At 49.8% G+C, this 71,529-nt stretch overlaps 1 long non-coding RNA gene across 1 annotated transcript; it reads right to left on the bottom strand.

Moving 5' to 3' along the window:
• Positions 1-11,513: 11,513 nt before the first annotated feature.
• LOC125092706 (uncharacterized) lies at positions 11,514-24,776 on the bottom strand. Its single transcript, XR_007125048.1, has 3 exons — positions 24,641-24,776; positions 18,720-18,723; positions 11,514-11,523 (listed from the first exon to the last, which is right to left on the bottom strand). It is a non-coding gene; the product is annotated as an uncharacterized LOC125092706 (long non-coding RNA).
• Positions 24,777-71,529: the final 46,753 nt, after the last annotated feature.

Here is a 71,529-nt window from a genome sequence, read left to right as displayed (position 1 = left end):
GGGGCCACCATATGTGGAGGTGGCCTCCTGAGTACATGGAGTTTTCTTCTGCTCAGGGGGTTTGGGGCAATTCCAAATGGCAAGATTTCATTATGGGGTCCTGGTGGAGTCCTATTGTATGTCTCATGGTCACCCAAATGGAGGGATTTATGAGCAGAGCTCTGGATATGGATGCCTGAAAACCCAAATTAGGGTTAGCATTAGGGACTAGGGGCATAGCAGATCTGATCTGCTGACTCTCAGACCAGCTATATGGGTAGCTGACTGGAGGTCACGGCTCAGGCTGAGGGACAGAATGTGTATTAGTGTCCAGGGACAGGTTCCTTAAATGGGGGTGGCCTCGTTGGCCATTCAGGTTTCTCCTAATCTGGGGATTTTGTGCAGCTCTATAGAGCATGGTTTCCTTCTGGAGGGCAGGCAGAGTCCTATGATATGGTTCTGGAGCTCTCTATCTGGAGGGCTTGTGGGCCAGGCCTCTTGGGACGGAAGTGTGAAAACCCAAGCTAGGATTAAGTTTGGTGCCTAGGGCCTGGCCTTCCCAATCTGCAGAGGTTGAGGCAAGCACCCTGTCATGTGAGTTTATTGCGAGTTTTGGGCGTTCGCTCATGCTGGAGTTTGTGTCCATGAGTTTGCCAAATATGGGGGCAGCCTAACATGGCCTTGGAGGTTGCTAAAGTCCTGGAGATTTTGAGCACCTCCAATTTGTAAGGTTTTATTCTGCAGGACAGGAAGTGACCAGGTTTATGGCTCAGGGGTCACTCACATGGAGAGATTTGAGCCAAAGCTCTTGGTATGGATTCCTGAAAACCCAACCTAAGGTTAGGATTAGGTCCTAGGTGCATGCACGCACAATGAGCTGTCTCTGGAGGGAGCTACCTGGGGGACTCAGTTGTAAATGGAGCACAGGGTGAGCTTCACAATGCAAGTTTGTGTCCAGTGCGATCTCAGAAGGAGGGTGTGGCCTTGGCCATGCTGGTGTCTCCTACTTTCAGGGTTTTACACAACTCCGAACAGCTAGAAATCCTTTTTGGAGGATAGGAGAAGTTCTGTTTCCTGGCTCAGGGTTATTCCACATGGAGGGATTTGAGACCAGACCACTGGGGACATATGTATGAAACACAAACTAGTGTGAGAATGAGGGCTTAGGAGCAGGGCAGGTCTGATCTTCTGGCTCTTGGGCTAGCTACATGTGTGGCAGAGTGGAGGTCGAGTCTCATGATGAATGACAGAATGTGTATTAGTGTCCAAAACTGGCTTCTGTATCTGTATATGGGAGGGGCCTCAGAGGTTGTACATGTTTCTCCTAATCAGGGTGTTTTGTGCAGCTCCATAGGGCACGGTTTCCTTTTGAAGGGCAGGGAAAATCCTATGGTTATAGCTCCCGAGTCCCCATTCTGGAAGACTTGTGGGCCAGGATACTGGAGAAAGAAGTCTGAAAACCCGAGTTAGGCTTAGAGTTAGGGTTAGGGCCCAGGGCATGGCAGGCCCAATCAGAAGAAGCTGTGGTGAGCACCCCAGGATGTGAAGTTAGGGCCTGTGTCATGCATTCTCTCAGACCACAATTTGTGATTGCTAGGGCCACCATATTTTGAGGTGGCCTCCTGAGGACATAGCAAGGTTTCATTCTGGAGGACAGTTGGAGTGCTGCTGTTCGGCTCTAGGGTCCCCCATATGGAGGGATTCGAGAGCAGGCCTCTGGGCATGGATGCCTGAAAACTAAAGCTAGGGTGAGGGTTACGACCTAGGGGCATGGCAGGTCCAACCTGCAGCCTTGGAACCAGCTACATGGGTGTCTGTCTTGAGGTAGGACTCAGGTTGAGGGAAGGATTGTATTAGTGTCCAGCACTGGCTTTCATAAATGGGGGTTGCTTGGGGTCTGTTGAAGCTGTCTCATAATCTGGGGGTTTCATGCAGCTCCATAGGGCACATTTTCCTTCAGGAGGGCAGGCTGAGTCCTGTGTTGTGACTCCAGTGTTCCCTGTCTATAGGGCTTGTGGACCAGGACTCTGAGGACAGAAGTGTGAAATCCCAAGCTAAGGTCAGGGTTAGGGCCTAGGGCAAGGCAGGCCCAATCTACCGATGTTGAGGCAAGCTCCCCAGGATCTGAGGTTAAGGCAAGATGTGAGGCGGTCACTCAACCTGGAGCTTGTGTCCATGAGAACCATCAATTTTGGGGGTGGCTTCACGGGGCCATGAAGTTTTCCAAAGCTCTGGTTTTTTTGTGCAGTTCCAAATAATTTGGTTTATTCTGGGGTACATGTGGTGTCCTGTTTTATGGCTCAGGGATCCCCCATATGGAGAGATACAAGAGCAGGGATCCACATATGGATTCCTTAAAACCCAACCTAGGGTTTGGGTTAGGGACTAGAGTCATGTCAGGTCTGATATGCTGACTCTGGGACCAGATACCTGGGTGGCTGACTGGAGGTCGGGGCTCAGGCTGAGGGACAGAATGTGTATTAGTGTCCTAACCCAGGTTCCGAAATTGGGGGTGACCTCTTTGGTCGTGCAGAATTCTCATAATCTGGGGGTGTTTGCAGCTCCCTAGAGCACCGTTTCTGCTGACGGGCAGGCAGAGTACTGTGCTGTTGTCCAGAGTTCTCTATATGGAGGGCTTATGGGCCAGGACTCTTGGGATGGAACTCTAAAAACCCAAGCTAGTGTTAGTATTAGGGCCTAGGGCATGGCTGGCCAGATCTGCAGATGCTGAGGCAAGCTCCCTGGGATATAAAATTAGACCGAGTGTCAGGCGTTGGCTCAGGCTGAACTTTGTGTCCATGCATTCTGCCAATATGGGGGAAGCCTCATGTGGCCATGGAGGTTATTACAGCCCTGCTGGTTTTTCGCAGCTCCAATTAGCAAGATATATTTTACCAGACAGGAGGAGTCCAGTTTTATGGCTCAGGTGTCCAGCATAAGGAGGGATTCACGAACAGAGTTCTATGTATGGATGCTTGACAACCCGACCTAAGGTTAGGAATAGGGACCTGGGGCATGGCATATCCGATCTGCTGGTTCTAGGGCCAGCTGTCCCAGTGGCTGATTGGAGAACAGGAATCACGTTGTGTCAGATTCCAAATTAGTGTCCACAGTGGGGTGCAAAATTGGGGTTGCTTCAGGGGCCATGCACATTTCCATAATCTTGGGGTTTTGTGCAGCTCCAAAGGGCACAGTTTCTTTCTGGAGGGCAGGCCGAGTCATATTGTGTGGTTCCTGAGTTCTGTATCTAGAGTACTTGTGGGCCAGGACTCTTGGGATGGAAGTCTAAAAACCCAAGCTAGGGTTAGGATTAGGGCCTAAGGCATAGATAGCTCGACCTGCAGATGCTGAGGGAAGCTCCATGGATTGTGAATTTAGGGTGAGTGTCAGGTGTTCACTCAACCTGGACTTTGTGTCCATGATTTCTGCCAAATATGGGGGTGACCTCATGTACCCATGGTGGTTACTACAGCCTGTTAATTTTGCACAGCTCCAATTAGCAAGGTTTTATTCTGCGGGACAGGAGGAGTCCTGTACTATTGCTCAGGGTCACCGATATGGAAGGATTTGAACCAAGGCTCTGGGTATGGGTTCCTGAAAACCCAATGTAGGGTTAGGATTAGGACCTAGGATCATTGCATGCCCTATCAGCTATCTCCGGGGAGTGCTACCTTGGGGACTGAGTTGTAAGTGCAGCTCAGGCTGAGGTTCACAAATCGGCTTCTGTCCAGTGAGTCCTCTGAAACTGGGGGTGGTCTGGGCCATGCAGATGTCTCTTGCTCTGAGAATTTTACACAGCTCCAAACTGCAAGAATTCCTTTAGGAGGGCAGGAAAAGTCCCGTTTTCTGGTTCAGGGATCTCCCATATGGAGGGATTTGAATATAGACGGCTGGGGACAGATAGCTGAAAACACAAGCTAGGGTGATAATTGGGGACTAGGGGCAGGGTAGGTCTGATCTTTTGGCTCTTGGGCTAACTACGTGGGTAGTCGAGTGGAGGTCCTGTCTCAGGGTGTGTGACAGAATGTGTATTAGCGTCCAGTGAGGGCTTCCTAAATGGGGGTGACCTCAGAGGCCATGTATGTTTCTCTTAATCTAGGGGATTTTGTGCAGCACCATAGGGCACAGTTTCCTTCTGGAGGGCAGGGCGAGTCCTGTGGTGTGGCTCCTGAGTCCCTAGTCTGGAAGGCTTGTGGGCCAGGACTCTGGGAAAGAAGTCTGAAAACCCAAGCTAGGGTTTGGGAAAGGTCCTAGGGCATGGCAGGTCGGATCTGCAGATGCTATGTTGAGCTCCTCAGTATCTGAGCTTAGGGCAAATGTCAGGTATCCACTCAGACTACAATTTGTGACTACTACGGCCACCGAAAGTTGAGGTGTCCTCCTGTGGACATGGAGGCTTCTCCTGCATTGGGGGTTCTGTGCAATGCCCAATAACAAGGTTTCATTCTAGGGAACAGGTGGAGTCTTCTTGTACGGCTCTAGGGTACCAATTTGGAGGGATCCATGAGCAGGCCTCTGGGCATGCATGCCTAGAAACACAACATAGGGTTAGAGATAGGGCCTAGGGTCATATCAGCTCCAACCTGCAAACTCTGGCTTGTGGACAAGGACTCTTAGGACAGAAGTCTGAAAACCCAATCTAGGTCTAGGGTTTGGGTCTAGGGCATGGCAGGCCCAATGTACAGACCCCGAGGCAAGCTCCCCAAGAATCAAAATTAAGGCGAGGCTTAGGAGGTCACTCAGGCTGGAGTTTGTGTCCATGCCATCCACTGCATGTGAGGTGGCCTCATGCAGCCTTGGATGTTTCTCCTGCACAGGCTTGTGCGCAGTTTCAAACAGTTTGGTGTATCCGGGAGATAGCTGGTGTCCAGTTTTATCACTTAGTTTTATCACTCAGGGTCCTCCATATGGAGGGATTTGAGACCAGGTTTCCACATATGGATGCCTGAAAACCCAAGCTATTATAAGGGTTATGTCCTAGTGGCACATCAGTCCTTATATCCTGGTTCTGGGGTGAGCTACCCATTGGGATTTGTTGAAAATGGGGCTCAAGCTAAGGGTCACAACGGGTATTTGTGCCCAGGGCGGCCTGCAAAAGTGGGCATGGCCACAGGGCCTTTACAGGTTTCTTCCAAATCTGAGGGTTTTACATAGCTCCGAAAAGTACAGTTTCCTTCTGGGGGACAGGAGAAGTTCTTTTTGTCACTCAGCGGTCCCCTGTATGAAGATATTCGAGAGGAGGGCGCTGATTGTGGATGCCTGAAAACCAAACCTAGGGTTAGGAATAGGGATTAGCGGCATGACAGGTCCGGTCTGCTGGCTCTGGGGCCAGCTGTCCTGGTGGCTGATCAGAGGACGGGACAAAGATTGTGTTAGACTGCATATTAGTGTCCATGGTAGTGTATGAAACTGGGGTGGCATAGTGGGCCGTGCACGTTTTCCCCAATCTAGGGGTTTTGTGCAGCTCCAGAGGGCATAGTTTCCTTCTGGAAAGCATGGAGAGTCCTGTGGTGTGACCTCAGAGTCCCCAATCTGGAGGGCTTGCACTCTAGGACTCAAGGGATGGAATTCTAAAAACCCAAGCTCAGTGTAAGGTTATGGCCTAGGCATGAGTCCACAATATGCAGATGCTGAGGCAAGCTCCCCAGACTATGAAGTTAGAGCGAGTGTCAGGCATTCACTCAGAGCAGACTAGAATTTGGGTCCACTAGGGCTGCCGAATGTGTGGGTGGCCTCCTAGTGCCATGGAGCTTTCTCCTGTTCTGGGGGTTCTGCACAGCTCCAAATAACATGGTTTCCTTCTCGGGGAGAGGTGGAGTCCTGTTGTATGGCTCAGGGATCCCCATATGGAAGGAATTGCGAGCAGGGCTCTGGGTATGGATGCCAGAAAACCCAACCTAGGGTTAGCATTAGGGACAAGGGGCATGGCAGAATGATCTGCGAGTCATCTGATCTGAGAGTCATCTGTGGCAAGCTATATAGGTGGCTGACTGGAGGACAGGGTTCATGCTGTGGGACAGAATGTGCATTAGGGTCCAGGGTCGGGTTCCATATGTCGGGGTGGCTTCATTGACCTTCATGTTTCTCCTAATCTTGGGATTTTGTGCAGTTCCATTGAGCACGGTTTCCTCTGTATGTTAAGCAGATCCCATGGTGTGGCTCTGCAGTTGTCTCTAAGGAGGGCTTGTGGGCCATGACCTTGGGACTGACCTCTAAAAACCAAAGTCAGGCTAGAGTTAGGGCGTAGGAAATGGCAGGCCCAATCTTTAGAGGCTGAGGCAATCTCCTGGGGATCTGAGGTTAAAGTGAGTGTCAGGAGGTCGCTCCAGTTGGATTTTTTTGTCCATGACATCTGCTGAGTGTGTGGGTGGCCTCATGGGGCCATGGAGTCTGCTCCTGCTTTGAGGTTTTTGCACAGTTCCGAATAGTTTGGTGTATTCTGGGCGATAGGGCTATCCTGTTTTATGGCTCAGTGGTTTCCTGTATGGAGGGACTTGAGAATAGTTCTCTGGGAATAGATGCCTGAAAACCCAACCTACGTTTAGGATTAGGAACAAGAGGTATGGCAGGCCTTATATCCTGGATCTGGGATGAGGTACCCATATGGCTTTGTTGAAAACAGGTCTCAGGCTAAGGGTCATAATGGGTGTTTGTGTCCAGAGCGAACTGCAAAAGTGGGCATGACCTAAGGGACAACACAGGTTTCTTCCAATCTTGAGGGTTTACATAGATGCAAAAGCAAGATTTCCTTCCAGTGGCCAGGAAAATTTCTGTTTTGTGGCTGAGGGGTCCCCTGTGTGGAGGAATTCGAGGAGAGAGCTCTTGGTATGGATGCCTTAAACCCAAACCAGGGTTAGGATTTAGGCCTAGGGGCATGGCAGGTCCAATCTCTTGGTTTTGGGGCCAGCTATCCCAGTCGCTGATTGGAGGACGGGACTCAGATTGTATCAGACTGCATATTAGTGTCCAGGGTAGAGAACAAAAGTGGTTGGCATTGTGGGGTTTGCACGTTTTCCCTGATCTATGGGTTTTGTTGGGCTCCATAGGGCATGGTTTCCTTCTGCAGGGCAGGGCGAGCCCTGTGGGGTGGCTCCAGAGTCCCCAATCTGGAGTGATTGCTTTCCAGGATTCAAGAGATAGGATTCTGAAAACCTAAGTTCAGTGTACAGTTAGGGTGTAGGGCATGGATCCCTGATCTGCAGATTCTGAGGTGAGCTCCCCAGAATATAAAGTTAGGGCTAGTGTCTGGCAATCGCTCAGACCAGACTCGAATTTGTGTCCACTAGGGCTACTGAATGTGTGTGTGGCCTCCTGGGGCCATGGAGGTTTCTCCTGCTCTGGGGTATTTGCACATCTCCAAATAGTATGATTTCATTCTGGGGAAGATGTGGAGTCTGGTTGTATGGCACAGTTGTCCCCAAATGTAGGGATTCGAGAGCAGGGCTCTGGGTATGGATCCTGGAAACCCCAACCTAGGTTTAGCATTAGGGACTAGGGGCATGGCAGATCCAATATGCCAACTCTGGGGACAGCTCTGGGTGGGTGGCTATGTGGGTGGTTTTCCAGAGGTCACTGCTCAGACTGAGAGACAGAATGTGCATTAGTGTCCAGAGTCAGGTTCCATTAAAAGGGTGTGGCTTCTTTGGCCGTGCATGTTTCTCCTAATCTTGGGGTTTTGTGCAGCTCCATTGAGCACAGTTTCCTTCTGTAGGTTAGGCAGAGTCCCATGGTGTGGTTCCTCAGTTATCTATCTGGAGAGATTGTGGGCCAGGACCTTTGGAACAGAAGACAGAAAACTCAAGCCCGGGTTAGAGTTTGTGCCTAGGTCTGGCAGGCCTAGATTGGCAGGCCCAATCTACAGATGCTGAAGCAAACAACCAGGAATCTAGGGTAAAGGTCACAGTAAGGAGGTCTCTCAGGCTGAAGTTTGAGTCCTTGCGATCCACCGAATGTTTGGGTGGCCTCATGGGGCCATGTAGTTTTCTAGGGCCATGGCCCTGACCTCCTGTCAGCCACTCAGATAGCTGAAGATAAATCCAGCAGATAGGACACGCCATGGCCCTAGGCCATCATCTCTACCCAAAATGGGTTTGCAGGCATCTGTCCCCAGACCTTATTTCAAATCCCTGAATATGGGGGAACCTGATGCACAAAACAGAACTCCTCCTTCCCTGTGGCAGGAAACATTATTGTTGGGATGGAAGTCAAACCCTCAGAGTAGGAGAAACCTGCATGTCCCATGAGGCCACACCCACTCTTGAGGACCATCTTGGGCACAAAAACGCATTGTGACCCTCAGCCTGAGCCACATTTTCAAATAAAACCCCTTGGTAGTTTTACCAAAACCCCGCATATCGGGCTTGCAATGCCCCTCTGCCAAATCCTGACCCACAGTGGGGACTTCCAGGCACCCAAACAGAGTCCTGCTGTGGTTTCCCTCTTTTTGGAGGACCCCTGAGACAGAAAAAAGGATTCCTCCCTTCCCCCAGAATGACAACTAACTGTTGGAAGCCCAGCAAAATCCCCAGAGAGGGAGAATCTTCCATTGCCCCATGAGGCCACCCCTCCATTCCGTGGCCATCCAAGACACACAATCCAGAGATAAAAGCCTGAACTACCGCATCCCACTCGCCCTAATTTCAGATCACAATTAGTTTCCCTCAGGGTCTGCAGATCGGGCCTGCCATACCCTTGGCCCTAACCCTAACCCGTGTTTGTGTTTGCAGACTTCCTTCCCCAGAGCCCTGACCCACACAACTTGAATGATGCGGCCCCTGGAGCCACACCGCAGGACTGTGCCTGCCTGCCCAAAGGAAACTGTGCCCTTTATAGTTGATCAAATCATCCAGATTAGGAGAAACCTGCAAGGCCCTGAGACCACCCCAATTTCGTAGGCCGCCCTGAAATAAAATGCACAGTCTGACACTTCTGTGCATTGACCTCCAGTCCGACACCCAAGTAGATTGCCCCAGAGACAGAAGATTGAACCTGACATGCCCCTAGGTCCTAATATGAACCCTAGCTTAGGTTTTCAGGCATCTGTGCCCAGAGGCCTGATCTCGAATACCAACACGTGGGGATAGCCAAGGATGAAAACAGAACACCTCCTGTCCCCAGAAGGTAACCTTTCTATTTGGAGCTGTCTAATCCTCAGGGCCTGAGAATCCTGCATGGCCCCTGAGTCACTGCCATATTCCAAGGTCTTCCTGGACACCATCCAACATTGTGACCCATTAGCATGAGACTCCATTTCAACTCAGCCCCCTTGGTAGCTGGCCCCAGAGCCACCAGATCGAACTGCCTTGTTCCTAGGCACCAATGGGAATGCAAGGTGAGTCTCCCGGCATCCATATGTAGAGCATATGCTCTCTGAGCATTCCGAATGGGATACTCTTGAGCCATCAAACAGGACACCCCCTGTTCTGCAGAAGGAAACCTTTTGGTTTGGAGCACCTCACAAATCCAAGGGTGGGTAAGCCTCCATGACCTCATGAGGCCGCCCCACCATTAGGCGGCCATCACAGACATAGACTAGCCTGAACAAATGTCTGGCACTTGCCCTTAATTCAGATTCTGGAGATCTTGATTCAGAGTGGGCCGGCCATGCCCTCGGCCCGAAACCTAACCCTAGCTTGTGTTTTCAGACTTCCGTGCTCACACTGCTGGCCCAGAAGCCCTCCAGATGGGAATTCTGGAGCCACAACCCAGCATTCTGTCTGCCCACCAGAAGGAAAAATTGCCCTATGGGACTATCCAAAGACCCCAAATGATGATCAAACTACACCACCCTGGACTGCACTCCAACTTCCTAGGCAGCCCTTTGCACTAATGCTCTGTCCAACACAGCCTGAGCCCACACCTCCCAACAGACACCCAGACAGCTGGCCGCATATGCAGCAGATCGGACCTGCCATGGTCCTAGGCTGTCATCTCTACCCAACATGGGTTTTCAGGCATCTGTCACAGACCTTATCTCATATCCCTGCATATAGGAGGACCTGATTCACAAAACAGAATTCCTCTTTCCCCGTGGGAGGAAACCTTGCTGTTCAGAAGGATGTCAAACCCTCAGAGTAGGAGATACCTGCATGTCCCATGAGGCCACACCCAATCTGGAGGGCCGCCTTGGGCACACACACGCATTGAGACCCTCACTCTGAGCCCCGTTTTCAAGTAAAGCCCCTTGAGAGTTAAACCAAAAGCCCGCATATCAGGCTTGCCGTGCCCCTAAGCCCAAATCCTGACCCCAGCTGGGGTTTTCCAGGTGCCTTTACCCAGGGCCCTGCTCTGGAATTCCTCTTATCAGGGGACCCCTGAGGCAGAAAACAGGACTCCTCCCTTCCCCCAGAATGAAACCAAACTATTGGGAGCCAGGCAAAATCGCAGAGAGGGAGAATCTTCTATGGCCCCTTGAGGCCACCCCTACATTCCAGGGCCATTCTATTCACAAAATCGAGAGACAAAGGCCTGAGCTACTACCTCACCCTCGCCCAAAATTCAGATCCCAAGGAGCTGCCCTCAGGGTCTACAGTTCCGGCCTGCCCTACCCTCAGACCTAACCCTAACCTGACTTTGTATTTTCAGACATCTGTCTTCAGAGACCTGGCCCACATACTCTCCGGGCTGTGGCCTCTTGAACCACATTGCAGGAGTGTTCCTGCCCCCCTGAAGGAAACAGTGCCCTTTACAATTGCAAAATCCTGCAGATTAGGAGAAACCTGCAAGACCCTGAGCCCACCCCAATTTCGTAGCCTGCCCTGAAATAAAATGCACAGTCTGACACACCCTTTGCATGGACCTCCAGCCAGACACCCAGGTAGATGGCCCCAGAAGAGAAGATTGAAACTGACATGCCCCTAGGCCCTAATATGAACCCCATCTTGGGTTTTCAGTCATCGGTCCCCAGAGGCCTGGTCTCGAATACCAACATATGGGGTTCCCTACGCCACAAAACTGAACACCTCTTGTCCCCAGAAGGGAACGTTTCTATTTGGAGTTGTGTCCAACCTTCAGGTCCTGAGAATCCTGCATGGTCCCTGATCCACTGCCATATTCCAAAGTTTTCCTGGACACAAACCAGCATTGTGATCCATCAGCATGAGACTCCATTTCAACTCAGCCCCCTGGGTAGTTGGTCCCAGAGACAGGAGATCAAACCTGCCATGTTCCTAAGCTGCAATGGTAATGCAAGTTGGTCTTTCCAGGCATCCATCCGTAGAGCCCTTCTATCAAATTTTTCCATAGGAGCATTCCTGGAGTCATCAAACAGGACTCCCCCTGTCCCACAGAATGAAACCTGCGGTTGGAATAGCTCACAACCCCCACAGTGGGAAAACCTCCATGGCCTCATGAGGCCACCCATCCATTAGGTGGCTATCATGGACACAGACTCTATCATGAGCGAACGTCTGACACTCGCCCCTACCTCAGATGATGGAGATTTCTATCTGCCATTGCAGATTGGGATTGCCATGCCCTAGGTCCTCAACCTAACCCTTGTTTGTGTTTTCAAGCTTTCATCCTCACACACCTGGCCCACAAGCCCTCCAGAATGGGGTTTCTGGAGCCACAACACAGCACTCAGCATTCCTGCCAGAAAGAAAAAGTGCCCTATGTGGCTGCCCAAATACCCCAAAGGAGGATCCAACTACATGGCACTCGAGGGCACCCCAATCTCGTAGCCACCCTGTGCACTAATGTTCTGTCTGACACAGCCTGAGCCCCAACCTCCTGTCAGCCACCCAGAGAGCTGGCCGCATATCAGGCAGATTTGACCCGCCATGGCTCTAGGCCGTCATCTCGACCCAACCTGTGTTTTTAAGCATCTATACCCAGATCTTATCTCAAATCCCTGTATATGGGGTAACCTGATGTACAATAGAGTACTCTTCCTTCTCCATGGCAGGAAACCTTTCTGTTGGGATGGGTGTCAAACCCTCAGAGTAGGAAAACCCTACAAGATCCACGAAGCCACGTCCACTCTTGAGGTCCGCCCTGGGCACAAACACGCATTGTGATCCTCAGCCTGACCCCTTTTTCAAAGAAGCGTCCTCCTAAGCTTGACCAGGAGCCTGCATATTGGGCCTGATTTGAGCCTAGGCCCAAATCCTAAACCATGGTGGGGTTTTCCAGGTGCCTGTAACCAGAGCCCATCTCTAGAATCCTTGGTTTTGGGGGACTCCTGAGACAGAAAAATGAACTCTTCCCTTACCCCAAAATGACACTGAACTATTGGTAGCCAGGCAGAATCCCCAGAGAGGGAAAATCTTCCATGGCCCCTGAGTCCAAAGCTACATTCTAGAGCCATGCTAGATACACAATCTGGAGACAAAAGCCTGAGCTACCACCTCACACTTGCCCTAATTTCAGATCCTGAGGACCTTCCCTCATGGTCTGCAGATCTGGCCTGCCATAACCTCGGCCCTAACTCTAATCCGGGTTTGTGTTTTCATAGTCCTCTCCCCAGCAACCTCGGCCCACATGGCCTCCCGGATGGGGCCTCAAGAGCCACACATCAGGACTGTACTGCCCTCCTGAAGGAAACCGTGCCTGTCACAGTTGCCAAATTCTCCTGTATAGGAGAAACCTTCAAGGCTCCCGAGGCCACCTGAAATTTTGTAGACCACTCTGGACAACAATGCACAGTTTGTCACACGCTGAGCTCTGACATCCAGTCAGACACCCAGGAAAATGTCCCTAGAGTGAGATGATTGAGCCTGACATGCCCTAGGACCTAATCTGAACCCAAGCTTAGGTTTTCAGGCCTCTGTCCCCAGAGGCCTATTCTCGAATAGCAACATATGGTCCAACATGTGGTCCTTCAGCCATAAAACAGAACACCTCCTGTCCCCAGAAGGACACCTTGCTCATTGGAGCTGTGTCAAACCCTCAGGGTAGAAGAGAATCCTACATGGCCCCTGAGCCACCGCTACATCCAAGGTCTACCTGGACAAAAACCCGCATTATGACCATCAACATGAGTCTCCATTTCAACTCAGCCCCCCGAGTAGTTGGACCTGGAGCCACAAGATAGAACCTTTCATGTTCCTAGGCTGCAATGGTGATACTAGGTGGGGTTTCCAGGCATCCATAGGTAGAGCACTGCTATTGAATCTTTCCATATGGGGGACCCTTGAGCCATGAAACAGGACACAACCTACAACCCAGATAAACCAAGTTATTTGGAACTGTGAAATCCCTAGAGTGAGAGGAATCTCCATGCCACCATTATGCCACCTATGAATTACAGAACTCATGGACACAAACTCTAGCCTGTGTTACATCCTGACACTTGCCTTAACCTCAGATCCTGGGGAGCTTGCCTCAGCGTCTGTAGACTGACCTTCCATGCCCTAGGCCCTAACCTTAGCCCTAACTTGGGTTCTCAGACTTCCATCCTTAACGTCCTGGTCCACAAGCCCTCCAGATCGGGAACACTGAGCCACACCACAGGACTGTGCCTGCCCTCCAGATGGAAAATGTGCCTTACTGAGTTGCAGGCGACCCCCCTATTATGAGAAACCTGCACGAAAACCTGAAGTCACCTGATTGATGGAAGCAGGCCTTGAACGCTAATACACATTCTGCCCTCAACCAGAGCACTGACCTCCAGTCAGCCACCAAGTATCTGGCGCCAGTGGGAATACATCAGATTTTCCATGCCCCCAGGCCCTACCGCGAACCCTGATTTGAGCTTTCCAGCATACATACCCAGGGCTTTGCTCTCGAATCACTCCATGTGGGGGACCCTAGAGCCATACACAGGACTCCAACTGTCCCCCAGAATGAAACCATATTATTTGGAGCTTCACAAAACCCCCCAGAGCAAGAGAAAACTCCGTGGCCCCAGGAGGCAACCCACACATATGACGGCCATAGTGGACGCAAATTCGAGTCTGAGCAAATGCCTGACACTTGTTCTAATGTCAGAATCTGGGACCTTGCCTCAGCATCTGCAGATTGTTGATCCATGCCCTAGCCACTAACCATAAACCTAGCTTGGGTTCAAACTTCTGTCCTCAGCATCCTGTAACACAATTCCTCCAGACTTGGGACTCTGTAGCCACAGCAGTACTCTCCCTGCCCTCCAGATTGAAACCGTGACCTATGGAGCTGCCCCAAACCCCTAGATTAGGGGAGGATTGCACCGCCCCAATGCCACCCACATATGTATGCCACCCTGGGTACTACTGTGCAGTGTGACTCACGTGAGTCCCATCCTCGAAGCAGCCACCAAGACCACTGGCCCCAGAGCCATGAGATAGGACCTGCCATGCCCCTTGGCCCTTATGCTAAACCTAGGTTGGTTTATCAGTGATCCCTACCCAGAGCCCTTCTCTCGAATCCCTCCACATGGGGGACATCCTATTCACAAAACATAACTCCTTCTGCCCCTCAGAAGGAAACCTTGGTTTTTGGAGCTCTGAAAAACTCTCAGAGATGGCAGAAACTAAGAAACTGATCTCCTTCATGTGGTCTTTCAGGAGCCCAGAGTCCTCTACCATGGGACCTCTCACTCCCCGGGTTGTCATGCTCCTCTGATGACATCAGCACAAGGGAAATGTCCCTGATCTAACAAGTTCAATTGGTGAAACTTGTAGGAATCAGACAGAAATAAACAGAGATTTGTGGCAGAGACATACTTATCACTTGAATTATGAGAATCAAATAATTGGAAATGGCTCAGTTCCATGATGAGGCTTTGAGTGCTGTCACTGAGAATGCCCACGGGGACCGCAGCGACAGTGGGACCTTTTGAGATGGTAGGTAGAACAAGAGACCAGCCTACAACTCTCCCTGCCTCCCACCCAGTATTACACACAGACAAACAGGCACACAGACACACACTCACACACACAGAAACATGCACACACACACACATACACACACAACCCAGAGGGAAAATCATGGAATCGGGACCCCATCCATTATGTGATATTATTTCTTAGAAGAAGGAATGTGTCTTTTTTTCTTCATAGTTGAATTATTATTTTACTACATAACCACAGTGTGGCTAAAACCTAAGGAATGATTTTCTATTACCAGACTCGTTAGAAATAAATGGGATGATTTAAGATATGATTTTAATATTTTTTATAAAAAGCCTGTTAGAATAGTTTAAACATAGCCTATGCAGGATAAAGAAAGAATTTAAAGGTTTCTCATGGACCCATATATTTCCCAGGTTCTGCAACTCAGGCTTTCTTTATGAAAGGGAACACCAAGATAGTGAAAGTAGTTTATTTTGGAGTTTTCCATGATTGCTCTTTCAGGAACATTCGTTGGTAATAAAGTGTTATTTTTATAAAAAACTGAAAAAAAGTGTATTGCTCTTATGTTCTGTAGCCAGACAGAAAAGGCCATATTGTAGAATTCCAGGAACATGAAAACCCAGATGAGGTAAAGTACCAAAGACAGAGAGAAGAGCAGTGGTTGCAGGGACTCTCATGAGGGAATGAGCAGTGAGCAATCAGTAGTCCAGGTTTCTCTGTGATGGAAATGTTCTACTAGTAAATGGTTGTGCAATGCCCTTACGGTACTTAAAGGCACCTCGATATAACATTGAAAAGGGTCAGAGTAAACGTTTAAGTGATCACAATTTCTATTTTATTTATATGACCAAAATCTATGAAGCCATTATACAGGTGTATACAAAACACAAAAATTACAGAAAAGAGAAGGACAGGGAAGAGGAATCCATCCAGCCAGTTCCGGCCAGCATGAGATGCTGCTTGGGGGCTGAGGCTTGTTATTCCACTGAGATACGTGCTGGCTTGAGCCTCTTGGGAACCCCAGGAGCAGGGGCAGGATCCTGCTGGACCTCCAGGTCAGGAAAAGGGGCTGACAGCTCTTCATCTCAGGAGAGTGAATTAGAGCCCTGGGTACCACCTACACTGGCCCCAACAGGGCAGGTGTCCCCACTGCTCTTGCTGAGGGGTGAGATCCAGCAGCAGGGATGGGGTGGGCCAGCTTTGTCTCTGAAGATACAGTGGGTGACCGAGTGGGAGCTGGGCCCATTTCCTGAGGTGGTTCAGGATCTTGCTATGGAACTAGTGCTGTAGCTCCATGAAAAGAAAATATAATCACGATGATTGACTTCCCATGTCCCTTAGAAATAAAGTAAACTTTCCCCACCACTCAATGTTGTCTGTGTCCAGGAACCAATCCCTTGTTGGTCTCCCTGACTAAAGACCTTGGGGACAGGGATCTGAGACTCCTCACTCTGCTCGGCCCAGCTGCACTTTTTGGAGGCCTACTCAGTGTGGCCCACACAGTACCCTCCATGGGCCCACATTGTTCATCCCAGCCCTTCTCATACCCAGAACCTGGCTCAGTGGGCTCAAGATATTGCAGCTGGGAGAGCAAAAGCTGGGCATGGTGATCCAAATTTGAGCCTGGCATATTGAGCCCCAGGTATGCCAGCAGCATATTCAGGCTGGGAAACACTGGGGCCTGGACAAAATCCTCTGGATATTGTCCTTGATGTGTGTTCAAGACAGAGGAGATGGCCCTGGGAAGAGACTGTTAGGCAGAGGAGTCAGAGGATAGCCCACCCTCCCAAACAAATATCCCAGGGAATTCCTGTGGGAACCTGTGTCCCTGGGCTTCCAGCTCCTGTAAAAGCCCAGTCCTAGTCCTTGTCCACCTGCTATCTGCCAGTCCTGCCTGAGACAAACCTGGTCAGAGATGACAGGGTGGCAAAACACGCAATGAATGTGAGTAGTTGATCAATGGTGTTAGAATTTATGTCCTTCTTAGGGGAGCTGGACACACTCCCCAGTCTGTCTCCTTGGGCACATGCTATTTGAATTCAACTTCATGTTCCCAGGGAGGGTTGGTGTCTGTCCTCTTAATTACCGTCACTGCACACACCACTGCTCTGTGAAGAGCCATCCAAAGAGGAGATAAAGGCACGCTCTCTCTGGCTAGTCCTAAACAGGACCCTTCAAATACCTCAAACATCACCACCTGTGCCATGTGCTGCCTCTTTCAGTAGGTGCTATGAGTGGATCTCTTTCTACTGACACTATTCTCCCACAGGGTGTGAAACGTCAGGTCCCTGAGCTCTCACTGGTCTCCTGAGCACCCTCTGAGCACCCAGTGTCCGGGTTCCAACAGATTGCTGAGTGTTATGGTTCCCACTGCCTCTGCTCTGGGTCTCAAGATTAGGGTAGCGTCGGCTGGGAGGGGGTGGGAAGGGGAATGATTCTCTTAGGGGCTAAAGCTGCTCCCCAGACCCCTCTGCTCTGCCACATTGCCCACACCCACATATCCCCTGGGCCCCTTCCTTTCTCCAGAGGAAACCCTCAGACCTTTACCCTTAAGAAGGAATCACAGATGTGTGGGATGAGTGTCCAAGGTTCCCTCCAACTCACAGTCCCCTGGCTGCCCTTGGGGAGAAAAAAGGCCCTCCTTCATCAGCCAAATGTCACTCACATATTCCACTGCTTCTGAAATGCACCCATATCTAGAGGAGGCCAGGGGGAAACTAATGAAATGCCCTGTGGATGTTACCTCTCTTAGTGTCCAGTGTCACTGTCTGACCCCTGACTAGTCTGGAGTCTTGGGGTGCTATCTGATCTGTGCAGGGTTCACACTCAGCTCCTATAGGAACACATGTGCAGAGTGGGGTTTTCTGAATGCTTGCTGAATGAAAGGGCACCAACCAACCCATCACAGATATCTGAATGAACCTGGGTCCCCTGCTCATACCTGAAGACCACTGCTCTGGTTTAACCCAGCACAGACCACAAATAGAGTCCCATATCTCTTTTTTTTTAAGATTTTTATTTATTTGACAGAGAGAGAGAGATCACAAGTAGGCAGAGAGGCAGGCAGAGAGAGAGGGGAGGAAGCAGGCTTCATGCAGAGAATAGAGCCCGATGCGGGGCTCGATCCCAGGACCCTGAGATCATGACCTGAGCTGAAGGCAGAGGCTTTAACCCACTGAGCCACCCAGGCCCCCCTCATATCTCTTTTTTTTTAATTTTTTTTTATTTTTTCAGCATAAAAATATTCATTATTTTTGCACCACACCCAGTGCTCCATGCAATCCGTGCCCTCTACAATACCCACCACCTGGTGCCCCCAACCTCCCACCCCCCACCCCTTCAAAATTCTCAGATCGTTTTTCAGAGTCCATAGTCTCTCATGGTTCACCTCCCCTTCCAATTTCCCTCAACTCCCTTCTCCTCTCCATCTCCCCTTGTCCTCCATGCTATTTGTTAAGCTCCACAAATAAGTGAAACCATATGATAATTGACTCTCTCCGCTTGACTTATTTCACTCAGCATAATCTCTTCCAGTCCCGTCCATGTTGCTACAAAACTTGGGTATTCATCCTTTCTTTTTTTCTTTTCTTTTTTTTTTTACAGCTTTATAAACATATATACTTTTTTTTAAATTTTTTTTTTACTTTTTCAGCATAACAGTATTCATTATTTTTGCACCACACCCAGTGCTCCATGCAATCTGTGCCCTCTACAATACACACCACCTGGTGCCCCCAACCTCCCACCCCCACCCCTTCAAAATTCTCAGATCGTTTTTCAGAGTCCATAGTCTCTCATGGTTCACCTCCCCTTCCAATTTCCCTCAACTCCCTTCTCCTCTCCATCTCCCCTTGTCCTCCATGCTATTTGCTGTGCTCCACAAATAAGTGAAACCATATGATAATTGACTCTATCTGCTTGACTTATTTCACTCAGCATAATCTCTTCCAGTCCCGTCCATGTTGCTACAAAACTTGGGTATTCATCCTTTCTTTCTTTCTCTCTCTTTTTTTTTTACAGCTTTATAAACATATATTTTTATCCCCAGGGGTACAGGTCTGCGAATCGCCAGGTTTGCACACTTCACAACACTCACCATAGCACATACCCTCCCCAATATCCATAACCCCACCCCCTCTCCCAACCCCCTCCCCCCATCAACCCTCAGTTTGTTTTGTGAGATTAAGAGTCACTTATGGTTTGTCTCCCTCCCAATCCCATCTTGTTTCATTTACTCTTCTCCTACCCCCTCGACCCCCCATGTTGCATCTCCTCTCCCTCATATCAGGGAGATCATATGATAGTTGTCTTTCTCCGATTGACTTATTTCGCTAAGCATGATACCCTCTAGTTCCATCCACGTCGTCGCAAATGGCAAGATTTCATTTCTTTGGATGGCTGCATAGTATTCCATTGTGTATATATACCACATCTTCTTTATCCATTCGTCTGTAGATGGACATCTGGTTCTTTCCATAGTTTGGCTATTGTAGACATTGCTGCTATAAACATTCGGGTGCACGTGCCCCTTCGGATCACTATGTTTGTATCTTTAGGGTAAATACCCAGCAGTGCAATTGCAGGGTCATAGGGTAGTTCTATTTTCAACATTTTGAGGAACCTCCATGCTGTTTTCCAGAGTGGTTGCACCAGCTTGCATTCCCACCAACAGTGTAGGAGGGTTCCCCTTTCTCCGCATCCTCGCCAGCATCTGTCATTTCCTGACTTGTTAATTTTGGCCATTCTGACTGGTGTGAGGTGATATCTCATGGTGGTTTTGATTTGTATTTCCCTGATGCCGAGTGAAATGGAGCACTTTTTCATGTGTCTGTTGGCCATCTGGATGTCTTCTTTGCAGAAATGTCTGTTCATGTCCTCTGCCCATTTCTTGATTGGATTATTTGTTCTTTGGGTGTTGAGTTTGCTAAGTTCCTTATAGATTTTGGACACTAGCCCTTTATCTGATATGTCATTTGCAAATATCTTCTCCCATTCTGTCAGTTGTCTTTTGTTTTGTTAACTGTTTCCTTTGCTGTGCAAAAGCTTTTGATCTTGATAAAATCCCAAAAGTTCATTTTTGCCCTTGCTTCCCTTGCCTTTGGTGATGTTCCTAGGAAGATGTTGCTGTGGCTGAGGTCGAAGAGGTTGCTGCCTGTGTTCTCCTCGAGGATTTTGATGGATTCCTTTCTCACATTGAGATCCTTCATCCATTTTGAGTCTATTTTCGTGTGTGGTGTAAGGAAATGATCCAGTTTCATTTTTCTGCATGTGGCTGTCCAATTTTCCCAACACCATTTATTGAAGAGGCTGTCTTTTTTCCATTGGACATTCTTTCCTGCATTGTCGAAGATGAGTTGACCATAGAGTTGAGGGTCCATTTCTGGGCTCTCTATTCTGTTCCATTGATCTATGTGTCTGTTTTTGTGCCAGTACCATGCTGTCTTGATGATGACAGCTTTGTAATAGAGCTTGAAGTCCGGAATTGTGATGCCACCAACTTTGGCTTTCTTTTTCAATATTCCTTTGGCTATTCGAGGTCTTTTCTGGTTCCATATAAATTTTAGGATTATTTCTTCCATTTCTTTGAAAAAATGGATGGTACTTTGATAGGAATTGCATTAAATGTGTAGATTGCTTTAGGTAGCATAGACATTTTCACAATATTTATTCTTCCAATCCAGGAGCATGGAACATTTTTCCATTTCTTTGTGTCTTCCTCAATTTCTTTCATGAGTACTTTATAGTTTTCTGAGTATAGATTCTTAGTCTCTTTGGTTAGGTTTATTCCTAGGTATCTTATAGTTTTGGGTGCAATTGTAAATGGGATGGACTCTTTAATTTCTCTTTCTTCTGTCTATTGTTGGTGTAGAGAAATGCAACTGATTTCTGTGCATTGATTTTATATCCTGACACTTTACTGAATTCCTGTACAAGTTCTAGCAGTTTTGGAGTGGAGTCTTTTGGGTTTTCCACATAGAGTATCATATCATCTGCAAAGAGTGATAGTTTGACTTCTTCTTTGCCGATTTGGATGCCTTTAATTTCCTTTTGTTGTCTGATTGCTGAGGCTAGGACTTCTAGTACTATGTTGAATAGCAGTGGTGATAACGGACATCCCTGCCGTGTTCCTGACCTTAGCGGAAAAGCTTTCAGTTTTTCTCCATTGAGAATGATATTTGCGGTGGGTTTTTCATAGATGGCTTTGATAATATTGAGGTATGTGCCCTCTATCCCTACACTTTGAAGAGTTTTGATCAGGAAGGGATGCTGTACTTTGTCAAATGCTTTTTCAGCATCTATGGAGAGTATCATATGGTTCTTGTTCTTTCTTTTATTAATGTGTTGTATCACATTGATTGATTTGCGGATGTTGAACCAGCCTTGCAGCCCTGGAATAAATCCCACTTGGTCGTGGTGAATAATCCTTTTAACGTACTGTTGAATCCTATTGACTAGTATTTTGGCGAGAATTTTTGCATCTGTGTTCATCAAGGATATTGGTCTGTAGTTCTCTTTTTTGTTGGGATCCTTGTCTGGTTTTGGGATCAAGGTGATGCTGGCCTCATAAAATGACTTTGGAAGTTTTCCTTCTATTGCTATTTTTTGGAACAGTTTCAGGAGAATAGGAATTAGTTCTTCTTTAAATGTTTGGTAGAATTCCCCCGGGAAGCCGTCTGGCCCTGGGCTTTTGTTTGTTTGGAGATTTTTGATGATTTTTTGATGACCCTGGAGGGGCCCCAGGGATGTGTTCCCTCACAACCAGAAGGCAGAGCAAGAGTCATAGTACGATGGGCCCCCTGTTCCTTTGGGTAAAGTCTCCCAACTCACCATGATAATTTGCAAGACTTGCAGAACTTGGGGAAGGACTGTCGACAATGGGAACACCTGGAATCACAACCAAGGAAAATGCATAACAGAGGGCAAAAGGATTCTCGATGAATGGGATGAGATGGCGTTTAGAGTCCCTTTTCTGATATTCCTACAACTGTGGACGGTGATGCTGCATTTAGCCAAGACAGGGACAGAGCCATGGAGGTAAGTTTGGGGAGGTGATGGGGATGCAGATTGATGTGGGTTCAGGACCTTAGGGGTTGCCCAGGGCAGTACTAGGCTGGCTCTCGGACTTGGGACACTTTTTTTTTTCTGCTTTGGGACACTGGGGGTTGGTTCTCCCCAGCACCTGCACTCACCCTGAGCCAGCACTGGACTCTGTATGCAGTGTGGGGCACCTTCTTGTCCTTCAAGGCGGTAGAGCAGAGGTTCTTGTCATTCAGCTCCTGCCCCATCTCCGGTGTGGAGCTCTATAAATAGAGTGCCCAGCTGCCGGGCAGGAGGCCTCAGTGCCCTGTCTGGATCCCTTTGCTGGTCCTCAGACACAGGGCACTCCCTTTCAGATGCACCACTCCCCAGTATGCACACATCTCCACCAAGGAAAGAAACGTGACACAGCTTCAGGGCCTTGGATGTGCTCTGGCACACGTAAGACACACCTCACAATCATCTTTCCACCCTGCCCACCATGACATTGGGGTGAACATAAAGGGATCACCAGGGTTTTCACTGTCCTGCAACCTCCTCCAGCCAGTGACAGAAACCCCCACATATCCCTCTTTACCTGAAAGTCAAGAGGAGGGGATGGGGCTGCGCTGAAATGGCTCAGAGGTGTGTTGTGGCCTGGCCTAGGCTCATTTGTATTACCTTATGGAACTTCCTGCCAAATGCCCACAGGCGTTGGGGTGAAGTTTGGGCCAAAGTCTGCAGCAAGAGAAAAAGCTATTCCCCTGGGCTTTCTGGAAGCCAGAGACCTGGGAATTAGGCACGGAGCAAGAGAACATCTTTCCATATCAGATGTCTCCAGCGAAGTATCTGGTACTGGACTACACTAAAATGTGGGTGCCTGTTTGCTGGGTTCCATATTCTGTTGGGGTCTGTGGTCAAGGAAGTGACTTCACTGCTGGAGATCACCTACCAATGTACACCCTGGATATTATCATGTACACAGACAGTGCTCAGGGCTGCCATCTACCCATCCCATTTCTGCATGCAAGACCACATCTGTACACAGGGACACCAAAACACCCCTCTCCACAGACACCCAAGCAAGGGCTGAGTGCAGCCATGGCCCAACCTGGCTTCAGACACATATCTCTACTCTTACCTTGACCCTGGATAAGGCATTATCCCTGTCAGGGGTGGTCTGCATCTTGTCTGTTCAATATCAGTGATTCTAGCATGGGCTACCTCCAGATTTCCACAGGCATATGTAGAATAATATCTATGTTATAGGAGGAGTGGTGTCACAGGTAGGAAATAACTCCAAGCACCTTTTCTTCCTCTTCTAACTTTCTCTGAGCCTGCTACTCATCAGATCCCATCCTACAGTCCCTAATGGGTTGTGTGTGTGTGTGTCTGTACAGTCACTCCTCTGGGCACACATCTGTTCATCAGTGCTCACAATCTGAAGTCCCAGATGATGATAGCCAATCTACAGAAGGGTGGGCCATAATTTCTCAAGACCTTAGGCTTTCTAATTTTCAAAGAAAAACCTAAAAAGGGAATTGGAGCCTTGGGGCTTGATGGTCAAAATCAACCCTTACCACTAAAGCCTGCATATCCGGTGCTGAGACCTATTACCTCCTTTCCAATGGGTGTGATGTGGATAGGCATCCACTCAGTGGGTTGCCATGACCTGGGCTCCCCCTCAGACAAGAAATTCCTGGAATGCCTCCAGTCTATGATATCAATGCTCACTCTCACCCTGAAACCATCTCCATGTCTGTAGCCCCTGCCTTCAACACAGCTTTTCTCCAGAGCCGTCTAGTGAATGGTAGGGGCATCCAGGGCCCAAACGTTGAGGACACTCACAAAAATCTGGGTTTATACCTGGTTCAGCCTTCTTACAAGTCTGTCATTCTGGGCAAGGCACCAACCCTACAGGGGTCTTCACCTTCTCCTCCCAGTGGTTCCCTGAAATCTCATATATTGTTTAAACAATTTTGCATAACCTTGTCCCTTGAAGTGTGGTCTGGACTTAGTGATTCCTTCCATTCCACAGAACATGGCCCCATGACCCAAAAGCCCCATCTGAGATTTAGTTCTAAAAGCTCAATGCCCATCTCTGTGCTGCCTCTGACCTGTGTTCTCTCTCAGATCCTGACCCTGGAATTCAAGCCCCTATGTTGAACCTTGACACACACATGGGCAGGTGACGTAGCAATAAGGACCAACAACAGACAGAAGAACTCAGGCCTTTTGAGATGGACAGAATCCTGTCAACACCCAAGAATTCATACACCAATGACCACATTGAACCAAAACTAGCACAACCAACCACTAACTCAACGACTACAATAAGCTTCTAATCAAAATATTCAATTGCATCATTATAGCATAGGAGATAGAAATTTTACTTGGAGCTATAGAGAAAGTACCATAAGGGAATGATGAAAGAATGTTTAAAGTAATAAACAGCAAAGATCACCCCTTATACCTTTTGCATAATGAGCTAGCTAGAATAAGTTAGCAAAGAGATATTAAGCTAACTCTCCCCAAACCAGATGAGCTACCTATGAGCAAACCACAAAGATAAACTCACCTATGTTGCAAAATAGTCAGAAGATTTATAGGTAGGGTGAAAAGCCTAATGAGCCTGGTGATAGCTGGTTGCCCACAATAGAATCTCAGTTCAACTTTAAATTTACCCAACAAATCCCAAAATTATAATGTAAATTTAAAATATAATCTAAAAAGGTGCAGCTTTTTATAATAAGGATACAACCTTACTTAGAGAGTAAAGTTAAATAAAACCATAGTAGGCCTAAGAGTAACCACCAATTAAGAAAGTGTTCAAGGTCAATAACCCAACCCTTTTAATTCCAAAAATCTTAAACCAACTCCTAAAGTACTACTGGGCTATTCTATTTAATAATAGAAGCAATAGTACTAGTATGAGTAACAAGAAACATTTCTCCTTGCATAAGCTTATAACAGTCAATGAATATCCACTGATAGTTAACAACATGATAAAAATAAACTACTAATTAAACATTTATCAACTCAATTGTTATACCAACACCGGTATGCAACAAGGAAAGATTAAAAGAAGTAAAAGGAACTCATCAAACACAAACCCCGCCTGTTTACCAAAACATCACCTCCAGCATGCCCAGTATTGGAGGCACTGCCTGCCCAGTGACACTAGTTAAACGGCCGTGATATCCTGACCGTGCAAAGGTAGCATAATCATTTGTTCTCAAAATAAGGACTTTTATGAATGGCCACACAAGGGTTTAACTCTCTCTTACATCCAATCAGTGAAATTGACCTTCCTGTGAAGAGCCGGGAATAAACTAATAGGACGAGAAGACCCTATGCATTTTCAATTAACTAGTCCATAATAAGTCTATTTAATCACCAATTAGGCATAACACAATCTTATTAGTGGATTAACAATTTAGGTTAGGGTGACCTTGGAGAATAAAATAACCTCCGACTGATTCAAATATAGATAAACCAGTCGAAATATAGTATCAGTTATTGATCCAAGAAATTTGATCAATGGAACAAGTTACCCTAGGGATAAAAGCACAATCCTATTTGAGAGTCCATATCAACAATAAGGTTTACGACCTTGATGTTGGATCAGGACATCCCAATGGTACAGCAGCTATTAAAGTTTCGTTTGTTCAACAATTAAAGTCCTACGTGATCTGAGTTCCAACCGGAGCAATTCAAGTCATTTTCTATCTATTACAGCAACTTCTCCCAGTAAGAAAGGACAAGAGAAGTAAGGCCTATTTTATCGGAATGCCTTAGGACTAATAGGGGTTATAATCTTAATCTAAATAGTCCACCTTCATTTCATAGCCCTAGAGATAGGGCTTGTTAGGGTGGTCGAGCCCAGTAATTGTGTAAAACTAAACTTTTGTTCTCAGAGGTTCAAATCTTCCTAACATTATGTTTATAATTAATATCTTTTCACTAATTGTACATATCCTACTTGCTGTAGCCTTTCTAACATTAGTGGAACGAAAAATCCTAGGGTATATACAACTCCGTAAAGACCCAAACATCATAGGATCCTATGGCCTCTTGTAACCAATTGCAGATGCCGTAAATCTGATCACTAAAGAAACTTTACGACCCCTAATATCATCTATCGCTGTATTTGTAATAGCCCCAATCCTAGCCCTAACACTAGCCCTAACCATATGAATCCAATTACCAATACCTTACCCTCTCATCAATATAAACTTAGGAATCTTACTCATATTAGCAATATCAAGCCTAGCTGTTTACTCTATTTTATGGTCTGAATGAGCCTCAAACTCAAAATATGTCCTAATTGGGGTCCTTTGAGCTGTAGCCCAAACAATTTCCTACGAAGTCACAATAGCCATTATCCTCCTATCAGTACTATTAATACATGGCTCTTTTGCCCTATCCACACTTATTACTACACAAGAACACCTATGACTAATCCTTCCCACATGACCCCTAGCCAAAATATGTTTTATCTCAACCCTAGCAGAAACCAACCGCACCCCATTTGACTTAACAGACGAAGAATAAGAATTAATCTCCAGATTCAACGTCAAATACGCAGTCGGACCATTCACCCTATTTTTCCTCGCTGAATATGCCAACATTATTATAATGAATATCCTATAACTATCCTGTTTTTTTGGTGCATTCCACACTCCATACTTACCAGAACTATACCCCATCAATTTTACCACAACAACACTTCTACTAACAACTTCCTTCCTATGAAGTTGAGCATCCTATTCATGATTCTGTTATGATCTACTCATACATTTATTATGAAAAATTTTTTCTCCCCTCACACTAGCCCTATGCATATGACATGTAGCCTTACCCATTATAACAGCAAGTATTCCTCCCCAAACATAAGAAATATGTCTGACAAAAGAGTTACTTTGATAGAGTAAATTATAGAGGTTCAAGCCCTCTTATTTCTAGAATTATAGGAATTGAACCTAATCCTAAGAACTCCAAAATCTGGGACGCCTGGGTGGCTCAGTGGGTTATAGCCTCTGCCCTCAGCTCAGGTCATGATCCCAGGGTCCTGAGATCGAACCACACGTCGGGCTTTCTGCTCAGCAGGGAGTCTGCTTCCTCCTCTCTCTCTCTCTGCCTCCCTTTCTGCCTGCTTGTGTTCTCTGTCAAATAAATAAAATCTTAAAAAAAAAAAGAACTAAAAAATCTTTGTGCTACTCAACTCACACCAAACTCTACAGTAAGGTCAGCTAAATAAGCTCTCAGGCCCATACCCTGAAAATGTTGGTTTATCCCCTTCCCGTACTAATTAAATTCCCCATCCTTACTATCATTATATCAACTGTCATTTCAGGAAACATTATATACTAATAAGCTCTCACTGACTGACAATCTGAATTGGATTCAAAATAAATATACTAGCTATTATCCCCATTTTAATAAAAAAAATTCAATCCATGAGTCATAGAAGCATCAACAAAATATTTCCTTACCCAAGCCACTGCATCTATACTCTTAATATTAGGAATTATTATCACATTGGGACCCTCAGCGTGAGTTGCGTTTCCAAATAAGTTCTCTCAGTGGCTGGAGCAAGAGCCCACATATCGGGCTACCCATGCCCCTCAACCCCAATCCTAACCAAAGGCTGGGTTTTCCAGTCGTCTGTACCGTGGGCTCTGCTCTGGAATCCCTCTTTTGGAGGGACACCTGAGATAGAAACAAGACTCCTCCCTTCACACAGAATGACAGCAAACTGGTGGAGGCCGGGACAAATCCCCAGAGAGGGAGAATTGTCAAGGGCCCATGAGGTCACCCCGACATTACTCGGCCATCATTGACACAAAATCCAGAGACAAAAGCCTGAGCTACTGCCTACACTCGTCCTTCTTTCATATCCCGAGGAGGTACCCTCACAGACTGTAGATCGGGCCTGCCATATAATTGGCTCAAAACCTAACACGGGTATGTGTTTTCAGATTTATATCCCCTCAACTCTGGCCCACACAAACTACAGGCTGAGGCCTCTGGAGCCACACCACAGGCCTTTGCCTTCACTCTTGAAGGAAACTGTGCCTATTCCATTGGCCACAAACCTACAGATTAGGAGAAACCTACAAGTTCCCCAGGCCATCCCAATTGTGTAGTCCACGCTGAACAAAAAGGCATTGCTGACACAACCTGAGAAATGACCTCCATTCAGACATGCAGACAGATGTCACAAGAGACAGAAGATTGAAATAGATATGCCCCTATGCCCTAATCTGAACCCTAGCTTAGGTTTGCAGGCATCTCTCCCCAGAGGCCTGTTTTTGAATACCAGCATATGAGGGTTTCTTGAGGCACAAGACAGAACACCTCTGGTCTCCACATGGAACCTTTCTATTGGGAGCTGTGTAAAACCCCCTTGGTAGGAGAATCCTGCAGGGCCGCTAAGCCACCGCCACATTCCAGGGCTTCGATTGAAACAAACCCGCATTATGGTGCATCAGTATAAGAGTCCATTTCAACCCAGTCCCCTGGGTAGCTCTCCCCAGAGCCAGCAGAACAAACATGCCTTGTGCTAGGAGCCAATGGGAATGGGAAGTGGGGTTTCCAAGAATCCATCCTTAGAACCCTGCTCTTGAGTCTTTCCATATGGGGTGTCCTGGAGCGTTTGACTTTGACACCCATTAGCATCCCAACAGCAAGGTTTCTTACCAAGGGGAAGAAGGAGTTCTGTGGTGTGCATCAGGTTCCCCCAGGTGCAGAGATTTGAGAGAAAGTCTAGGGACAGATGCCTGAAAACCCAGGTTGGGAAGAGATGACGGCCAAGGGCCATGACTGGTCCTATGTGCTGGAGATGCGGCCAGGTGTCTGGGTGTCTGACGGGAGATCTGGGCTCAGGCTGTGTCAGCCAGAGCATTAGTGCATAGGGCGGATCAGGAAATTGGGGTGTGGTGGAGGACTGTGCAGGAGGATCCCTATTTGCGGTTTCTGGGCAACCCCAATAGGGCACATTTTTTCTTCTGGTGCCCAGGAAGAATGTTGCGTTGTGGCTCCCAAATTCCCAATCTGGAGGGCTTGTGGGCCAGGAGTGTGAGGACGGAAGTCTGAAAACACAAGCTAGCGTTAGGTTTGAGCCCGAAGGCACGGCAGGCCCACTCTGCAGAGGCTGAATCGAGATCTCCAGCGTCTGAAATCAGGGCGACTATCAGACATTGACTCAGGCTGGAGGTTGTGTCCATGATGACCCCTTCATGAAGGGGTGCCTCATGATGCCATGGAGGTTTTTGCACTCTGGGGGTTGTGAGCTGCTCCCAACCGCAAGGTTTCCTTCTGCGGGACAGGCAAGTCCTGTCGGGTGGCTCATGGAGGCCCCATACAGAAAGACTCGAGAGCAGGGCTCTATGGATGGATGCCTGGAAACCACATCTCGCATTTCCATTGGCTCATAAGGTCAAGGCAGGTGCGATCTCTTGGCCCTGGGAGAGCTAGCCAGGGGGCTGAGTTGAAATGGACTCTCATGAGGATGGGTCATCATGTGGGTTTGTGTCTATGAAGACCTTTGAATATGGAGTTGGCTCAGGGGTGCTGAAGGATTCTCCTACATGGAGGGTTTGACACAGCTACAAATAGCTAGCTTCCCATATGGAGACGAGAGGTACCCTGCATGCTGGTATTTGAAACCAGGCCTCTGAGGAGAGATGCCTGGACACCTATGCTAGGGCTCAGATTAGGGCCTAGGGGCATGCCTGGTTCAATCTTCTCTGTCTGGGGACATCTGTCTGTGTGTCTGAGTGGAAGTAGTTGCTCAGGTTGTGTCAGAATGCGCCTTTGGGGCACATTGGGATGCGCTATTGGGATGGCCTTGGGGGCTTGGAGGTTTCTCCTAATCTGTAAGGTTGTGGCCAATGGATTGGGCCCAGTTTCCTTTGAGAGAGCAGGCAGTGTCCTGTGCTGTGGCTCCAGAGACCCTAGCCTGGAGGGTGTGTGGGCCAGGGCTGTGGGGACAGAAGTCTGAAAACACAAACTCGGCTTAGGTTTTGGGCCAAGGGTATAGCAAGCCGGATGTACAGACCACGAGGGGAGCTCCTCTGGATAGGAAATAAGGGCGAGTGTGAGGTGGTAGCTCAAGCTTTTTTCTCTGGATTCTGTGTCAAGGATGGCCGTGGAATCAAGGGGTGGCCTCATGGGCTCTGGACGGTTCTCCCTCTCTGGGCATTTTGCTGGGCTCCCAAAAGTTTGGGGTCATTCTGTTGGAAGGAAGGAGTCTTGTTTTCTGTCTCAAATGTCCCTCAAAAAGAGGGATTCCAGAGCAGAGGCCTGGGTACGGGTGGCGGAAAATCCGAACATGGGTAAAGATTGGGCACTAGCAGCATGGCAAGGCCGATATGCGAGTATTTGGTCCAGCCTCTGAGAGGATTTATTGGAAAATGTGGCTCACGGTGAGGGTCACGATGCAGGTTTGTGCCCAGGCGGCCCTCAGGCGTGGGTGTGGCCTCTTTGGCCATGCAGGTTTATCCCACATTGAGTGTTTGATTTTGACGCCCATCAGCATCCCAATACCAATGTTTTTTGCCATGAGGAAGGAGGAGTTCTCTTCCGTGCATCAGGTCCCCCCAGGTGCAGGGATTTGAGATAAGGTCTAGGGACAGATGCCTAAAAACCCAGGTTGGGAAGAGATGATGGACGAGGGCCATGGCGAGTCCTATGTGCTGGAGATGAGGCCAGATATCTGGGTGACTAACAGGAGGTCTGAGTTCCGGCTGTGTCAGACAGAACATTAGTGCACAAGGCGGCTTAGTAAATTGGGATGCGGTTGAGGGCTGTGCAGGTTGATCCTCATGGGTGGTATCTGTGTAGCCCCATAGGGCACATTTTTCTTCTGGTGTGCAGGCAGAGTGCTGCATTGTGGCTCCAGAATTCCCAATATAGAGTGCTTGTGGGCCAGGAGCATGAGGACGGAAGTCTGAAAGCACAAGCTATGGTTAGGTTTGGGGCCAAGGGCACGGCAGGCCCACTCTACAGAGGCTGAATCGAGATCTCCTGCTCCTGAAGTCAGGGCGAGTATCAGACTTTGGCTCAGGATGGAGTTTGTGTGTGTAAGGGCGTACTTAATCAGGGCCATTTTGTTGTTTATGCAGTAAACTTAGATTGACGCTATGCAGTAAACTTCAATTGACCCTATGCAGTAAACTTAGATTGACCCTGGCCCTCCCAGAGCATCTTACTTACAAAGCCCAGATACAAGGGCAGGTCAGGCGAGGTAGAGACAGCCAATCAGTGGGGCATGCATATATCTACTAGGGTGAATTGTAATTCAATTGGCAGCCCGTGTGTGACCTAACATGACTGTGCAGTTTTCTCTGTGTGTTGCAATCTCATTGGCCACCTGTGTATAGCCTGGCTAAACTACCTCTATAAAAGTTAGTCTGTGTGGCTGGGAACGGTCACCTCTTTGCAAAAGACGGCCCTGACCAGTCAGTTTGATTCTTGATGCTTGGTGTGAAATAAAGTTTTGCTTGACCTTCACTTTGTATCAGTCTTGCTCCTTTGATTAGGACCCCTAACACTGGGGGCTTGTCTGGGATTAATGACGAGAACTGAGCCAGCATCAGAATTTCTGGGAAAAGCCCTCAGAGGTAAGATCATGGGATCCTGTCTGTCTGGTTGCAGAGCTCCAGGGTAAGGCCCACCAGCAAGAAGCTGGATCCAACCCTGCTCCCCAGGGCTGGAGTGGATGTAGGACGCCCTTCCCTCCACTGGGGGATCATCAGGGGTTTTGAGTCCCCCTGGGGGGTGAGGGGATCGCCAGGGTGTTCGAGTGCCCCTCGGCTGTCTCTGGGGTTTTGAGTCCCCCTAGGCGGTCACCAGGGGGTTCGTGTTCCCCGTCATTTCGGGGGGTCAGGGTCTCCCTGAGTGGTCACCAGGGGGTTCGAGTACCCCACTGTTTCGGTGGGGTAGAGTCCCCCTAAGTGGTCAACAGGGGGTTCATGGTCCCCAAAGGCAGCCAGTCAGTCAAAAGATCAAGAAAATCCCCATCGGTGGCAGGACCACTGGGCCTGCAGTTGTCTTTGTCTTGTCTTTTTGTTGTCTTTTGTGTTGTTTGCTGTGATTGAAGGAATGGGGCAAGCAGAGAGTAAGGCGACTCTGACTTTCGTCTCTCTGTTCCTCATAATAGATGTGTGGCTTCTCCCACACACTCATTTTGTGTGTTAAGGGCTATGAGTGGAGTCAACTGGGGTTAGTCTTACTCGAGACAGAGACTTTAAAGAATATTCCCAAGCAGCTGCCGAAACTCCCTTTGTTTCGGGGAATTCCTTCCTTCTCTGGCCTGATGTGGACTGCCTAGCCCCTCACCCTTGTTGGCGGGAAAGCATGGCATCTGAAGTGGCATGGGCCTGGGTGGAATGTGAAATCTGTTGACAAAGAGATTTCCAAACTGATGGTTAATTGTCTGTCTCAGGGTTTTAGTGGGTAATTTTTAAAGTAGTTCTCAAAATCTTTGGTAACCTGAAAATGTGAAAGGTTTGCTTGGATGACAAATGGAATTAAATTTGTTGGACATCTAGGTCTTAACCAATGGGATAAAATGCTAGAGTGCTGGTTGCTGGGACTGGGTTTGTGCATTTGAAAACTGCTGTTGAACATGTTTTGTGCCTAACTGATTTCGTAAATTTGTCTCCTAAGAATTCTCTTGTAAAATGACTTCCGTCTTAAAGGAAATTCATATGGAAAAACTTTCAGAACAATTACAGGTCTTTGATATGTTCAAATCCTGGAACTGAAATGCGTAAGAATTTCAGAAGTAAAAGCAGCATTCGGACTAGGCCAGTATTAGTAACATGGGACTAGGTGAACTGAAAGATTGTAATGTTGTATTTCTTGATGTGTTGTCTTATTTTAAACATTAATGGTTCTGTAATGTTTGCTCTTTCAGACTAGGGAAACTTTCTCTTAAGTTATCTGTAACTTACAGAGATGTAAAAGTAAATGTTTGTTTACCTAAGCTAGACAACTTGAAGTAAACTTCAGGGAAGTTGCACGATAGCTCTTTAGATGATATTGCTTTTGCCAGTCAGCCAGCCCCAGAGGTAGGGAGGAAACTTCAGGAAATTGAGGGATTGGAAGGGAAGAATCTGACTGAGTTAGTGGGAATGGCAGAAAAGTTATTTAACAACAGGGATGCACAGGTGGAAAGTTTGGCATTACATGAGGCAGGTAGGGGATGGTAAATGGAAGGAAAAGCCTAAACACAGAGAAGGCAGGCAGAAAGACTTAGATTCAGATGAATGTGCTTCCTCTATGGAAAAAGGGCATTGGGCCAGGGAGTGCCACAAAAGGGAGAAGGCAATGCTGGCCACCAGAGACTGAAAGGGCCATAGTTCTGAGCCCCTCCCCAAACCTCGGGTGAAATTGAAGTAGAGGGGAAATCAATTGATTTTTGCTGGGCATGAGAGCCCAATATTCATCATTGCTTATATCAAAGATGCATTTTTCTGTATATCTTTAGCAAGCGAGTCTCAACCCCTCTTTGCGTTTGAGTGCTCCGACCCACAGGAAGGGTTCCAAGGCCAGCTCACCTGGAGAAGACTTCCGCAAGGATTCAAGACTTTACCCACTATCTTCGAAGAGGCCCTACATGAGGATTTGCATAAGTATAGAACCTCCAACATGGCAGTCACTCTGTTACAGTATGTTGATGACTTGCTGATAGCCGCTGAGACTACAGGTCATGTTTGCAGGGATGAGATCTCTTACAGACTCTGCAGGAAAAGGGTATCGTGTGTCAGCAAAGAAAGCACAGCTCTGTCAGAGCCACGCCACTTATCTAGGCTTTGATCTCCACGAGGGAGTGTGTTCATTGTCTGAGTCCAGGAAACAGGTGATCACCTGATACCCCCGCCCCACCATGCCCTGACAAGTGAAGGAGTTTCTTGGGGCGGTGGGCTACTGTAGGCTGTGGATACCTTGGTTTGCAGAGATTGACCGATCTCTCTATGAACTGGCAAAAGGGGGGCTCATTATGATAGAGTGGACAGCTGAGACAGAAGAAGCATTTCGGGAATTACAAACAGCCTTACTGAGTGCCCCCCGTTGGCCATCCCAGATGTTGCCAAGCCCTTCCACTTGTATGTGGATGAAAAAGCGGGGAGGACAAAGGACTTTAGACTCAGACTCTGGGGCCTTGGCAAAGGCTAGTAGTCTATCTTAGCAGGAAACTAGATCCGGTAGCAGCTGGGTTCCCCTTTGCATCTGCATAATTGCTGCCACGGCCCTCCTGGTCAAGGATGCAAGTGAATTGACTTTGGGTCAAAATCTCATCTTGAACAAAACCCACGCTATCGAAGGCCTTCTCCAGACTCCACCAGACCGATGGATGATAAAAGCCCGAGTAACGGGGTATCAGGCCCTCCTCCTCAAGGAACCAAGTGGGACCTTATGACCCCCCTTGGTGCTAAATCCAGCCATGCTGCTGCCAGAGGAGCTGGCTGACCCCCCACACGACTGTAGGGAGGTCCTAAACCAAGTCACAAGAGTAAGGCCGGACCTCGGAAACATTCCCCTTCTGGATGCAGAGATGACTCTGTTCACAGACGGGAGTAGCTACATGGTTGATGGAAAGAGGGATGCGGAGGCTTCGGTGGTTTCCCCTCAGCAGGAACTCTGGACGGCATCCCTGCCAAAGGGAACATTGGCACAAAAAAAGTGGAGCTGTTTGCACTCACCAAGGCACTGCAGATGGCCAAAGGTAAAACCGCCAGCATCTATAGGGGCAGCAGGTACGCCTTTACTACTCTCCACATACATGGGGCTATTTATAAAGAAAGGGGCCTATTAAATCAGAGGAGAAATATTGGCTCTCCTACAGGCTATTTGGGACCCAAAAGAGGTGGCCCTTATACATTGCCCAGGACACCAAAAGGGGACTGATCTGATTTCAAAAGGAAACCAATTAGCAGATTGAGCCACAAAGCAAGCAGCCTGAGAAACAGTGCAAGAGCTGGTTACACTCCCAGCTCCAGCCCTACCAGAAAAACCGGACTATTCAGAGGAAGATTTAAAGTATTTACAAAAATGGGCTAAATTAGATCATGAAGGGGATTGGGCTAAGACTAAAACAGGAAAGTTAATTCCCCCTCGGAGACCAGTAAGGAGTTAGTAGACCAGATGCATCACAATACTCACCTGGGGACAAGCAAACTCAAGGAACTTATAGGCAAGCAGTTCCAGGTTTCTAAATTAGGGTTCATGATTCAGGATATAGTTGATAGATGTACTCTATGCCAGGAATGTGGGAGGAACTAGAATGATAATAGGGAAAAGAGAAAGAGGTAAGGAACCAGGATTTATTGGGAAATAGAATTTACAGAGATGAAACCCAGAAAATATGGGCACAAGTATATGTTAGTTTTTGTAGATACCTTTTCAGGCTGGGTAGAGGCTTTTTCCGCCAAACATGAGACGACAAGAGTGGTAGGCAAAAAGCTATTAGAAGAAATAATTCCTAGGTTTGGGCTGCCTCTTGCGATCGGGTCAGTCAACAGCCCTGCATTTGTGAGTTCAGTCTCACAGGCATTGGCCAAGGCGGTGGGTAATCACTGGAAACTACACTGTGCCTACCGGCCCCAGAGTTCTGGGCAAGTAGAGAGAATGAACTGGACTCTTAAAGAGAACTTGACAAAGCTAATTCTGGAGGCTGGTGGTGGATGGGTGGATCTCCTTCCTTTTGCTATCCTCAGGGCACGATGTACACCCTACTTAATCAAGGTGATCTCTTTTGAAATAATGTTCGGAATACACGCCCCCCCCCACGCTCTGTCTTTGTCTACAAGAGGTTGTCCTAGCAAAAATGACTGATCAGTCTGTACTCCAATCACTGTATGCATTATAGTCTGCCTTAAAAAGAACCCATGCAGGGATCCGGACTGCCCACACTGAGATGGAGACGGAGGTGGAGCCACATCCTTATCAACCTGGGGACATGGTTTGGATACATTGCCATCAAGTGGGAAACTTGGAACCTCGAAGGAAGGGACTGTTTACTGTCATCCTGACCTTCCCCACAGCAGTAAAAGTAGAAGGCATCAGGGTCTGGATTCACGCCAATGGACCCCACTGACCGTAGACTAAGGCTAAGACACAAAAGACTATGAGTGTAATTTTTCTCCTATTGTTACCAGTTTATGTAAAGTATAGGTGGGAAATTAGATGAACGGAATTAGGAAAAATGGAAAAGGTTATACAAAGCAGTAAATGGCAAACTCATCAACCGACTGTGCACTAATGTCATTTGTACAAAAGAAAACTAGAGCAATAAAATGTTAAACTGACATGTTCATTATAACATAGAACTGGCTGAAAAGTCAAGGATTTGACTAATCTCCAAAGAAAAGGGGGGAATGTAAGGGCCTACTTAATCAGAGGGAGCCATTTTATTGTTTATGTGGTAAACTTAGGTTGAACCTATGCAGTAAAATTAGATTGACCCTGTGCAGTAAACTTAGATTGTCCCTATGCAATAAACTTAGAATGACCCTGCACCTCCCAGAAGAACTTACTTACCAATCCCAGGTACAAGGGAGGGCCAAGCCAGGAAGAGACAGCTAATCAGTGGGGCACACATACTGTCTCCCTAGCTACCAGTCCCAGGTAGCAAAGCCCAGATACAAAGGCAGGTCAGACCAGGTAGAGACATCCAATCAGTGGGGCACACATATATCTACTAGGGTGAATTGTAATTCAATTGTCCGCCCATGTGTGACCAAACATGACTGTGCAGTTTTCTCTGTGTATTGCAATCTTATTGGCGACCTATGTATAACCCGGCTAAACTACTTCTATGAAAGGTAATGTGTGAGGCTGGGAGGAGTCGCCTTTTTGCAAGAGACAGCGCTGACCAGTCAGTGTGATTCCCAATGCTTGGTGGGAAATAAATCTTTTCTTGACATTCGCTTCATATCAGTCTCTCTCCTTTGATCATGGACCCTAACAGTGTCCATTATGGCCCCTTCATGGAGGGGGGCCTCATGAGGCCATGGAGATTTTCCCACGCTGGGGGTTGTGAGCTGCCTCAAACCACAAGGTTTCTTTCTGCAGGACAGTCGAGTCCTGTTGGATGATTCCAGGATGCTCCATAAGGAAAGACTCAAGAGCAGGGTTCTAAGGATGGATGGCTATACACCCCACCTCCCATTCTCATTGTCTCCTAGCAATAAGGCAGGTTCGATCTGCTGGCTCTGGGGAGAGCTATCCAGGGTGCTGAGTTGAAATGGACTCTCCTGAGGATGGGTCCATAGTGTGGGTTTGTGTCCATGGAGACCTTGGAATGTGGTGGTGGCTCACGGGCCCTGCAGGATTCTCTTAGCCCAAGGGTTTGCCACAGATCCAAAGAGCAAGCTTCCCATGTGGAGACGAGAGGTGTTCATCTTGGTGCCTCAGAAAATGCCCATATACTGGTATTCAAAACCAGGACTCTGAGGAGTGAAGCCTGGAAACAAAAGCTAGGGTTCAGATAAGGGCATAGAACCCTGTCTGGTTCAATATTCTGTCTCTGGGGACATCTGTCTGCATGTAGGAATGGAGGTAGCTGCTCAGCTTGTGTCACAATGCCCCTCTTTGTTCAGGGCGACCTCCACTATTGGAATTGCCTCAGAGCCTTGGAGGTTTCTCCTAATCTGTAGGGTTGTGGCCAATGGAAGGGACACAGTTTCTTGGAGAGGGCAGGCACAGTCCTGCGGTGTGTCTCCAGAGACCCCAGCCTGAAGGGTGCGTGGGCCAGGGCTGTGGGGACAGAAGTCTGAAACCACAGCCTTGGCTTAGGATCAGGGCCAATGGTATGGCAGGCCCAAACTACAGACCGTGAGGGGAGCTCCTGGGGATATGAAAGAAGGGCGAGTGGGAGGCACTCGCTCAGGCTTTTGTCTCTAGATTTTGTGTCAAGAATGGCCGTAGAATATAGGGGTGGCCTCATGGACCATGGACGAGTCTCCCTCTCTGGAGATTTTGCCCAGCTGTCAAGAGTTTGGGGTCATTCTGTGGGAAGGGAGGAGTCTTGTTTTCTGCCTCAGGTGTCCCTCCAAAAGAGGGATTCAAGAGCAGAGCCCTGGATACGGGCGACTGAAAAACCTGAACTCTGGTTAGGATTGGGGGCCTAGGGTCATGGCAAAACTCATATGCGGGCTCTTGGTGCAGCCACTGAGAGGCCTGACTTGAACACGGGGCACATACTGAGGGTTTGTGCCCAAGGTGGTCCTCAAGCTTTGGCGTGGCCTCATGGGACATGCAGGTTTCTCCTACGCTGAAGGTTTGACACCATGCCAACAGTAAGGTTTCTTGTCATGTGGAAGGAAGTGTTCTGATTTGTGCATCAGGTTCCCCAATGGACAGGGATTGGAGGTAAGGTCTAGGTTCAGATGCCTGAAAACCCAGGTTGGGAAGAGATGATGATGGCCTAAGGCCATGGAGGGTCCGATATGCTGGGTGTCAGGCCAGCTGTCTGGGTGTCTGTCTGGAGGCCTGGGTTCAGGCTGTGTCAGACAGAGCATTAGTGCCCAGGGCATCCTATGAAATTGGGGTGCGGTCAAGGGCCATGCAGGTTGGTCCTCACTGGGGTTTCTGGGAAGCCCCATAGGGCAACAGTTTTCTTCTGCTGGGCAGGCAGAGTGCTGCCTTGTGGCTACATAATTCCCAATATGAAGGGATTGTGAGCCAGGAACATGAGGATGGAAGTCTGAAAACACAAGCTAGGGTTAGGTTTTGGGTCGAGGGCACAGCAGGCCCACTCTGCAGAGGCTGAATCAAGATCTCCTGCATTAAAGTCAGGGCAAGTATCAGACGTTGGCTCAGGATGGAATTTGTGTCAATGTAAGGGCCTACTTAATCAGAGTTAGCCATTTGTTGTTTATGCAGTAAACTTAGATTGACACTATGCAATAAACTTCCATTGACCCTATGTAGTAAACTTAGATTGACCCTGCCTACCCCCCACTCCTCCACCCCCGAGTAACTTACTTGCAAAGCCCAGATACAAAAGCGGGACTGGCCAAGTAGAGACATCCAATCAGTTGGGCACTAATATATTTACTAGGGTGTATTGTGATTCATTTGTCCACCCTTGTGTGACCTAACTTGACTGTGCAGTTTTCTCTGTGTATTGCAACCTCATTGGCCACCTGTGTATAGCCCGGCTAAACTATCTCTATTAAAAATTAGGCTGTGAGACTGAGAGAGTTCGCCTCTTTACAAGAGACGGCACTGATTGGTCCATTTGATTCTCAATGCTTAGCTTGAAATAAAGCTTTGCTTGATCTTCGCTTTGTATCAGTCTCACTCCTTTGATCACGGACCCTAATACTGAGGGCTCAACCGGGATGAAACGATGAGAACTGAGCCACCATCCGAATTTCAGGGAAAAGCCTCCACAGGGTTAGGGTTAGGGTTAGGATTAGGGTTAGGGTTAGGGCTAGGGCTAGGGCTAGGGTTAGAGCTAGGGCTAGGGTTAGGCTGTGAGGACAGAAGTCTGAAAACACACCGTGCAGGTTGATCCTCATTGGGGGTTTCTGTACAGCCCAATAGGACAATTTTTTATTTCTTCTGGTGGGCAGGCAGAGTGCTGCATTGTGCCTCTGGAATTTGTGATCGGAGGGCTTGTGGTTCAGGAGTGTGAGGATGGAATTCTGAAAACTCACCTAGGTTTAGGTTTCAGACCATGGGCATGGCAGGCCCACGATGCAGAGTCTGAATCGAGATCTCCTGCATCTGAAGTCAGGGCGAGTATCAGTCGTTGGCTCAGCCTGGAGGTTGTGTTCATGATGGCCCCTTCATGAAGGTGAGGCCTCATGATGCCATGGACGTTTTCCCATGCTTGGGGTTGTAACCTGTTCAAATACACAAGGTCTCCTTCTGCAGGACAGTCGCGTCCTGATGGATGGCTCCAGGACGCCCTATAAGGATAGACTCGAGAACAGGGCTCTAATGATGTATGACTGGAAACACTACCTTACATTCCCATTGGCTTCTAACCACAAGGCATGTTCTTTCTTTGGTCTCTCCAGCGAGCTACCCAGGGGGCTTAGTGGAAATGGACTCTCCTGAGGATGGGTCATAATGTGGGTTTGTGTCCATGGAGACCGTGGAATGTGGCAGTGGCACAGGGGTCATGCAGTTTTCTCCTACCCGGAGGGTGTGACACAGCTTCAAGGAGCAAGCTTCCCATGTGGAGACGAGAGGTGTTCTGTTTGGTCCCTCAGGAAACCCCCATATGCTGGTATGCAAAACAAAGCCTCTCAGGAGAGATGCCTGGAAACCAAAGCTAGGGTTCAGATTCGGCCTAGGGGCCTGTCCAGTCCAATCTTCTGTCTCTGGGTACAACTGCCTGCATGTCTGAATGGAGGTAGTTGCTCAGCTTGTTTCAGAATGCCCCTGTTTGTCCAGGGTGGCCTACACTATTGGGATGGCCGCGGGCCCTGGGGGTTTCTCTGAATCTGTAGGGCTGTGTCCAATGGAATGGGCACAGTTTCTTCTGAAGGGCAGACACAGACCTGCGGTGTGGCTCCAGAGGCCACAGCCTGGAGGGTGTGTGGGCCAGACCTGTGGGGACAGAAGTCTGAAAACACAAACTCAGCTTAGGTTTGGGACCCAGGATATGGCAGGCCCGATCTACAAACGTGATGGCATCTCCTCAGGATATGAAAGAAGGGCGAGTGGAAGGTGGTTGCTCAGGCTTTTGTCTCTGGATTTTGTGTCAAGGATAACTGTGGAATGTAGGGGGCCCTCATGGGCCATTGACGAGCCTCCCTTTCCAGAAATTTGACACGGCTCCCAAGTGTATGTGATCATTCTGTGCAAAGGAAGGGGTCCTGTTTTCTGTCAGGTGTTCCTCCAAAGGGGGATTCCAAAGCAGAGACCTGGGTACAGGTGACTGGAAAAACCGATCTATGGTTAGGATTGGGGCCTAGAGGTATGTCAAGCTCCATATGCAGGCTCTTGGTCCAAGCCCTGAGAGACCTTCCTTGCCTAAGCTCCCTGAGCTCGCCCCAGAGCTAGCTAATCAAAACTGCCTTTTGGCTAGGAGCCAATGCGAATGGGAAGTGGAGTATACAGGCATCCATCTTTAAAAACCTGATCTCGAGTCTAACCTTATGTGGCGTCCTCGAAACATCCAGCAGGGTTTGTGCTGGATGGAAGGTTTTTGCCTTGGGCACAAACACGCATTGTGACCCTCATCGGGAGCCCCATGTATTGGAATTCCCCTGTTTTTCCAGTGCTTCCTCCACTCTTGGGATGTCCTCGGGGGCCTTGGAGGTTTCTCCTAATCTGTAGGGTTGTGGCCAGTGATATTGGCACATTTTCCTTGGAGAGGTTAGGCACTGTCCTGTGGTGTGGCTCCTGAAGCCCCAGCTGTGGGCCAGAGCTGTGGGGACAGAAGTCTGAAAACACAAACTCGGCTTAGGTTTGGAGCCGAGGGTATGGCAGTGGCGATATACAGACTGTGAGGGGGTCTCCTCGGGATATGAAAGAAGGCTGAGTGGGAGGTGGACGCTCAGGTTTTTGTCTCTGAATTTTGTTTCAAGTATGGCCGTGGAATATCGTGGTTGCCTCATGGGTCATGGTAGAGTCTCCCTCTCTGGGGATTTGACCCTGCTCCCAAGAGTTTGGATCATTCTGTGAGAAGAGAGGAGTCCTGTTTTCTGCCTTAGGTTTCCTTCCAAAGAGGGATTCCAGAGCAGAGTCCTGGGTAAGGGCGACTAGACACCCTGACCTCTGGTTAGGATTGGAGGCATAGAGGCATGGAAAGTCCCATATATGGGCTCTTGGATCAGCAACAGAGAGGTCTTCCTTGAACACGGGGCTCACGCTGAGGATCACAATGCATGTTTGTGCCCAAGGTGGCTTTCAAGTATGGGCGTCAACGCATGGACCATGCATATTTCTCCTACCCTGAAGGCTTGACACCATGCCAACAGCAAGTTTCCTGCCGTGGGAAAGGAGGAGTTCTGATGTGTGCATCAGGTTCCCCCCTGTGCAGGGATTGGAGATAAGGTCTAAGTTCAGATTCCTGAAAATGCAGCTTGGGAAGAGATGACAGCCTAAGGCCATGGTGGGTCTGATGTGTGGGGTGTGCGGCCAGCTGTCTGGGTGTCTGTTGGGAGGTCTGGGCTCAGGCTGTGTCAGTGCATTACTGACCAGAGCAGCATTGGGAAAATGGGTGTGTTTGGGGGCTATGCAGGTTTATCTTCATTTAGGGTTTCTGGTCAGCCCCATAGGGCAACGTTTTTCTTCTGGTAGGCAGGCAAAGTGCCTCATTGTGGCTCCAGAATTCTCAATCTGGAGGGCTTGTGGGCCAGGAGTGTGAGGAAGGAAGTCTGAGAACACAAGCTATGGTTAAGTTTGGGGCCGAGGGCATGGCAGGCCCACTCTGCAGAGGCTGAATCAAGATATCCTGCGTCTGAAGTCAGGGCGAGGATCAGACGTGGCTCAGGTTGGAGATTGTGTCCATGATGGCCCCTTCATGAAGTGGGGGAGATCCTCATGAGGCCATGGAGGTTTTGCCACGCTAGGGGTTGGGAACTGCTCCAAACCACAAGGATTCCTTCTGCACGACAGTCGAGTCCTGCTGGATGGCTCCAGGATGCTCCTATGGAAAGACTTAGGAGGCTTCTAAGGATGGATGACTGGACACCCCACCTCGAATTCCCCTTAGCTCCTCACGACAAGGTATGTTCGACCTGCTGGCCCTGGGGCGAGCTACCCTTGGAGCTGAATTGAAATGGACTCTCATGAGGATGGGTCATCCTGTGTGTTTGTGTCCATGGAGACCTTCGAATGTGGCTCAGGTGCCATGTAGGATTCTCCAACCCGGAGGGTTTGACACAGCTCCAAAAAGCAAGCTTCCAATGCAGAGACGAGAGGTGTTCTGACTGATGCCTCAGGAAAGGTCGTTGTGCTGGTTTTCCAATCCAGGCCTCTGAAGAATGATGCCTGGAGACCAAACTAGGTTACAGTTTAGGGCCTAGGACCCTGTCCATTTCAATCTCCTGTCTCTGGGGACATCTATCTGTGTGTCTCAGTGGAGGTAGTTTCTCAGCTTGTGTCAGATCTCCTCTGTTTGTCCAGGGTGTCCTCCACTATTGGGATGGCCTTGGGGGCCTTCAAGGTTTCTCCTAATCTGTAGGGTTGTGGCCAATGGAATGGGCATAGTTTCCTTGGAGAGGGCAGACACTGTGCTGCAGTGTGGCTCCAGAGGCCCCAGCTGGAGGGTGTGTGGACCAGTGCCGTGGGGATAGAAGTATGAAAACACAAACTTGGCTTAGGTTTGGGACACAGCGTATGTCAGGCCTGATCTATAGACTGCGAGGGCAGCCTCTCGGGATATGAAAGAAGGGCGAGTGGGAAGCAGTCGCTCAGGTTATTGTCTCTGGATTTTGTGTCAAGGATGGCCATGGAATGTAGGGGTGGCCTCATGGGCCTTGGTGAATCTCCTTCTCTGGGGATTTGGAACGGCTCCCAAGAATTTGGGGTCATTCGGTGAGAAGGGAGGGTTCCTGTTTTCTCTTTCAGGTATCCCTCCAAAGCGGGATCCCAGAGGAGATCTCTGGGAATGGGTGACTGGAAAACCCGATCTCTGGTTAGGATTGGGGCCTAGTGGCATGGCAAGCCCCATATGCGGGCTCTTGGTCCAGCCACTGAGAGGCCCTCCTTGAACACAGGGCTCACGATGAGGCTCACAATGCGTGTTTGAGCCCAAGGTGGCCCTCAAGCATGGGCCATGCAGGATTCTCCAACCCTGAAGGTTTGACCACATGCCAACAGCAAGGTTTCCTGCCATGGGGAAGGAGGAGCTCTGATTTGTGCCTCAGGGTCCCCCCTGTGCAAGGATTGGAGATGAAGTGTAGAATCCGATGCTTGAAAACCCAGGTTTGGAAGACATGACTGCCTAATGTCATGACGAGTCCAATGTGCTGAATGTGTGGCCCGCTCTCTGGGTGTCTGTTGGGAGGCCTAGGCTCAGGCTATTTCAGAAAGAGCATTAGCGACCCCAACAGCCTATGGAATGGGGTGCAGTCGAGGTCCATGAGGTTTATCCTCATTGAGGGTTTCTGGGCAGCCCCATAGGGCAACATTTTTCTTCTGGTGGACAGGCAGAGTCCTGTGTTGTGGCTCCGGAATTCCCAATCTGGAGGGCTTGTGGGGCAGGAGTGTGAGGACGGAAGTCTGAGATTACAAGCTAGGGTTAGGTTTTGTGACGAGAGCATGGCAGGCCCACTCTGCAGAAGCTGAATAGAGATCTCCTGCATTTGAAATCAGGGCGAGGATCAGACGTGTACTCAGGTTGGAGTTTGTGTCTATTTGGCCCTTCATGAAGGGGGGGTGCCTCATGAGGCCATGGAGTTTTTCTCATGCTGGGAGTTATGATATGCTCCAAACTGCAAGGATTCTGTTTGCTGATCAGTCGAATCCTGTTGGATGGCTCCAGGACTCCCCATACAGAAAGACTCGAGAGCAGGGTTCTCAAAATGGATGCCTGGGTACCCCAACTCGCAATCCCATTGTCTCCTAGCGACAAGGCCGGTTCAATCTCCTGGCTCTGGGGGAGCTAAGTTGAAAAGGACTCTCCTGAGGATGGAGCATAGTGTGGGTTTGTGTCCATGGAGACCTTGGAATGTGGCAGTGCACGGGGCCCCTGAAGGATTCTCCTAAGCGGAGGGTATGGACACAGCTCGAAAGAGCAAGTTTCCCATGTGGAGACAAGAGGTGTTATGATTGGTGCCTCAGGAAAACCCCATATGCTGGTATTGGAAACCAGGCCTCTGAGGAGAGATGCCTGGAAACCAAAGCAAGGGTTCAGATTAGGGCTTGGGGGCTTGTCTGGGACAATCTACTGTCTCTGAGGACTTCCTCCTGCTTGTCTGATTGGAAGTAGTTCCTCAACTTGTGTCAGATCGCCCCTATTTGTCCAAGGCAGCCTACACAATTGGGATGGCCTCGGGGACATTGGAGGTTTCTCCTAATCTGTAGGGCTGTGACCCATGGAATGGGCACTGTTTCCTTGGAAAAGGCAGACACAGCCCTGCAGTGTTGCTCCAGGGGCCCCAGTCTGGAGGGTGTGTGGGCCAGGGGTGTGGGGACAGAAGTCTGAAAAGACAAACTTGCCTTTGGTTTGGGGCTGAGGATATGGCAGGCCCAATATACAGACTGTGAGGGGAACTCCTCAGGATATGAAAGAAGGGTGAGTGGGAGTCGGTCACTCAGGCTTTTGTCTCTGGTATTTGTGTCAAGGATGTCTGTGGAATGTAGGGGTGGCCTCATTGTCCATGGACGAGTATCCCTCTCTGGGGATTTGGCCCAGTTCCCAAGAGTTTGGGGTCATTCTGTGGGAAGGGTGGAGTCCTGTTTTCTGCCTCAGGTGTCCCTCCAAAAGAGGCGTTCCAGAGCAGAACCCTGGGTTCGGGTGTTGGAAAACGCGACCTCTGGTTGGGATTGGTGGCCTAGGGGCATGGCAAGCCCCATATGCGGGCTCTTGGTCCAGGCACTAAGGGGCCTTCCTTGAGCAGGGGGCCCATGCTGAGGGACACAATGTGTGTTTGTGCCCAAGGCGGTCCTCAAGCATGTGTATGGCCTCATGGGCCATGCTGGTTTCTCCTACCCTGAAGGTTTGGCACCACGTGAACAGCAAGGTTCCCTGCCTTGGGGAAGGAGGAGTTCTGATTGGGCATCAGGTTCTCCCCCCTCCACCATACAGGTATTGGAGATAAGATCTAGTTTCAGATGCCTGAAAACCCAGGTTGGGAAAAGATGAGGGACTAAGCCCATGACGGGTCCGATATGCCGGGTGTGCGGCGAGCTGTCTGGATGTCTGTCAGGATTTCTGGTCTCAGGCTGTGTCTGATAGAACATTATTTCCCAGGGAAGCCTATGAAATTGGGGTGTGGTCTAGGGCAGTGTAGGATTCAGCCACATTGGGGGATTCAGGGCAGTTCCATAAGGCAACATTTTTCTTCTGCTCGGTAGGCAGAGTGCTGTGTTGTGGTTCCAGAATTCCAGCCTGGAGGGCTTGTGGCCTAGGAGTGTGAGGACGGAAGTCTGAAAACACAAGGTAGGTTTAGGTTTGGGGACAAGGGCATCACAGGCCCACTCTGCAGATGCTGAATCGAGATCTCTTTCATCTGAAGTCATGGTGAGGATAAGTCGTTGGCTGAGGCTGGAGTTTGTGTCCATGATGGCCCCTTCATGAAGGGAGGGGGTCTTGAGGCCATGGAGGTTTTCCCACGCTGGGGGTTTTGTGCTGCTCCAAACCGCAAGATTGCCTTGTGCGGGAGAGTCGAGTCAGCATGGATGGCTCCGGTACACCCCATACGGAAAGACTCCAGAGCTGGGTTCTAAGGATGGATACCTGGACACCCCACGTCGCATTCCCATTGGCTCCTAGAGACAATGCAGGTTCAATCTCCTGGCCATGGGGGAACTACCCAGGGTGCTGAGTTGAAATGGAGTCTCACGAGGATGGGTCATAATGTGGGTTTTTATCCATGGAGATCTTGGAACGAGGCGGTGGCTCAGGGGCCCTGCATGATTCTCCTACTCAGAAGGGTTTGACACAGCTCCAAAGAGCAAGCTTCCCATGTGGGGACTAGGGTTGTTCTGTTTGGTGCCTCAGGAAACCCCCATATGCTGGTATTCGACACCAGGCCTCTGATGGGAGATGCCTGGAAACCAAAGCTAGGGTTCAGATTCGGGCCTAGGGCCCTGTCCGCTTCTATCTTCTGTCTCTGGGAACATCTGCGTGTCTGCATGGGGGTTGTTGCTCAGCTTGTGTCAGAATGCCCCTGTTTGTCCAGACCCTGAGGGCAGCTGTTGGGGATTTTAAATCAAGGCAAGTGTGATGGTGTATTTAAGGATTTTGGCTCTGGATTTTGTGTCTAGTTTGGCCCCGTAATGTAGGGGTGGCCTCATGGGGCGATGGAATGTTCTCCCACTCTGGGTCTCAATAGTTTGCTGTCATTCTTGGGGAAGGGAGCAGTTTGTTTTCTGTCACAGGGGACCCCGAAAGGACCAGAGGGATTCCAGAGCAGGGCTTTTGGTATGGGCACCTGGGAAAGCCCATCTTGTGTCAGGAGGTAGGCCTAGGGGCATGGCAAGCCACATATATGGGCTTTTGGTCCAACTCACAAGGAGCTTTATATGGGAAGGGGGCTCAGGCTGAGGGTCACAATGCTTATTTGTGCCCAAAGCTGCCCTCAGGAGTGGGGGTGCCCTCCTGGGCCTCTCAGGTCTCTCCTCCCCTGACGGTTTGACACCATCCCAACAGCATTGCTTCCTGCGACGGGCAAGGAGGAGTTCTGTTTTGTGCATCAGGTTCCCCCATAGGCAGGTATTTGAGATAAGGTCTAGGGACAGATGCCTGAATACCCAGGTTGTGTAGAGATGGCGGCCTAGGTTCAAGGCAGGTCCCTTCTGCACGATATGCAGTTAGCTATCTGGGTTGCTGACAGGAGGTTGGGGCTCAGGCTGTGTCAGACAGAGCATTAGTGCACAGGGCCTCCTATGATATTGGGTTCCCCTCGTGGGTGGTGCAGTTTGATCCTCATTTGGGGTTTCTGGGCAGACCCATAGGGCACTTCTTTCTGTTGAGTAAGCAGAATGTTGCCTTGTGACTCCAGAATTCCCAGTCTGGAGGACTTGTGGGCAAGGAGTTTGAGGACAGAAGTCTGAAAACACAAGCTAGAGTTAGGTTCAGGGATGAGGGCATAGCAGTTCCAATTGGCAGCGGCTGACTGGAGATCTCCAGCATCTGACATAACGGTGAGTGTCAGACGTTCACTCACGCTGAAATTTCTGTCCATGATGGCTGAATAATGGAGGGGTGTCCTCATGAGGCAATGGACATTTATCCACTCTGGGGCTTGTGAGCTGCTCCATACAGCAATGTTTCCTTCTGCGGGACAGGGGGAGTCTGGTTTGATGGCTCCAGGGTCCCCCATACGGAAAGATTGGATAGCAGAGCTCTCCACATGGATGCCTTGAAGGCCTGCCTCATGTTACCATAGCAACCTATGAACATGGCAGGTTCGATCTTGTGGCTCTTGTGGCTCTGGGGCGATGTGCCAAGGGGGCTGAGTTGACGTGGAGTCTCATGCTGATGGGTCACACTACTGGTTTTTGTTTAGGGAGACCTTGGAATGTGGCGCTGACTCAGGGGCAATGCAGGATTCTACTACCCTGAGGGGTAAGAGCAAGAGCAAAGTTTCCTTCTGGGTACAGTAGGTGTTCTGTTTGTGGCTCAGGGACCATATGTTGGTACTTATATTGGTATTCAAGTTCTTGCCTCTGGGGAGTGATGTCTGAAAACCTAAGCTAGGGTTCCGATTAGGTGCTGAGGGCACGTCAGTTTCAATCTTCTGTCTCTAGGGCCATTTACCTGGGTTTCTGCCTGGAGGTAGGTGCTAAGAGTGTGTCAGACTGCACATTTTTGTCCAGAGCGGCCTAGAAATTGGGGTGGGTTCAGGGACCTTGCATATTTCTCCCAATCTGGAGGGTTTGGGCAGCTGGGGCGGCCCGAGTTTCCTTTGAGAGATCAGGCACGATTTTGCGTTTTGGCTCCAGTGGCCCCATCTTGGAGGTTGTGTGGGTCATCGCTTTGGGGACAGAAGTCTGAAAACACAAACTCGGGTTAGGGTCAGGGCCGAGGGGATCGCCAGCCCTATCTGCAGACCCTGATGGCAGCTCCACAGGATCTGAAATTAGGGTGATGGTGAGGCGGTAGCTCAGGCTCTTCTCTCTGGATTGTGTGTCTATGATGGTTGCTTAATGTAGCGATGGCCTAATGGGCCCATGGAAGGTTCTCCCTCTTTGGGCATTTTGCCCAGATCCCAATAGTTTGGTGTCATTCTGGGGGAAGGGAAGTGTCCTGTTTTCTGTCTCAGTGGTTCCCCCAAAACAGGGATTCCAGAGACGTGCTTTGGGTCTGGGCTCCTGGAAAACCCCACCGAGGGTTAGGATTTGGGCCTAGGGGCATGTTAGGTTCAGTATGCGTGCTCCTGGTCCAGCTAATGAGGGGGCTTGTTTGAAAATGGGCCCAGGCTGAGGGTCACAATGTGTGTTTGTGCCCAGGGTTCCCTTTGAGTGGGCGTTCTCTCATGGGCCATGCAGCTGGCTTCCACTCTGAGGTTTTGACACTCATCCCGACAGCAAGGTTGCCTGCCATGGGCAATAAGGAGTGCTCTTTTGTGCAGCAGTTTCCCCCATAGGAAGGCATTTAATATAAGGTCTGGGGACAGAGGCCTGAATACCCAGGTTGGGTAGAGATGCCGGCCTCGGACCATAGCAGTTCTGATGCGCTGGATATGCAGCCCGCTCTTTGTTTGGCTGACCAGATGTCTGGGCTAGGGCTGTGTCAGAGCATTAGTGCACATGGCGGCCTATGATATTTGATTGCCCTTGAGGGCGGTGCCGTTGATCCTCATGGGCTTTCTGGGCAGACCTATAGGGCAGTTCTTCTTTCTGTTGGGCAGGCAGAGTGCTGTGTGGTGGCTACAGAATTCACAATCTGAAGGGCTTTTCAGCCAGGAGTGTGAGGACGGAAATTTCAAAACACAAGCTATGGTTATGTTTCGGGCCAAGGTCACAGCAGATCCATTCTGCAATGGCTGAATCGAGATCCCTAGTATCTGAAGTAAGGGCAAGGATCAGACGTTGGCTCAGGTGGAGTATGTGTCCATGATGGCCCCTTAATGGAGAGGTGGCCTCATAATTTCATGGAGGTTTTCCCACTCTGGGGTTTTGAGCTGCTCCAAAGAGCATGTTTTCCTTCTGTGTGACAGGGGAATTCCTTTTTGATGGCTCAAGACTGCCCCATACAGAAAGATTCTAGAGCACAGCTCTACATGTTCCTGTCCGGAAACCCCCCTGTCTTGTAAGAATTGCAGTGTAGGAACATGGCAGGTTCGATCTGCTGGCCCTTGGGGGAGGTACCCAGGGGGCTGAGTTGAAATTGGTCTCATGCGATGGGTCACAATGCAGCTTTGTGTATGGGGATTCCTTGGAATGCAGTGGTGGCTCAGTAGCCATGCAGGGTTATCCTACTGTGAGGCTTTGACACAGCTCCAAATAGCCAGGTTCCCTTCTTGGGACAGTAGGTGTTCTGTTTTGGGCCTCTGGGACCCCCCATATATTGGTATCTGAGACCAGGCTTCTGGGGACAGATGCCTGAAAACCTATGCTAGGGCTCAGATTAAGGCCAAGGGGCATGTCAGGTTCAATGATTTATCTCCGAGGCCATGTACATTGGTGGATGACAGGAGGTATTTGCTCAGGGTGTGTCAGACTGCACTATTTTGCCCAGGGCAACCTGCAAAATGGAGTGGCCTTGGGCGCCTTTTAGGTTTTCCCGAATCTGGAAGTTTTGAGCAACTGTAAAGGGCACATTTTCCTTTGTGAGGGCAGGCACAATTCTGAGGTTTGTCTCCTGAGGCCCCACCCTGAGGGGGTGTGGGCCAGAACTCTGGGGACAGAAGTCTGAAAAAATGCTGTTGGTTTAGGGTTAGGGCCGGCAGTATGGGAGGATAAATGTACAGTCCCTGACCAGCTCCTCAAGATCTGAACTTAGTGCGAGTGTGAGGCAGGAGCTCAGGCTTATGTCTCTGGTTTTTAATTCTAGGATGGCCTCGGCATGCAGGTGTGGGGCCATGGAGATTCTTTCTGGGGATTTTACCTGGTTCCCAAAAGTTTGGTGTCAGTCAGGGGGATGAAGGAGTCCTGTTTTCTGTCTCGGTGTTCCCCAAGTAACAGGGCTTCCAGAGCAGAGCTCTGGGTACCAGCAACTGGAAAATACAAACTTGGGTTGGGATTAGGGCCTAGGGGCATGTCAAGCCCAATATTTGGGCCGTTGGACCAGCTACCGAGGGGCATTATTTGTAAACGGGGCTCAGGCTGAGGTTCCCAATGCATGGTTGTTCCCAAGGCAGCCCTCAAGCATGGGCGTGTCCTCATGGGCCATTCAGTTGTCTCCTCTTCTGAGGGTTTGACACCCATCCCAACAGCAAAAATTCTTGCCATAGTGTAGGAGGGGTTCTGTTTTGTGCACCAGGTTCCCTGATATGCAGTTATTTGAGATAAGGTCTGGAGACAGAAGCCTCAAAGCCCTGGTTGGGGAGCCATGACAGCCTTGGGCCATGGCAGGTCCAATCTGCTGGATATACGTTCAGCAGTCTGGGTGTCTTATGGGAGGTGTGGGCTCAGGCTGTGTCAGACAGAGCATTAGTGCCCAGGGCTGCCTATGAAATAGGGGTGCAGTCGAGGGGCGTGCAGGTTGAGCCTCATTGGGGTTTTTGGGAAGCCCCATAGGGCAACAATTTTCTTCTGGGGCGCAGGCAGAGTGCTGCATTGTGGCTCCAGAATTCCCAATCTGGAGGGCTTGTGGGCCAGGAGTGTGAGGAAGGAAGTCTGAAAGCACAAGCTAGGGTTAGGTTTTGGGGCGAGGGCACAGCAGCCCACTCTGCAGAAGCTGAATCAAGATCTTCAGTATCTGAAGTAAGGGCGAGTATCAGACATTGGCTCAGGCTGGTTTGTGACCATGATGGTCACCTAATGAAGGGGTGACCTCATTAGGCCATGGTGGTTTTCCAATTCGGTGGTTGTGAGCTGCTCCAAACAGTAAGGTTTCCTTCTGCTGGACGGGGGAGTCCTGTTCGATGGCTCAAGGGTCCCCATATGGAAATATTGAGATCAGGGCTCTACGAATGGATGCCTGGAGACCCCAACTCGTATTCCCACTGACATCTCAGAACAAGCAGGTTCGATCTGCTGGCTCTGCGGCGAGCTACCTAGGAGGCTGAGTTGAAATGGAGTCTCATACTGATGGGTCAAACGTGATTTTGTGTCCAGGGATATATTGGAATGTAGCGGTGGCTCGGGGGCCATGCAGGATTCTCATACCCTGATAGTTTGATACAGCTCCAAATAGGAAGTGTTCCTTTTTGGGACAGGAGGTGTTCTGTTTTGGGCCTCAGAGATCCCCCATATGTTGGTATCAGAGACCAGGTCTCTGGGAACAGAAGCCTGAAAATCTAAGCTAGAGTTTAAATCAGGGCCTAAGGGCATATCATGTTTATTCTTCTATCTCTGGGGCCATCTACCCAGGTGTCTGACCAGAGGTAAGTGCTCAGGGTGTTTCAGATGGCACATTTCCATCCAAGGTGACCTACGATATTAGGGTGGCCTCGGGGGCCTTGTAGGTTTCACCTAATATGAAGGGTTTGGGTAAATGGAAAGGGCACACTTTCTGTTGGGAGAGCAGGCACAGTCCTGGGGTGTGGCTCTGGAGGCCTCAGCCTAGAGGGTGTGTGGGCCAGGGCTCTGGGACAGAAGTCTGGAAACAAAAACTCAGCTTAGGGTTAGGACCGAGGGTATAGCAGGACTGATCTGGAGACCCTGAGGCCAGCTACTAGGGATCTGAAATTAGAGCGAGTATGAGGTGGTATCTCAGGCTTTTGTCTCTGAATTTTGTGTCTATAATGGCTGGAGAATGCAGGGGTGTCCTCTTGGGGCCATGGAAGATTCTCCCTCTCTGGGGATTTTGCCCAGCTCTGAATATTTTAGTGTCATTCTGGGGGAAGGGAGGCATCCTGTTTTCTGTCTCAGGGGTCCCCCCAAAAGAGGGATTCTATAGCAGAGCTCTGGGTACGGGCGCCTGGAAAACCCCACCTTGGGTCAGGATTTAGGCCTGGGGGCATGGCAATCCTGATATGCAGGCTCTTGGTCCAGCTGCCAAGGGGTCTTTCTTGAAAACAGGGCTCAGGCTGAAGGTCACAATGCGTGTTTGTGCCCAAGTCCGCCCTCGTAGTGGGCTCAGCATCCTGGGCCATGCAGGTTGCTCCTACACTGAAGGTTTGACACCCATCCCATCAGCAAGGCTTGCTTGGGAAGCCTTGCCATGGGGAAGGAGGATTTCTGTTTTGTGCATCAGGTTCTCCCATATGTGGGGATTTGATTTAATGTCTGGGGACAGGTGCCTGAAAAGCCAGGTTGGGGAGAGATAATGGCCTAGGGCCATGGCAGAGCCAATCTGCTGGATATACAGGCAGCAGTCAGGGTTGCTGTCAGGAGCTCAGGCTGTGTCAGACAGAGCATTTGTGCACACTTGCCTTTAAAATTGGAATGTCATCAAGGGCTATGCAGGTTGATCCCCATTTGGAGTTTTTGGTCATTCCCAGAAGACACGTTTTCCTATAGGTGGGCTGGCAGAATGCTGAGTTGTGGCTCCAGAATTCCCAATCTGGTGGGCTTTGGGGCATATTGGGAATTCTGAAGACACAGCGCAGCTCTCTGCCTACCCATCAGAAGGACAATGGGCCCTATGGGGCTTCCCCAAAACCCCAAAGAGGATCAACCTGCTTGGCTCTGGAACTGAGTCCTAAAAACCCAACTGAGGGTTAGGATTAGGTCCTTGTGGCATGGCAGGCCTTATACCCTGGCTCTGGGCCAAGGCACTTTTGGGGCTATGATCAAAATGGGGCTCAAGATAAGGGTCACAATGGGTGATTGTGTCCATTGCGGCCTGCAGGAATGGGCGTGGTTCAGGGGCCAAGCAGATTTCTTCCACCTCTGAGGGCTTTCCTTAGCTCCATAAAGCAAAGAGTCCTTCCTGGAGGGCAAGAGGAGATTGGTGTTATGGATCAGGGATCCTCCATGAAGAGGGATTCCAAAGAAGGGCTCTATGAATGGATGCCTGAAAACCCAAAGTAGGGTTAGAATTTCGGCCTAGGGGCATGGCAGTTCCAATCAGTTGCTTCTGGGTCTAGCTGACTTGATGGCTGATTGGTGATCAGTATTCAGGTTGTGCCCACCGGCGCGTTAGTATCCAGAGTGGCATACGAAGGTGCGGTGGCGTCAGGGGTCTTGCACATTTCCCGTATTCTAGGGGTTTAGTGCAGTTCCATAGGGCACGGTTTCAATATGGAGGGCAGTGATCATCCAGTTGTGTGGCTCCTGACTCCCCAATCTGGAGGGCTTTGGTTCCAGGACTCGGGACTGATATGTGAAAAGCCAGGTTAGGTTTATGTGTGGGGTCTATGGCATGGATCCCCTGACCTGCAGATGCTGAGGCAAGGTCACCTGATCCTGAATTGAGGGAGAGTGTCAGGCATTCACTCACACTAAAATTGGTGTCCTAGGGCTGCCAAATGTGTGGGTGACCTGCTGGGGCATGGATGTTTCTCCTGCTCGGGGGGCTTTGCACAGTTCCAAATACTATGGTTTCAACCTGCAGGACAGGTGGAGTCCTATTGTATTGCTCTAGGGTCCTCCAAATGGAGGGATTCCAGAGCAGGGCTCTGGTTATGGATGCCTGAAAACTCAACCTAGGGTTAGTCTTTGGGGATGGGACATGGAAGGTCTGATCTGCTGACTCCAGTGCCAGCTACATGGGTGGCTGACTGGAAGTCTGTTCTCAGGTTGAGGGACAGAGTGTGGATTAGTGTCCAAGGTTGGCTTTGGCAACATAGGGTGGCTTAGGGGTATCGTGCAGTTTTCTTGTAATCTGGGGGTTTCATACAGCTCCATAGGGCACGTTTTCTATCTGGAGTGAAGGCAAGGTCTTGTGGTGTGGCTCCGGGGTTCCCTATCAGGAGGAATGTAGACAACGACTGTGAGGATGGAAGTCTGGAAAGCCAATCTAAGGGTATGGACGGGGCCTAGGACATGGCAGGGCTAATCGGCAGTCACTGAGGCAAGCTCCCTGGGATCTGAGGTTAAGGCGAGTCTCAGGAGGTTGCTCAGGCTGGAGTGTGTGTCCATGAGATCTGTTGAATTTGGGAGTAGCCTCATGGGGACATGGGGTTTTCTCCCGCTCTGGGATTATTGCTTAAACAATAGCTTGGTCTATTCTGGGAAATAGGTCCTATCCTCTTTTGTAGCATATGGGTCCCCCATATGGAGGGATTCGAGAGCACGTCTCTGTGTACGGATGCCTGAAAACCCAAACTACTGTTATGATTAGGTCGTAGTGGCATCGCAGGTTGTAGAATCTGGCCTTGGGCCAAGCTACCCATGGGGCTATGTTGAAATGGGGCTCAGGCTAAGGGTCACAATGGGTGTCTGTGTCCCAGAAGGCCAGCATAAATGTGTGGGGCCTCAGGAGCAATGCAGTTTTCACCCAAATCTGAGGGATTTCCATAACTCCAGAAGGCTTCTGAGGGGAAATAGGCATTCTGCTTTGCGGCTCAGGGGTTCCCCATGTGGAGGGATTTGAGAGAAGGGTTCTGGGGAATGATGCCTGAAAATCCAACCTATAGATATGATTAGTGCCTAGGGAAATGCCCAGTCTGATCTGCTGACTCTGATGCCAACCACGTCAGTGGCTGACTGGAGGTCGGGGCACAGGTTGAGGGGCAGAATGTGTTTTAGTGTCCAGGCCCAGCTTCCATAAAGGAGGATGGTTTTGGGGTTTCGTGCAGCTTTCTCCTAATCTGTGGGTTGCGTGCAACTGCATAGGGCACATTTTCCTTCTGGAGGGCAGGAAGAGTCCTATGCTGTTTCTCTGCTGTACCCTACCTGGAGGGCTTGTGGACCAGTGCTCTTCGGTCGGAGGCCTGAGAACCAAGCTAGGGCTAGGGCTAGGGCCTAGGGCATGGCAGGCCAGACATACAGACGCTGAGGCAAACTCCAGGAAATCTGAAGTTAAGGCAGGTGTCAGGCTGTCGTTCAGATGGAGTTTGTTTTGATGATATCTGCCGAATGTAGGTTTAGCCTCATGAGGGCAAGGAGTTTCTCCAGCTTGGGGATTTTGTGCAGTTCCAAATAGCTTGGTCTACTCTGGGCGGTAGGTGCTGTGCTGATTTATGATTCAGGGTTCACCTATATGGAGGGATTTGAGAGCAGGGTTCTGGGCATGGATGCCTGAAAACCCAGCCTAGGTTTTGGATTTGGTCTTAGTGCTATGGCAGGCTTTATTTCCTGGCGCTGGGGTGGGCTAATCATGGGGTTTTGTTGAAAATGTGGCTCAGGCAAAGGGTCACAATTGGTGTTTGTGTCCGGGGTGGCCTGCAAAAGAGGGCGTGACCACAGGGGCAATGCAGGTTTCTGCCATCTCCAAGAGTTTTCCATACCTCCAAAAACCAAGGTTTCCTTCTGAGGGGCAGGGGGTGTTCTGTTTTGTAGCTAGGATGTCCCCCTTATAGAGGGATTCGAGAGAAGGGCTCTGGGTATGGATGCCTGATAACTTAACCTAGGTTTATCATAAGGGCCTAGGGGAATAGAAGGCCTGATCTCCTGACTCTGGGCCCATCTGTCTCGGTGGCTGGTTGGAGGATGTGACACAGGTGTGTCAGACTACGCATTAGTATCCAGGGTGGCATACGAAAGTGGGTGGCATGGGGGTGGTGCATCTTCCCCCTAATCTAGGGGTTTTATGCAACTCCATAGGGCATGGTTTCAATCTGGAGGGCAGGGATCATCCTGTTATGTGGCTCCTGAATCCCCAATCTGGAGGACTTGTGTTCCAGGACTCTGGGGACCGATATCTGAAAACCCACGCTTTTTTTTCTGTTTATGGTCTAGGGCATATATCTCTGCTCTGCAGATGCTGAGGAAAGGTCACCAGATTCTGAATTGAGGGAGAGTGTCAGGCATTCGCTCACACTAGAATCGGTGTTCTAGGGCCGCCAAAGGTGTGGGTGTCCTGTTAGGGCATGGAGGTTTCTTCTGCTCAGGGGGCTTTGCACAGCTCCAAAGAGTATGGTTTCAATCTGGAGGACAGGTCGAGTCCTGTTTTATGGCACTAGGGTCCTCCAAATGGACGGATTCCAGAGCAGGGCTCTGGTTATGGATGCCTGAGACTAACGTAAGGTTAGGCTTTGGGCATGGGGCAGCGGAGGTCCAGTCTGCTGACTGGCGCCAGCTACGTGGATGCCTGACTGCAGGTCACTGCTCAAGTTAAGGGACAGAATAGGTACTAGTGTCCAGGGTCAGATTCCACAACTGTGGTTGCCTTAGGGGTATCATGCAGCTTTCTCCTAATCTGAGAGTTGTCTGTAGTTCCATAGGGCACGATTTCCATCTGAAGGGCAGGCAGGTTCTTGTGGTTTGGCTCCGGTGTTCCCTTTCTGGAGTGATTGTAGACCATGACTGTGAGGACAGAAGTCTGAAAAGCCAATCTAGGGGTATGGTCAGGGCCGAGGACATGACAAGGCTAAGCTACAGTCACTGAGGCATGCTTCCCGGGATCTGAGGTTAAGGCAAGTTTCAGGAGGTTGTTCAGGCTGGAGTTTGTGTCCATGAGATCCATCAAATCTGGGAGTGGCCTCAAGGACACATAGAGACTTCTCCCGCTCTGGTTTTTTGCGTATTTAAAAAAAAAAATAGCTTGGTCTATGCTGGGGAATAGGTCCTGTTTTGTTTTATGGCTCAGGTGTCCCCCATATGGAGGGGTCGAGAGCAGGGCTCCATGTATGGATGCCTGAAAACCCTACCTATTAGGATTAGGTCCTAGTGGCATCTCAGGACATAGATCCTGGCTTTGGGCTGAGCTACCCATGGGGCTGTGTTGAAAATGGGGCTCAGGCTAAGGCTCACAAGGGGTGTTTGTGTCCCAGGTGGCCAGCAATAATTGGTGTGGCCTCGCAGGCAATAGAGGTTTTGCCCAACTCTGAAGGATTCACATAAGTTCAGATAGCCTCTGGGGGGCAAGAGGAGTTCTGTTTTGTGGCTCAGTGTTTCCCATGTAGAGGGATTTGAGAGAAGGACTCTGGTATCGATGACTGAATACTGAAAGAATTGTGATTCGTGCCTAGAGGAATGGCCAGTCGGATCTGTTGACTCTCTCGCAGCCACGTGGGTGGTTGACTGGAGGTCGAGGCTCAGGTTGGAGGACAGAATGTATTTTCGTTTCCAGGGCCAGGTTCCATAAATGAGGGTGGCTGTGGGGTTTCTTGCACCTTTCTCCTAATCATTTGGTTGCGTGCAGCTGCATAGGGAACATTTTCCTTCTGGAGGGCAGGAAGAGTCCTGTGCTGTGCCTCCAGTGTCCCTTCTCTGGAGGGCTTGTGGACCAGGACTCTCTGAATGCAGTCCTCAGAACCAAGATAAGTCTAAGGTAAGTGCCTAATGCAACGCAGGCCCAACATACAGATTCTGAGGCAAACTCCAGGGAATCTGAGGTTAAGACAAGTGTCAGGATGATGGTCAGGCTGGAGTTGGTGTCCATGAGATCCACTGAATTTGGAGGTGGCCTCAAGGGACATGGAGTTTGCTCCAGCTCTGGGGTTTTTGCGCAGTTCCAAATAGTTGGGTCTATTCTGTGGGATAGGTGGTGTCCTATTTGATGGCTCATGGGTCCCCTATCTGGAGGGATTGGAGAGCAGGGTTACCGGTATGGATGCCTGAAGACCCCACCTAACCTGGCTCTACTAATAGCTACCCATAGGGCTGTGTTGAAAATGGGCTCATGCTAAGGGTAACAATGGGTGTTTCTGTTCAGAGCGACTTGCAGAAGTGTGTGTGTGGCCTCAGGGGCAATGCAGGTTTCTTCCAACCATGAGGGTTTTACATAGCTGCAAAAGCAGTTTCCTCCTTGGTGCAGGGGGAGTTCTGTTTTGTGTCTCAGGGGTCCCCCTTGTGGAGGATTTTGAGAAGATGGCTCTGGGTATGGTTGCCTGAAACCCCAACCTAGGTTTAGGATTAGGGCCTAGGGGCATGGCAGGTCGGACCTGTGGCTCTGGGGCCAGCTGCCCCAGTGGCTGATTGGAGACAAGTCTCAGGTTATGTCACACTGCTTAATAGTGTCCAGGCTGGAGAATGAAAGTGGGGTAGCATCATGGGCCATGCACTTTTGCCCTGATCTGTGGGTTTTCTTGGGCTCCTTAGGGCACAGTTTCCTTCTGCAGGGCAGGGAGAGTCCTGTGAGGTGACTTTGGAGTTCCCAGTCTGAAGGGATTGCATTCCAGGACTGAAGGGATGGAATTCTGAAAACCTAAGCTCAGTGTATGGTTAGGGTGTAGGGCATGGATCCACGTGTGCAGATGCTTAGGTGAGCTCCCCAGAATATGATGTTAGTACAAATGTCAGGCATTCATTCAGACTAGACTAGAATTTGTGTTCACTAGGCCTGCCGAATGTGTGTGAGCCCTCCTGGGGCCATGGAGGTGTCTCTTACTCTGGGGGATTTGCACAGTTCCAAATAGTATAATTTCATTCTGGGGAGATGTGGAGTCCTGTTGTATGGCACAGATGTCCCCATATGGAGGGATTCAAGAGCAGGGCTCTCAGTATGGATGCCTGCAAACCCAACCGAGGATAGCATTAGAGACTAGGGGCATAGCAGGTCCGTTCTGCTGCCTCTGGGGCAAGTCATGTGGGTGGCCAACTTTAGGTCAGGGCTCAGACTGAGAGACAGAATGTGTATTAAGAACCAGGGTCGTGTTCCATAAATGGGGGTGGCCTCCATCGTGCTGGTTTCTCCAAATCTGGGGGCTTTGTGCAGCTCCATTGAGCTCCTTTGAGCATGGAGGGTAGGTAGAGTCCCATGGTGTGGTACTGGAGTTCTCTAACTGGATTGCTTGTGGGCCAGTGCTCTTAGGATGGAAGACTGAAAACCCAAACTCCAGTTAGGATTAGAGCCTAGGGCATGGCATGCCCAATCTACAGATGCTGGGAAAGCTCCAAGGGATCTGAGGTTAAAGAGAGTGTCAGGAGGTTGCTCAGGCTGGATTTTGTGTGCATGCAATCTGTCGAATGTGGGGGTTGCCTCAAGGGGCCATGGAGTTTGCTCCCACTCTGGGGTTTTTGGGCAGTTTCAAATAGTTTGATCTATTCTGGGGGATGGGTGGGTCCTGTTTTATGACTCAGGGGTGCCCGGGAGATGGATGCCTGACAACCCAACCTAAGATAATGGTTAGGTCCTAGAGTCATAGTCCTTATTTCCTGGTTCTGGAGTGAGCTATCCATGGTGCTGTATTGAAAATGGGGCTCAGGCTAAGGATCATAATGGGAGTTTGTAACCAGGGTGGCTTGCAAAAATGGACATGTCCTCAGGGGCAACACTGGCTTTTCCAACTCTGAGGGTTTTACATAGCTCCAAAAAGCAAGGTTTCCTTTTGGAGGGCAGGAGTTCTGTTTTGTGGCTCAGGCGTGCCCCATGTAGAGGCATTCGAGAGGAGGGCTCTGGGTATGGATGCATGAAAACCCAACCTAGGGTTAGGATTCGGGCTGAGGGACATGTAAGATCCAAACTCCTGGCTCTGGGGACAGCTACATTGGTGGCTGATTGGAGGGGCTCAGGCTGAGATACAGAATGTGTATTAGTATGCAGGACTGGGTTCCGTAAATGTGGGTGCCTTGTAGGCTGTGCAGGTATCTCCTAATCTTGGGGTTTTGTGCTGCTCCATTAAGCATGGTTTCCTTATGAGGATTAGGCAGAGTCTCTTGGTGTGGCTCTGGAGTTGTCTATCTGGAGGGGTTTTAGGACAAGATTCGTGGGACAGATGTCTGAAAACCCAAGATAGGGTTAGGGTTAGGTCCAAGGGCATGGCACACCCAATGTACAGAGGCTGAGGCAATCTCCCAGGGATCGGACATTAAGGCAAGTGTCAGGACGTCGCTCAGGCTGGAGTTTGTGTCCATGCCACCCGTCGAATTTGGGGGTGGCCTCATGGGGTCATGGAGTTTTGTCCCCATCTGGGGTATTTGTGCATTTCCAAATAGTATGGTCTATTCTGGGGGATAGGTGGTATCCTATTTTATGGCTCAGGGGTCCCCCATATGGAGGGATTTGAGAGCAGGGTTATGGGTATGGATGCATGAAAACCCAACCTACGATAAGGGTTAGGTCCTAGTGGCATGGCAGGCCTTATATTGTGGCTCTGGGGCGATTTACCCATTGGGCTGTGTTGAAAATGGGGTTCAGGCTAAGGATCACAATGGGCATTTGTGTCCAGGGCGGTCTGCACATATGGGCATGGCCTCTGGGGCAATGCAGTTTTCTTCCAAATCTGAGGATTTTACATAGCTCCAAAAGGCAAGATTTACTACTGGGGGACAGGAAGAGTTCTCTTTTGTGGCTCAGGGGTTCCCAGTGTGGAGGGATTCGAGTAGAGGGCTCTGGGTATGGATGCTTGAAACTCTAACCTATGGTTAGGATTAGGGCCTAGGACCTAGGCAGGTCTATTCTACTGGCTCTGGGATCAGATATCCCTGTGGCTGATTGGAGGAGACTCAGGTTTATCAGACATTGCATTAGTGTGCAGGTGGAGTATGAAAGTGGGGTGCCATCGGAGCTGTGCACTTTCCCCCTGATTTAGTGGTTTGTGAAGCTCCATAGGGCATGGTTTCCTTCTGCATGGCAGGAAGAGTCCTGTGAGGTGGATACAGATTCCCCAATCTGGAGGAATTGCATTACAGGACTGAAAGGATAGAATGCTAGGAGCAGGTAGCACAGGCTTTTCTGTCTGGATTGTGTCTCTAGGGTAGCCACAGAATGTAGGGGTGGCCCCTCGTGGCCATGGGAGATTTTTCCTCTCTAGGATTCTGCCCTGCTCCCAAGAGTTTGGCATTTTTCTGGGGGAAGGGAAGAAGGCTGTTTTCCTTTTCAGGGGTCGCACCAGAACAGGGATTCCTGAGACAGTTCTGGGTCTGGGTGCCTCGATATGGTATGGCAAGCATGCACTGGGGGCTCCTGATACAGCTCCTGAGGGGGCTTGTTTGAAAGCGGGCCCAGGCTGAGTGTGACAAAGCCTCTTTGTGCCCACAGCGGCCCTCCTGAGTGAGCGTGGTCTCATGGGCCATACAGCTGGCTCCAACTCTGAGGTTTGGACACCCATCCCAACAGCCAGGTTTTCTGCCATTGGGAAGGCAGACTGCTCTTTTGTGCTTCCCGTTCCACCATAGGCAGGCATTAGAGCTAAGGTCTGGGGAGAGATGCCTGAATACCCAGGTTGGGAAGAGTTGAAAACTTCGGGCCACGGCAAATCCCACCTGCAGGACATGGGGCCCGCTATCTGGGTGGCTGACAATAGGTCGGGGCCCTGCTGTGCCCAACAGAGCATTAGTGTATAGGGCGGCCTATAATCTTGGGGTCCTGCCAAGGGCCAAGCACGTGGATCCTCATGTGGGGTTTGTGGGCAGACATATAGGGCACCTCTTCTTTCAGGTGAGCAAGGAGAAGGCTGTGTTGTGGCTTCAGAATTAACAATCTGGAGGGCTTGCTGGCCAGCAGCGTGAGGACAGAAACCTGGAAACATGAGCTATGGTTCAATTCAGTGCCGAGCACATGACAGGTCCCATGTGCAACGGCTGATTCGAGATCTCCAGCACCTACATCAGGGCGAGTGTCAGATATTTGCTGACGCTGGGGTTTGTGTTCATGATGGCCGGTGAATGGAGGGGTGGCATGGAGAGGCCATGCAGGTTTGCTCACGCTGGAGCTTGTGAACTGCTCCAAACATTAAAGTGTCCTTTTGTGGGACTGGGGGAATCCAGCTGAATGGCTACAGCATCCACGATATGGCAAGTCTGGATAACAGAGCTCTCTGCATGGATGCATGGAAAGCCCCACTCACGTTACCCTTGTAGCCAAGGAACAGGGCAGGTTTGATCTACAGGTGCTGGGGCAAAGTTTCCAGGGGAGAGAGTTTACAGGGTTTATCAGGCTGAAGCGTCACGATGCTACTTGGTGTCCAGGGAGACCTTAGAATGTGGGGGTGGCTCAGGGGCCATGCAGGATTCTCCTACCCTGAGGGCTGCTGGATCCAGTTCCCAACAGCAAGGTTTCTTTCTGGGGATTGAGGGAATCTGTTGTGTGGCTCAGGGAGGACATGTTGGATGCTCTGTTGGTATGCCAGAACAGGCCTCTGGGGACAGAGGCCTGAGAACATAAGGCAGTGTTCTGATAAGGTATGAGGGCCTGGACAGGTTCAATAGTCTGTCTCAGAGTTTTGACCTGCATGTCTGCCTGGCGGAGGTGCCTAACATGTTGTCAGACTATGCATTTTTATCCAGAGTGGTCTACGAAATTGGGTTGGGTCCAGGGTCCTTGCAGCTCTCTTCTAATCTGGAAGGATTGGGCACCATGAGGTACAGCATTTCCTTTGGGAGGTAAGGCCCAGTCCTGTGATGTGGCCCAAGAGGCCCCATTTTGGAAGGCATGTGGGCCAAGTCCCTGGGGAGAGAAGTCTGCAGACACAAACTCGGGATAGGGTTAGGGGCAAGGTGATGGCAGGCCCTATCTGCACACCCTGAGGGCAGCTCCTAGGGTTTTGAAATTCGGGCAGCTGGGAGCAGGTAGCGCAGGCTCTTCTGTCTGGGTTGTGTGTCTACGGTGGCCACGGAATGTGGGGGTGGCCCCTCGTGGCCATGGGAGATTTTTCATCTCTAGGATTCTGTCCTGCTCCCAAGAGTTTGGCTTTTTTCTGGGGAAAGGGAAGAACTTTGTTTTCCGCCTTAGGGGTCCCTCCAAAACAGGGATTCCGGAGATGGTTCTGGGTCCAGGCACCTGGATAACCCCAAAGAGGGTTAGGAAGTGTTCCTAGAGGTATGGCAAACATGCTCTGGGGGCTTCTGGCCCAGCTCCAGAGGGGGCTTGTTTGAAATTGGGCTCAGGCTGAGCGTCACAAAGCCTGTGTGGCCCTCCTGAGTGGGTGTGGTCTCATGGGCCATACAGCTGGCTCCCACTCTGAGGGTTGGACACCCATCCCAACAGCCAGGTTTTCTGCCATGAGGAAGGCGGAGTGCTCTTTTGTGCTTTAGGTTCCTCATAGGCAGGCATTTGAGCTACGGTCTTCAGAGAGATGCCTGAATACCCAGGTTGGGAAGATTTGAAAGCCTCGGACCATGGCAGTTCCCACCTGCAGGACACGGGGAACGCTATCTCGGTGGCTGACAAGAGGTCTTGGCCCTGGTTGTATCCGACAGAGCATTTGTGCATAGGGCGTCCTATGATCGTGGGGTGCTGCCAAGGGCAGTGCAGGTGGATCCTCATGTGGGATTTCGGGGCAGACCTACAGGGCACCTCTTCTTTCAGGTGAGGAGGCAGAAAGCTGTGCTGTGACTTCAGAATTAACAATCAGAGGGCTGGCTGGCCAGTAGTGTGAAGACAGAAACCTGAAAACACGAGCTACGGCTCATTTCAGTGCCGAGCTCATGGCAGTTCCCATGTGCAGCGGCTGATTCGAGATCTCTAGCACCTACATCAGGGCAAGTGTCAGACGAGTACTGACGCTGGGATTTGTGTTCAGGATGGCCGACGAATGGAAGGGTGGCCTGGAGAGGCCATGCAGGTTTGCTCACGAGGAGCTTGTGAGCTTCTCCAAACAGCAAAGTGTCCTTCTGTGGGACAGGGGGAGTCCAGCTGAATGGCTGCAGCGTCCACCATATGGAAAGTTTGGATAGCAGAGCTCTCCGCATGGATGCCTGCAAAGCCCACATCGCATTTCCATAGTAGCCAAGGAACAGGGCAGGATTGATCCTCAGGCGCTGGGTCAAAGTTTCTAGGGGACTGAGTTGACAGGGCTTCTCAGGCTGAAGAGTCACAATGCTACTTTGTGTCCAGGGAGACCTTAGAATGTGGCGGTGGCTCAGGGGCCATGCAGGATTCTCCTACCCTGAGGGCTGCTGGATCCAGCTCCCAACAGCAAGAATTCCTTCTGTGGATAGGAGGGGTTCTGTTGTGTGGCTCAGGGATGACATGTTGGATGCTATGTTGGTATGCCAGAATAGGCCTCTGGGGACAGAGGCCTGAGAACATAAGCTAGGATTCCAATATGGTACTAGAGCCTGGTCAGGTTCAATAGTCTGTCTTAGGGCCATTGACCTGCGTGTCTGCCTGGCGGAGGTGCCTAACATGTTGTCAGACTATGCATTTTTATCCAGAGTGGTCTACGAAATTGGGTTGGGTCCAGGGTCCTTGCAGCTCTCTTCTAATCTGGAAGGATTGGGCACCTTGAGGGGCAGCATTTCCTTTGGGAGGGCAGGCCCAGTCCTGTGATGTGGCTCCAGAGGCCCCATTTTGGAGGGCATGTGGGCCAAGTCCCTGGGGAGAGAAGTCTACAGACACAAACTCGGGGTAGGTTTAGCGGTGAGATGATCGCAAACCCTAAATGCACACCCTGAGGGAAGCTCCTAGGGTTTTGAAATTCGAGCAGCTGGGAGGAGGAAGCACAGGCTTTTCTGGCTGGATTTTGTGTCTATGGTGGCCATGGAACCGAGGGGTGGCCCCTCGTGGCCATGGGGGATTTTTCCTCTCTAGGATTCTGCCCTGTGCCCACGTGTTTGGGTTTTTTCTGGGGGAAGGGAAGAATGCCGTTTTCCGTCTCAGGGTTCCCGCCAAAACAGGGGTTCCTGAGACGGTTCTGGGTCCGGGCGCCTGGATAACCCCAACGAGGGTTAGGAGTTGGGCCAAGAGGTATGGCAAGCACTCTCTGGGGGCTACAGGTCCAGCTCCAGAGGGGTCTTTTCTGAAAGCGGTCCCAGGCTGAACGTCACAATGCTTCTTTGTGCCCAGGGTGGCCCTCCTGAGTTGGCATGATCTCTTGGGCCATACTGCTGGCTCTCACTCTGAGGGTTGGAGACCCATCCCAACAGCCTCGTTTCCTGCTAATGAGGAAGGCGGATTGCTCTTTTGTACTTCAGGTTCCCACATAGGCAGACATTTGAGCTAAGGTCTGGGGAGAGATGCCTGAATACCCAGGTTGGGAAGAGTTGAAAGCCTCGGGCCAAGGCAGGTCCCACTTGCAGGACACGAGGCCCACTATCCGGGTGGCTTACAAGAGGTTGGTGCCCTGGCTGTGTCTGACAGAGCATTAGTGCACATGTAGGCCTATGATCTTGGGGTGCTGCCACGGGCCGTGCAGGTGGATTCTCATGTGGGGTTTCTGGGCAGACCTATAGGGCACCTTTTCTTTCAGGTCAGCAGGCAGAAGGCTGTGTTGTGGCTTCAGAATTTACAATCTGGAGGGCTTGCTGGCCAGGAGTATGAGGACAGAAATTTGAAAACACAAGCTACGGTTCAGTTCAGTGCCGAGGCATGGCAGTTCCCATGTGTAGCGGCTGATTCGAGATCTCTAGCACCTATGTCAGGGAGAGTGTCAGATATCTGCTGACGCTGGGATTTGTGTTCAGGATGGCCAACGAATGGAGGGGTGGCATGGAGAGGCCATGCAGGTTTGCTCCCGCTGGAGCTTGTGAGCTGCTCCAAACAGCAAAGTGTCCTTTGTGGAACAGGGGGAGTCCAGCTGAATGGCTACAGCGTCCACCATATGGAAAGATTGGATAGCAGAGCTCTCCACATGGATACCTGGAAAGCCCACCTCCTGCTACAATTGTAGCTAAGGAACAGAGCAGGTTCGATCCGCAGAGGCTGGGGCAAAGTTTCAAGGGGCCTGAGTTGACAGTGCTTCTTAGGCTTAAGCGTCACGATGCTACTTGGTGTCCAGGGAGACCTTAGAATGTGGCGGTGTCTCAGGGGCTATGCAAGATTCTCCTACCCTGAGTGCTGATGGATACAGCTCCCAACAGCAAGTTTTCCTTCTGCAGGCAGGAGGGGTTCTGTTGTGTGGTTCAGGGACAACATGTTGGATGATATGTTGGTATGCCAGAACAGGCCTCTGGGGACAGAGACCTGAGAACCTATGCTAGGGTTCCAATAAGGTACGAGGGCCTGGTCTGGTTCAATTTCTTAGGGCCATTGACCTGCGTGTCTGCCTGGCGGAGGTGCCTAACATGTTGTCAGATTATGCATTTTTATCCAGAGTGGTCTACGAATTTGGGATGGGTCCAGGTTCCTTGCAGCTTTCTTCTAATCTGGAAGAATTGGGCACCTTGAGGGGCAATATTTCCTTTGGGAAGGCAGGCCCAGTCCTACGGTGTGGCTCTGGAGGATCCATTTTGGAGGGCATGTGGGCCAGTTCCCTGGGGAGAGAAGTCTGCAGACACAAACTCGGGTAGGGTTAGGGGCGAGGTGATGGCAGGCCCTATCTGCACACGCTGAGGGCCGCTCCTCGGGTTTTGAAATTCAGGCAGCTGGGAGGAGGTGGCCCAGGCTTTTCTATCTGAATTGTGTGTCTAGGGTGGCCACGGAATAGAGTGGTGGCCCCGCGTGGACATGGGATATTTTTCCTCTCTAGGACTCTGCCCTGCTCCCAAGAGTTTGGCATTTGTCTGCGGGAAGGGAAGAATGCTGTTTTCCGTCTCAGGGGTCCCGCCAAAACAGGGATTCCTGAGAAGGTTCTGGATCTGGGCGCCTGGATAACCCCAACAAGGGTTAGGAATTGGGCCTAGAGGTATGGCAAGCATGCTCTGAGGCCTCCTGGTCCAGCTACAGAGGTGGCTTATTTGAAAGCGTGCTCAGGCTGAGGGTCCCAATGCCTTTTTGTTCCCAGCGCGGCCCTCCTGAGTGGGCGTGGTGTCATGGTACATTCAGCTGGCACCCACTCTGAGGGTTGGACACCCATCCCAACAGCCAGGTTTCCTGCCATGGGGAAGGTGGGTGCTCTTTTGTGCTTCATGTTACCCCATAGGCAGGCACTTGAGCTAAGGTCTGGGGAGAGATGCCTGAATACCCAGGTTGGGAAGAGTTAAAGCCTCGGGCCAAGGCAGGTCCCACCTGCAGGACATGGGGACTGCTATCTGGGTGGCTGACAAGAGGTCGGGGCCCTGGCTGTGTCTGACAGAGCATTAGTGCACATGTGCACATGTCGGTGTATGATCTTGGGGTGCTGCCAAGGGCCATGCAGGCGGATCCTCATGTGGGGTTTCTGGGCAGACCTATAGGGCACCTTTTCTTTCAGGTCAGCAGGCAGAAGGCTGTGTTGTGGCTTCAGAATTTACAATCTGGAGGGCTTGCTGGGCTGGAGTGTGAGGACAGAAATTTGGGAAAACACAATCTACGGTTCAGTTCAGTGCTGATTCATGGCAGTTCCCATGTGTAGCGGCTGATTCGAGATCTCCAGCACCTAAGTCAGGGTGAGTGTCAGATATCCGCACATGCTGGAGTTTGTGTTCATGATGGCCAACGAGTGGAGAGGTGGTCTGGCGAGTCCATGCTGGTTTGCCCACTGCTCCAAACAGTCACAGACACTTTGGAGCTACTCCAAACAACAAAGTGTCCTTCTGTCTAGGTAGACACAAACACGGTTCAGCTCAGTGCCGAACACATTGCATTTCCCATGTGCAGTGGCTGATTCGAGATCCCAGCACCTAAGTCAGGGAGAGTGTCAGATATTCGCTCACGCTGGAGTTTGTGTTCATGATGGACAACGAATGGAGGGGTCGCCTGGAGAGGCTATGCAGGTTTGTCCACGCGGGAGCTTGTGAGCTGCTCCAAACAGCAAAGTGTCCTTCTGTGGGACAGGGAGATTCCAATTGAATGGCTAGAGCGTCCCCCATATGGAAAGATTGGATAGCAGAGCTCACCGCATGGATGCCTGGAAAGCCCACCTCGCGTTACCATTGTAGCTGAGGAACAGGGCAGGTTCGATCTGCAGTTGCTGGGGTGAAGTTTCTAGGGGACTGAGTTCACAGGGCTTCTCAGGCTGAAGGGTCACGATGCTAGTTGGTGTCCAGGGAGACCTTAGAATGTGGCGGTGGCTCAGGGGCCATGCAGGATTCTCCTACCCTGAGGGCTGCTGGATCCAGCTCCCAACAGCAAGAATTCCTTCTAAGGACAGGAGGGGTTCTGTTGTGTGGCTCAGGGATGACATTTTGGATGCTATGTTGGTATGCCAGAACAGGCCTCTGGGGACAGAGGCCTGAGAACCTAAGCTAGTGTTCCGATAAGGTATGAGGGCCTGGTCAAGATCAATAGGCTGTATCAGGGCTATTGATCTGCATGTCTGCCTGGTCATAGCCTAACGTGTTGTCAGACTACGCATTTTTATCCAGAGTGGTCTCTGAAATTGGGGTGGTTCCAGGGTCACAATTCCTGTTTGTGCCCAGGGCGGCCCTCCTGAGTGGGCATGGTCTCATGGGCCATATAGCTGGCTCCCACTCTGAGGGTTGGACACCCATCCCAACAGCCATGTTTCCTGCCATGGGGAAGGCGGAGTGTTCTTTTGTGCTTCGGGTTTCCCCATAGGCAGGCATTTAATCTAAGTTCTGGGGAGAGATGCCTGAATACCCAGGTTGGGAAGAGTTGAAAGTCTCGGACCACAGCTGCTCCCACCTGCAGTACACGGGGCCCGCTGTCTGGGTGGCTGACAAGAGGTTGATGCCCTGGCTGTGTCTGACAGAGCATTAGTGCGCAGGGCAGCCTATGATCTTGGGGTGCTGCCAAGGGCCGTGCAGGTTGATCCTCATGTGGGATTTCTTGGCAGACTTATAGGGCACCTTTTCTTTCAGGTTAGCTGGCAGAAAGCCTTGTTGTGACTTCAGAATTAACAATCTGGAGGGCTTGCTTTCCAGGAGTATGTGGACAGAAATCTGAAAACACGAGCTATGATTCAGTTCAGTGCCGAGCACATGGCAGTTCCCATGTGCAGTGGCTGACTCGAGATCTCCAGCACCTGAGTCAGGGCGTGTCAGATATCTTCTCACACTGGAATTTGTGTTCATGATGGCTGACGAATGGAGGGGTGGCGTGAAGAGGCCATGCAGGTTTTCCCACGCTGGAGCTTGTGAGCTGCTCCAAACAGCAAAGTGTCCTTCTGCACGACAGTGTGAGTCCAGGTGAATGGCTAAAGCATCTCCCCTATGTAACGAATGGAGAGCAGAGCTCTCTGCATGGATGCTTGGAAAGCCTATCTCGTGTTACCATATTAGCCAAGTTATAGGGCAGGTTCGATCCGCAGGCGCTGGGGCAAATTTCCAAGGGGCCTGAGTTGACAGGGCTTCTCAGGCTGAAGGGTCATGATGCTACTTAGTGTCCAGGGAGACCTTCGAATGTGGAGGTGTCTCAGGGGCCATGCAGGATTCTCCTACCCTGAGGGATGATGGATCCATCTCCAAGCAGACAGGTTTCCTTCTGGGGACAGGAGGGGTTCTCTTGTGTGGCTCAATGGTAAAAATATTAGATTGGCAGCAGACTTATCCACAGAGACCTGGCAGGCCAGAAATAGCTGGCATGATATATTCAGAGTACTAAACGATAAAAAAACATGCAGCCAAGAATACTATATCCAGCTAGGCTATCATTGAAAATAGAAGGAGAGATAAAAAGCTTCCAGAACAAATAAAAACTGAAAGAATTTCCAAACACCAAACCAGCTCTACAGGAAATATTAGAAGGGGTCCTCTAAGCAAAGAGAGAGCCTAAAATAAGTAGATCAGAAAGAAACAGAGACAATATACAGTAACAGTGACCTTACAGGCAATACAATGGCACTAAATTCATATCTCTCAATAGTTACCATGAATGTTAAAAGGCTTAATGCCCCAATCAAAAGACAAAGGGTATCAGAATGGATAAAAAAACAAAACCCATCTATATGTTGCCTAAAAGAAATAATTTTAGAACCAAAGACATCTCCAGATTTAAAGTGAGGGGGTGGAAAACAATTTACCATGCTAAGGCACATTGGAAGAAAGCAGGGGTGGCAATCCTTATATCAGATCAATTAGATTTTAAGCCAAAGACCATAGTAAGAGATGAGGAAGGACACTCTATCATACTCAAAGGATCTGTCCAACAAGAAGATCTAACAATTTTAAATATCTCTGCCCCTAATGTGGGAGCAGCCAACTATATAAACCAATTAATAACAAAATCAAAGAAACACATCAACAAAAATACAAAAATAGTAGGGGACTTTAACACTCCCCTCACTGCAATGGACAGATCATCCAAGCAAAAGATCAACAAGGAAATAAAGGCCTTAAATGACATACTGGAACAGATGGACATCACAGATATATTCAGAACATTTCATCCCAAAGCAACAGAATACACATTCTTCTCTAGTTCACATGGAACATTCTCCAAAATAGATCATATCCTCGGTCCTAAATCAGGTCTCAACAGGTATCAAAAGATTGGGATCATTCCCTATCAAGAAATGGGCAGAAGACATGAACAGACATTTCTGCAAAGAAGACATCCAGATGGCCAACAGACGCATGAAAAAGTGCTCCACATCACTCGGCATCAGGGAAATACAAATCAAAACCACAATGAGATATCACCTCACACCAGTCCGAATGGCTAACATTAACAAGTCAGGAAATGATCGATGCTGGCGAGGATGCGGAGAAAGGGGAACCCTCCTACACTGTTGGTGGGAATGTAAGCTGGTGCAACCACTCTGGAAAACAGCATGGAGGTTCCTCAAAATGTTGAAAATAGAACTACTCTATGACCCAGTAATTGCACTACTGAATATTTACCCTAAAGATACAAACGTAGTGATCCGAAGGGGCACGTGCACCTGAATGTTTATAGCAGCAATGTCTACAATAGCCAAACTATGGAAAGAACCTAGATGTCCATCAACAGATGAATGCATAAAGAAGATGTGGTATATATACACAATGGAATACTATGTAGCCATCAAAAAATGAAATTTTGCCATTTGTGATGATGTGGATAGAACTAGATGGTATCATGCTTAGTGAAATAAGTCATTTGGAGAAATACAACTATCATATGATCTCTCTGCTATGGGGAAGTGGAGATGCAACATGGGGTTTAAGGGGCGGTAGGAAGAATAAAATGAAACAGGATGGGATTGGGAGGGAGACAAACCATAAGTGACTCTTAATCTCACAAAACAAACTGAGGATCGCTGGGGGGAGGGGGGATGGGAGAGGGGGGTGGGATTATGGACATTGGGGAGGGTATGTGCTATGGTGAGTGCTGTGAAGT

Source organism: Lutra lutra, unplaced genomic scaffold, assembly GCF_902655055.1.
Source record: "Lutra lutra unplaced genomic scaffold, mLutLut1.2, whole genome shotgun sequence".
NCBI classification, from domain to species: Eukaryota; Metazoa; Chordata; class Mammalia; order Carnivora; family Mustelidae; genus Lutra; species Lutra lutra.
This window is presented reverse-complemented; position numbering and strand designations above follow the sequence as displayed.